Genomic DNA, 72,089 nt, shown 5'->3' on the forward strand with positions numbered 1-72,089 from the left:
GGTGATCCTGAACCAGTGTCTCCTTAGAGGATGTTTTAGCCAAACCTTTCTGGGAAAGCCGGAACGATTTCCCTTTAAGGGTGATTGGCTGCAGCCTCCCCCGATACACAGCCTCTAAGAGTTCTCTTGCTTCTGTCAGGATAGCTACTCTCTCAGCAGCGGCCCTTCTGTCAGCCGTGTGGGCTATCTTCCCTATAAGGGCAGAGGGGGATGGCTGCCTTGTCTTTCCACAGTTGTTCCAAGGGTGGAGGCAAAAGGCAGGAGGCCAAACTCCACGGGTGAGGAAGAGAAATAATTTGGTTTCTAAATTAGGACTTGGGCATCACTGCAGCTGAATGACAGTAGCTCCTGGGTTTCACCCTGAAACCCCAGAAGGGGAGTTGCTTGCTGGAATATAGTGGTATGGAACTTCTGTGATGTGGGGGGCAGGGGAAGCAAGCCAGGTGAATGCGGGGGCTCCTTGAGCTTTTGGTATAACCTTTTCCCTAGCACTTGCCCCTGCATACTGAAAACTGTAAGAACAAGACATCTGAAAATTAGGATTCCATATCAGCCTGTCAATACCCAGAAGCACACAGCCTTTCATTAAAATCTGTTTGACATTTTTGTTATGCGCAGAAACCCAAAAAAGATGCCAAGCCTCCTATTTGCCATCACACCCACCTGCTAAGCTAGGATGCAGCAAAGCCCAAAGCATTAAGTGTTCCCCATACAATAAAGGCACAGGGACAGTGTAGCATTGTGGGGCTGGGTTGGGTCTTGTGTTGGGGGGTAGGAGGAATGAGGATGGTGTTGAAGTAGAGGAAATTTCTTGGTGGTGGGCAACGTTAATGCCATTTCTTCAGCAAGTAGGAAATATGCTGCCTTCCTCCCCCATCCCCCATTTTCCATGAGGATTTTTGATGAGAGAAAAATACCCAAACCTGCCTGTGTTTAATTAGGTGCTTTGTGGAAATCAGGTTTCAAGCTGGAAGGAGGGGAGAGTGTGTGGGGGGGGGGTGAGGGGGGATGTCATTTGGCCAGGATGACTGGAGTAAATTTCTGAAGGGCAAGTGCCTGAAAGGTCACAGAGATCATCATATGTGTGAAATGGAAATTTCTCACACCCCAAGAATGCTGAAGGTTCCTAAAGCTGAGTGCCAAGTAGGACAGTGTAATTGGAATGGAAAGTACAGCAAGAGGAGGCCTGCAACTGGAGCTAGGAAATGCAATGTGGCATTTCCACTTTAAAGGTATACCTGGGAATGATTTGTCATAGACCATAAGATACCAAACAATGTAACTTGCATGGAAATGTATGGATGTGCCAGGTAGAATGTGAGAATAGAAGGATGGAAACTGAGAGGTAGAGGCAAGCAAAGGTAGGGTGCCAGGAGCCATGCTGACTGTAAAGGATGGACCTTGGGATTTGATTCTGACATTAACATCAGGCTGGGAATTGGGGTCAGAGTTGTCTTCTATTAGGCTTGCCTAGGTTCATTTGGGACTTTCTGGTGTTAAGGTACTGGACATTCAAAAGAGGATAAGTGCTCGGGAAGGAACAAACTGGGTTTTGGAGATAACTGTTGATTGAAAGCTTTCCTCAGAAAAATAGCATCCTATGAATTCACTCTCCTCTAAACTATACCATCTCTCTACTCCAATTCTTCCTATGGTCACTGACATGTCCCTACCTGGGAGATTATTTAGCTGGCAGGAATAATTGGAAGGAACACAGCTCCAGTCAATTTGACAATTAATTAATGATTAGTAATTGGGAAAAAAACCTTCCCTTGTGCCCAATTCTGTGCTGGCCACATTGTGAAAGAGACAAGAAATGGACCAAGGACCAGTCATCCCCGGAACATTCCAATCTAGTGGGGAAACGAGACATATCTGTGAAAAGATAACAATGATAATATAGATCGTGACTTTTATGGTTTATAAAACATTTTCTTCACAGTAAAGTTGAAAAACAGATAATATATCATTTCCTCCTTTTATAGATGGGGAAACTGAGTCTCAGAGGGGTTTAGTAACTTGTATAATGTTGCAATCTTATTGTCAGAATCTAGATCAAGCAACATGGCATAAAATTAAGTATGTTATGTGATAAAATACCATAGGAGCTCAAAAGGAGGGGGAAACTGAAGTTAAGTTTCAGTTAAGTTTGTAGTGGGATAGGATGGAAAACTTCCCAGAGGAAGTAGGATTTTATTAGTCAGAGACTGATAGACAGAGCCCCTGTATTGCCTGTTTTCAACTTCCCCACAGCCTGGTTTTTTCACCTGGGGGACCAAATAAAGTTGCATTGTCTGACTTAAAGATCCAAGAAGAGAACAAGATTTGAGTTAGTCAAACCTCACCAATTCAGAATAATTAGGGGAAAAAAAACTAAGGTTTAATGAAATGTGGTTGTAGAAGATTTTTTTAAAAGAAATGAAATTTCATATGTATATTCTAAACTTCAAACAAAAGGTTTTCAAGTAGAGATTCATTTGGGCCAACTCTGATGAATAAATAAAACTTGTTTTCAGTCAAATAGCAACCACTTGTAGAATCAGGACACCTACCTCACAATCCCAGCTCTGATATTAAACTGTGTAACCTCTAGTAAATCACTTAACTGCTCCCAGCTTCAGTTTCCACACCTGTAAAAGAGGGATAATAATACTTGTACCACCTACCCTTTAGGACTGTTTTGAGATGATGCTTTGTAAACCTTAAAGTATTTAGAAATAATTTCTCATATCTTTATGAGTTTAATTCCTATATTTGATTAATTGTGGAATAAGCATGCCCTCTGCAATATCAATTTCTTAGTAATCCCTTTCTTCATTGAGAATTCAAATGTAACCTTTAGCCCAGCCCAGGTTTGAATTATCATAGATTTAGAATTATTGGTATGTCAATTCATCTGTCCAGGGGTACTTAGCCTTTTTGTATGTCGGACACCTTGACAGGCTGGTAATGTTTTTAAATGCATAAGATAAAATATAGGATTATAAAAGAAAGGAAAGGTTAATGAAAATAAAAATGTAATTTTTTTTCCACATCCAAGTTCACACTCTTTTACCTCCTCCCTAAATCTATCTATCCATGGACTCTCTAGAGTCTGTGGTCTTTAGGTTAGGAGCTCCTGAATTTTGTCCCCTTCTCTCTACTCATGGGAGTAGAGCTTTTTATATAAAGGTTATATATTTTATATATAAATACTTAAAATATATTTAAATAATTAAATATAATTAAATAATTTAAAATATAAAATATGTAAAATATTTTCTATTTATATGTATATATAAATACAATATATAACCTTTATATAAAAAGCTCTACTCCCATGAGTATATATATATATATATATACACATACACACACACACATACACACACACACATATATATATAAAGTATAGCCTTTTAATCAGTCTCCCTGCCTTAAATCTGTCTCCTTGCCAATCCATTTTCCATCCAGCTGCCAAATTAATATTCCTAAAGCAAAGATCTGACCATATCACTCCCCTACTCAAGAAATATTGTCCAAGTTGTGGTATATGAATGTAATGGAATACTATTGTGTTATAAGAAATGATGAACAGGTGGACTTCAGAAAAACGTGGAAGAACTTAGATGAACTGATGCGGAATGAAGTGGGCAGAACCAGGAGAACATTGTACACAGTAACAGCCACAGTGTGTGATGACTGACTTTGACAGACTTAGCCCTTCTCAACAATGCAAGGACCTAAAATAATTCCAAAGAACTCATGATGAAAAATGCCATCCACATCCAGAAAAAGAACTATGGAGTCCGAATACGAAGTGAAGCAGATTATTTTCTTTTTTGTTGTTGTCGTTTTGTTTCTTTCTCATGGTTCCTCCCATTCATTCTAATTCTTCTATACAACACAACTAATGTGAAAATATGTTTAATAGGAACGTATATATAGAGCCTGTATCAGATTGCATTCTCTCTTGGGCAGGTGGCAGGGGAGGGAGGTGAAGAAAATGTAAAACTTATAGAAGTGAATGTTGAAAACTGAAAATAAATTAACTTTTATATATATATATATATATATATATATATATATATATATATATATATATATATATATATAAAGAAATATCATTGCCTCTCTATTCCTTCTAGGACAAAATGCTAACTTCTCTGTTGACATTCAACGTCCATAGAAGTCTGGCTTCAGCCTACTTTTCCAGGTTTATTATACATTATTTTATATTAATCTAATCGGCCTACTTGCTACCTTTCCACCTTCCATCTCCAGGCTTTTGCACAGATCACTCCCATTCCCATATCTAGAATGTATTTAGTTCTTCTTGTTAGAATCCCTAGCTTCCTTCAAGGCTCACCTCCTACCCAAGGCCTGCAGGGGTGGGGAACCTGCAGCCTTGAGGCTACATGTGGCTGTCTAGGTCCTCAAGTGTGGCCCTTTGACTGAATCCAAACTTCACAGAATAAATCCCTTTAATAAAAGGATTTGTCCTATAAAACTGGGACTCAGTCAAAAGACTGCACCCAAGGACCTAGAAGGCCACATGTCGCCTCAAGGCCGCAGGTTTCCCATCCCTAGAGCCTGTTCCTCCAGGACCAGGGATAGTGTTCCCTCTAGAGCTCCCCTTTAGTGCACTTTCCCTTCGGAAATTGCCTTGTATATATTTGGTATTACTTTTCTGTGTCCTTGTTGTCCTTCTCTCCTTCCTCCCTAAGAATATAAGTTCATGTGGACAGGGACTTTTGCTTTCATCTTCATATCCACAGTGCCTTGTGTGGATGAATGATTCCTAGTTTCATGATTTTAAATCTTCACTTGGTGGCAGCCCTTATAACCAGTGCTTCAGAAACACAGATACTTGTCTTTTCAGTTCTTCTGTTTACATAAGGGATGGAACCTCTTCTAGGTACTGATCCCTCTTTATAGCTGTGTGCTATATAGTAGATGCTGATATTTCCTTTTTACATTATGTTTACTAATGGAGCACGTGCTATACCTACAATGCAAGCACAGTATTCTAGGATTTCCTTCTTTAGGGGGCGCTATAGAGTATCTGTCCTACAAATGAGAGTATAAACTGCGCTAAAAATGAATCCAAGATGATAGATTTCAATCATTTAACAAGATCCTTCCTGCTACAATATCTTTCCACCTATGCATATAACCAAAGTTTTGCAGAAGACAATATCTGGACAAAATACCCTTTCACTCCCTCTCAAATATAGGGAACTTGAGGAAACATAAGAACCAGGTGAAATATATTGCAATTCTGAGACATAGTATGCAGGTAGTACTTTTAGGTACATTAAAGAACAAGAACTGCCAGTTAGTTATGGGTAGATATTCAGGTCCACATTGGTATCTTTAGATGATTTTGGTTGTTCAAAAAGAGTAAGATTCAGGCAAATTCCTGAGCATCAGGAAGGTATAAGTGTATTTGCTGAATGAAAATCTCGGAGTTCATCCCTGACAGGCATGTCCATTTTTTTCTCTGGAGATTGGAGAAGGTATCTGTGGAAATTGTTTGTGTGTCTGTTTTCTCTTCCCTTAGCATCTTGAAAGCTCTGGTAACCTTTGTTACAGCCCCTGTTTTTAGGGGACCAGTTACTCAACATGGACTGAGTCTGTGTTAAATACATTTGGAGGTGGGCCCAGACTACATTTCCAATAAGTTTGTGTTGGAGATAATTTCTTACCACCTCAAGGGCATATTTTAGTACCCCAGAGTTAAGAAAAGATAGTTCTTGTTACTATAATTTTAAATTGCTTTTCAAATGCAAGATCTCCCAATCCTTGACCTTCTGCCTTAGTGTGAATAAAACACAAGGCTAGTCTTGTGATTTCTCTAGAACATTGTTCTATCCTTCAGGAGAGTGGGGGAAAATATGAAGAAGCCTTTTTTGGGGGGGGGGGGTGTAGGAAGTTTAGGAAGGAAGTGTGATTACTTTCTTTGTCAATAATATCTTAAATCCATAATCCAAGGTTTAATAATTTATTAAGGTGTCCATAACACAGAAAGTATAAAGTCTTCTTGAATGTATTTATACTTTCAATTTCTTCCATATATTGGAGATAATAAGGTATAGAGGGTATGAAAGTAGACTTGTTCTTTGTCTTAAACTTCTTTTAAGATCTAAGGAAACCTTGGATTGTAGTAACATGATTTTGAGAATGCATTTGTCCTCCCCCTCGTGAATTTATTGACACTCATCATTTTTGTTTGCAGCATTCATGTTTGCCAGTGGGGTCCTAAAAGGTAGAATTTTTCCTCATCCTCTCTGTCTTTTCAATTTGCTTTTTGTAGGCCTTCTTCAGCCACTTTCTTTTTTTTATCATGAGGTGTGATGGATTGAACAGGCAGAGTAGAGGGTAAAAGCCTAGGTGACATTTGTGAGACCTGAGCTCCTGCAGGCCTATGTCTTAGCAAGGGCCATGTTGACAAAACTGGAGGATAATCAGGTTCTCATCATATACAGGGGTGTTTTATCCCCTGCTCTCACTGCCTATCCCCTTATAATGCTATGTCCTGTAGGAAAGAAAGAAGAAGGAAAGAATGTAGATGCTGCCTGCTGGGGCCCACACACAGACAGTAGGAGATAAGAAACTGGGCTTCTAAATTGTGTCCATTAGCTCTATTGGTTGTTTTGAAGGGGAAAGAGAGGCATAATAATGACAACTGACAGGTACCCTGGTATGGGGGAGAGGGAGATTGAGTGGGCTTGGAGGGAAAATGACTTGTAGAAATTAGACTACTGGACTTTTTGCCACTTTATTTGAAGTTAGTTCTTAGAAATGGAATTTGAAATCAGGGGCCAGGGAATCATTTAGACGCTATAAGTTCATGAAAGATCTGGAAAAGAGGAGCACAACCCTTGTTCACCAAATTATATGTGGCTCCCCAAGTCAGTCAATGCACTAGATTCTAATCTCCATGAGGACAGGCATCTCCTTTTATCTCAGCTTTGGTATCTCCTCCTGATGCCAAGGGTAGGGCTCTAAATCCATTAGGTGCTTGACAAATGTTTGTTGAATTGAATTAACATTTACTTAACACTTACCGTTTCTTAGTATATGTAGGCACTGTGGAAGGCACACACGGATATATGGTCCTTTTCTTCAATGACTTGAATGTTTGTTTGGGGAGATAAGGTACACACATAAGAGAGTTAATGTGCAGTATATGAGAAGTGCTGAATGAGAGGGCCATAGACAGTAAATACTATGAAAACTCAGCAGGAAGAGAGGAAACTGAGGTGGGGGTCAGGAAATACTTTATTAGGAAGCAAAATTCAAGTTAAACCTTGAAAAAGGGTAGGATCCAGTTAGATGGGGAGGAGATGGCATTTCAGGTGGGAAACATAGAAACAAATCTGTGAGGTTGGAATTAGAATGGGATTTTCAGGGGCAGAGAAGAGATTAGTCACTTGAAGGGGACAGGGATTGTAAAGCAGCATGAGATCTGAGTGGAAGGTTGATGGAGGCCAGGCTGAACTGGCCTGAAGTTCTCTGAAGTTCAATTCAACTAGCATTAAGTCCCTACTATGTGATAGGCCCTGGGAATACAAGGATAAAAAAGGAATTGGAAATAGATATAATACAAGGTAGTTTAATAAAATCTAAGGATCATGTGAACATAAAAATGTATGAGCTGGAAGGAATCTCAGAGGCCATGTAGTCCAACCTCTCAGTTTTATAGGTAAGGAAACTGAGGCCTAGAAATATTAGATGATTCCTCCAAGGTCAAAAATGCAGTAAGCATACAGAATGAGATTTCAGCTCAGGTCTCTGATTCCTGAGCTACTGTCTTTCTAATGTACTGGAAATCTCCTAAGTGCCCTAGAAAAATTTGAAGAGGGATTCATCTCCTTTGGCTTAGACAAAGTAGTCAGAACCAAGAGTGAGGTATGGAAATTCCAGGGAGGCAAATTTAATATAGTATAGAGAATAACTCTCCAACAATCAAAGCTATTCAGCAGTGACATGGGATGCCTTGTAAGAGAGTGAGCTCCCTGTGGAAACTGAGTGATCAACTCCTCAGGGACACTGTCGATGAGATTTCTTCTTTGGGTAGGAATTTGTTGAGATGGGTTTTGTCATCTGTTCTAAATCTAAGATTATCTCATTCCAGTAGGCAATGGGGAGCCATTAAGGGTTTTTGAGCAGGGAAGAGAGATGGTGATCTTTCGAAGTTTTAGCAGAATCTCATGGTAGCTAAATTCTGTAGTCACTGAAATCGGGAGAATTTGACCATTTAATAACTTAGTGACATACATACAAATATACATACATATACTTATTTTGGAAGCTTTCTCCTGAAATGAAGGGCCTAGGTATGCCTTGATGCCTTCCCTACTTCTTTGGATTCCATCCCAGGTAGAACCTGGAAACTTCACAATCTGGTACTTCTTTTTTTTTGGAGGGCAATTAGGGTTAAGTGACTTGTCCAAGGTCACACAGCTAGTAAGTGTTAAGTGTCTGAGGCCGGATTTGAACTCAGGTCCTCCTGACTTCAGGGCTGGTGCTCTATTCACTGTGCCACCTAGCCACCTCAATCTGGTACTTCTTCCAAGCATAGCTCATAGCTCCACATATAAGCAACTAAATTCACAGGGTTCAAAAATATAAAATAGCTTTATTTACAAAGTAAAAGACTCACATCTAAGCCCATAGAGAATCAGCAACCTTCCTGTACTCCCTTGGGCTTCCACTAGAGAACTGCATAATCTCTGTGACTTGCAGTATTGCCCTGGGTGGGACTCTAACCAGGAGAGAAAACCAAACTCATCCCTTTCTGCTGGTGCTCCCTCCTGAGGTCACTTCGTGTCACGCTGTTCTACACTCCTATTTATGCTCCCTCTGGGCTCCTCTGACATTCCTGATACAAGGTTGTCCTCACCTCCTGGCGGGCATTCTTGCTGCTATTACTCAGCTCCATTCTTCCCCACAGTTCACCTCTCTTCCAGCAGATGGTGCTTCTTATCTTCTCTGGAGGGGATCAGCTCTTGAGCATCTGGCCCATGGACACAGGCCTCTAGGCCAGATTGCTCCTGGCCTTTTTAATAAGTTCAAGCCCTTAGTTCAGTGCCTGGCACATAATAAGCGCTTAATAAATGTTTGCTGACTGACTGACCATCTGTGTGTGAATGTTTAATACCTGACCCCAGCAGCCCCATCCCTCACACAAAAAGTCTCTTCAGTCTTTTCTTGTCTGAGAAGCCCCCTTCTTGAACCAACTTGAGTCTCTGCTTTCTGTCTCATGGCAAGTCTATAACATTTCTTCTTTTCTTCTCCAGTGCCATGTATGGTTTGCCTTTGGATCCTGTTTCCCTCAAAATGGGAATGCAATGCCAGTCTCATAGGGCTGTTAGGATCAAATACGTATGAAACAACTGTATGAACTATATAGATATAGCATTAGAGAGAGGTAACATGGTGCATGTACACTGTTTCTTAGCGTTATTGTCGTTATCAAAAGACCACATTTCAAGTCCTAACTCCATCATTTACTAGCTTGGCATTTCATTTCCATGGGCCTTTCCTCAATTTATGCCCTAAATTCTTGTTGAATACATTTGATTTGGGAGCCATATCAATCTTTCCTAAGGTTCATAAATATTGTCCTCTGTTGATGAAGCTAGGGAGTTGCCATCACCAATGAATCTGATGGAAGGGTGAAGTTGACCTCATTTGTCCCCAGAAGCTTGATTGGGGTTCAGGGCAAGAACACGTCCTGAGTAGAGTTTCCAAAACATCATGGGAGTACTGTTGGAAGTGGGCCTTTGACATCTATTTGTGACTTGGGAGGAGGAATTAGAAAAGCATCAGGATCTCTGGGTCAGCTTCTAGAGGTATGGCTTCTACCTGCCCCATTCCCCACCCCACCCCACCCCAGGCTTTTAAACCCCTCTAAAACTTTTTCTCTCTTCCACTTTCCTTTAGACCCTTCTACTCCATAATTTGTGCTTTTTTTCCCATTCTGATTTTTAAGTACTATTCACCTCAAGCATTTACGGAGAACATAGCAGATACTGGGTCAGGTGGGGAAGTGGGAGAAAACAAAGGCTGTGATCTAGCCTGGTACAATAGGAAGAACCCTGAATTTAGAGGAGGACCAGATTCGATACCTAGCTATTACTTGTTTTCTGTGTGACCTTAAGCCCCTGGCTTCCCCTTCCAAACTTCTTGGGCACTTCCATTCTTGCATATTTGACCTTCCTCATTCCCTTATGGCTCTATCTAGGTGGGAATATACACACATGAATCCATTTATGGTAAGTGCCATCAGAGGGCTACAGACAGTAATGGCTCCTGGGGAGGACAGAGATAAGAATTCTTGACTTTCATGAGTCTATTGTGCCTGTCTTAGCAATTTTTTTAACTGAGAAAGTGAGAGCTGACCCTTTGTGAGGGAGAAGGATGAAGTGACTTTGTTATCACATGGGCCACACATGCATAGGTCTATGTGAGCTAAAGAGAAAGGAGAAGATGGGTGTGGGTATGGGTGCAAAACCATAAGGAAGGAAGGAGGGTTTCATAGCTGACCTTTTCCAGTCAAAAGTTCTGACTGGTTTATCTAGCACAAAAATCTACTGGGAAGCAGTAAAGGATGAGAAGGGCTTGGTATGAGATGGAAAAAATGAAATATGTGAAAATGTAACCTATATAGGAGACATCTGAATAGAAGAGAGGGAGAAACCCAAGACCTACCTGTTCCATGAAGCTTTCTATGACCCATCCAGGAACAATGATCTCCTTATTGTCAGACTCCTGCAGCATCTTATTTTGGTCTTTACCTGGTTGTATTTAGTCAAATAAGATCTAATAAATGCATTCATTCACACTGAAGGGTGATTCTGGCTCTCTCTCCTCCATCTCCACTTACATTTACAAATGAATCAGGAGAGGACAATGCTTACTTTTAAAGAAATTGAACCCCTAATGGTGGAGTTTCAGGCATTGTCAATAGGTCAGTGGGAAAAAGATGTTTGGGAAAGAACAGAACACTAATTCTGCCATTTTCTCTGTTCTCTCTGAAGGCTAGCACACCTGTTCCCTATCAGGTAAGAAGCTTTACAGACCTCTTTCTTCATTCAGGGCTCCAGAGTCATAGAAAAGAGTAGACTTGCCTGTGTTTATTTTTACAAAGTTTTAACTGGTTCATGAGAAACTAAGTTTTGTTAAAAGGGATTTAACTATGGGTCATGGAGAGTTTGAGGGGCTTAGAATGAAGGAAAGGGGAGGGGGTCTGTCCCCCTCCCTCCACTTTATTCCCTTTCTGAGAAGGAGGCCTCTTCCGCTCAAAGACCTTATAACCCCTGTGTTCTGAGACCCTTGATGCCAGCTCAGCTTCATGGAGCCAGTTAATAAAAAAAAAGCTGGCCATTTTTAGAAGCTTTTTTTTTTAAGTAGTGAGAAGAAAAAAAGGTTTCCAGGATCAACTGGGAAGATAGAGATTATTGAGGTCTCATCTGCATAACAGCAACAGTAATCATCACTAACAATTATTAAGGTTTGTGAAGGACTTTACAGATACCTCCCTTGTTCCTTCACAAAACCCTGGGAAGTTCTTTTTCCTCACTTCTGCCTCTTTGAGACCTGAGCTTCGTTCCTCGCTCAGCTCGGGTGCTTTTCTTACGTGATGAAATCTTTCTTGATCTCCCACATCACCTTATACTTATTTTATATGTGTTAGATTTGCTAATTTGTGTCCATGTTATTTTCTCTGAAAGAATGTAAACTCCTTAAGGACAAGAAGGATTTCATTTTTGTCTCCGTACCCCTCGTACCTGATAGTACCTGCATGATGCATAAGCGTTCAGTAAATGCTCGTGGATTTTATCACAATGATATGGTAAAGTAAGACTATTATCCAGAATTTATGTAACACTTTCCATCTGTTATCTCACTTGATCTTCACAAGAATCCTGTGAGGTAGGTCCCCATTTTACAAATGAGGAAATAGAAGTTTAGAAAAGTTAAATATAATGTTTATGTATAATATATAACACATGTTAAGCATGAATGTCATATGTTATATAGATCATGTGTATATATGAGCACACATATACAAAATGCACATACCCATGCATAGGTATATGCATATATAATCCATATATACACATATGCATAGATACACATGCACATAGACATAAAATGTACATATGCAGTATGTACACACATACAGACGGATACACATACACACATATCTATAGCTGTCTGTTGTCTGTCTGTTCAGAGTAAATGCAAAGTAATTCGGGTGGGATGGGTTGGAGAGCACAAGCTCTCTACAAGAGTAGGTCAGGAAAGGCACCCTGAAGGCTGTCTTTGTTGCCGGACATTCCATGCTCTCATCAAGCATTTTTTGACTCTATTTCCTATTGTAAGGAGCCTCCGTGGCCCTCCATGGAAGTTCTCATCGTGTTATGGAGGTCACACTGAGCTCTTACAGGCTGTGGGCCAGTGGGACATGAGCTCTGAGAAGCTTTATGCCTGAGTTCAGGGATGAGCCATCTATTCATCCAGGACCAGTCTAGAGAAGTTAGTAGAGGCTTCCCACCATGCCAACGTCAGAGTGGTGGGTTTTTCTGTCATAGCAACTTTTAAAGACCATCTACTGAGGGCTTGCGACTTATTGTAGCTTGTTGGAGGGAAGAACAGATCTTTGAAAGTATCAAAGTACATGTAATAAATATACAATGAGAAAATTGGAAAACTATGTTTTTGGGGACCCTATGCCTTTTCTTCATTTGTTCCCTAATTTTGGGCAAATCACTTCCCCTTTGGTACTTTGGTCTTCCCCTTTGTAAAATGAGTTAGAGGACTAGATGATCCTTAATGGTCATATCAGCATACATACGCCAAGATTGTAAGGATGATTCTGTCTTGTTCCTGTTAGAGACCCGGCCACTTCCTGAGGGGTGAGTATCCTGTGAACCAATTCAGCTCTGGGGTTTCTTTCTGTTCCTAACCTCTAAGTCTCAGAAGGGAACCTGTACCACTCTTTCTCTGATACTGACTGCTCTTAGGAAGTCCCCCCAGGGTCCCACTTGGGACTTAGCGGCTGTACTACTTAAAGGCCGATAGTTCAAAGATTTCCTTTTTACTACAGTGGGAGACATTTACTGAAACAAATCACATCCGAGACTCATATACAATTTTATTATTATGGGAAACAGCCAAAGTGGTATAGAGGGTGGTCCATCATCTCCTGCAACTAGATAAAATAGAAACAACTAAATACAGAGCCATTGTAACTCAGGGGGAAAATTATGCCTGTCAATTATGATTTATGAGAAATTGCCAAACGGGTGGATAGGTATTTACTTCTGTGAGGCAGGTTTATGCCTCCCTGTGTAGCCAAGCCAAAGACCTAGGGTTGTGGGGCTTTGTTCCTTTTTAAATAAGGCAATGTTCAGTGGCAGATTTTGTTAACCCTTTGTTGGTGGGGTCTTGGGTTTTTGAAGGAGGGGTGAAAAAGAGATAAGCCTTCCCATATTTGTTTGCCACACTCTCCTTCCCCTGCCCCCTTCAAAATCTGGATACCATTAGGTGATTTGGCCATAATGTGGTATAGTGGAAAGAGAACCAGATTTAGAGTAAAAAAAAAAACCTGGGTTCAACTTCCAGTTTTGCCACTTACTAATGTTATAACCTTGGGTAAGTAGTTTCCTTTTTTTTTTTTTCCTGAGTCTCAGTTTTCTACCTTTTTTTTTTAAAGGGGGAGAGGCAGAGTTGAAGGTAGAGGGGAGGATAAAGAAGCTTATATTATTTTCCTTACAGGGCAAATGTAAGAAAAGTGATTTGTAAACTGTGAAATACTCTAGAAATAATAATAATAATAATAATAACTAGGATTTATATAACAATTTAAGGTTCCAAAAATGCTTTACAAATATTATCTCATTAGATATTCATGACAACACTGGCAGGTAGGTGCTATTATGCTCACCAGTGGACAGGTGAGGAAACTGAGGCAGGCAGAAGTTTTTGAGTGACTTGCCCAGAATTATACAGCTAGGAACCATCATCTGAGGATGGGCTTGAGCTCCTATCTTTCTGATTCAGGATATGGTGGCATTCACTGTGCCATCTAGCTGCCTGTGGTGAAATGTGGGCTCTTTCTAGGAACTTGGAAGGTAGAAGTGAACTGATGGGGGAGCATGGCGACCTCTTCCTTTTCTGTGCTATAGCAATCCCTTGTAATCCCTTCTGCCCTCCACACCAGTAGACTCCTGTGTCCTTTGCCTTCCCAAGAGTTGGTCTCCGATTTATCTTCTGTTTGGACTGCTGGGCCATATGGCTGTTATTTTCGGTCCACAGTCTTTTGACCTTTGAACAGTTGCAGCCCAAATTTCAATAATGAAAGTTCCTCTTTTGAATACGTACAAATGAGATGTTATATTTCCATACATTTTATTCCCAGCCCCATCTGCGAATCTAATATTGACCTGGAGTTATCTGTGATAGGGAAGTTATTAATTCTGACAGATATAAGGGAGAAGCTAATATTCTCCTTTTACAAACACCTAATATTAATCTCTGGCACTGTAAACGAGTACTTCACGCCGGTGTGGGGGAAATGATACCAGCTCAAAATTTGATAATGAAAAATGGGGAAGTTTAATTTCAGAAAATGGATAAAAATGTTTATGGTCTGTGAAGTAAATGTAGGTGGCCCCAGTTAGGTTTTCATTTAGTGCTGAGCTGTGAGACTCTGGCCTCCCCACCCCAAATCAGATGTTGTTGACACAAAAGATAAAAGGATAGGTAAAGAATTAGTTCTGCCATCAGGTACCCTTTAGTGCATAGGTTTTGGGGATGCTGAGTGACTTGAAATCATGCTTTGTCTAAGGACATTTTTTAACTTGCGCCTGGCTTTGTTTTCATACTAAGGGGATGTTTCCCCAATTGGCACTCGGCTACTGCATGTTCACCTCGAGTCAGAGGACTCTGTCACCTGCCAAGGAGAATTCTTTGATAAATTGGAGTAATATGACTTCTTTGCCTACTGGCTCCAAGAGCTGTCTTTTTGGATTTTCTCTCCAGAGGAACATATTTGGCTGGAGACAGGTTCAAATTCCAGAAATTTATGATCCAGAGGAGTTTCTTCTTGCTTATTTCTTGGGTTATCCTGGGGCATTTGCCAAATCTAGGGACGTTTCAAAACCACTTGCAAGTACTAAGCTTTTGGCATGAAGGAATTAGAATCTCTTCTTTGTGATGAGGAAGTGACTCTTAGGGGACAGGGACGGTTCGAAGTCCATTGTTGCTGGCTGCCGACTCTTTGCCTTCTGTAATTTTATTCCTTTACATTTTAGAAGAGGCAGTATGAGGTAGCAGAAAGAGGGCTGGCCTCCACCCAGAAAGATCTGGGTTCATAAATTTAGGAGGGATTTTAGAAGTCATCTAATTCAACTCCTTCATTTCTAGATGAGGAAACCTGCAGTGTAGAGATGTGATATCACGTGTCAAAGTTGACAAGCAGTAAGTGGCAGAGAAGGGATTTGAATTCGGGACTTGGGAGGCCAGATTCAATACACCTTCCACTGTCATGCTTTCTTCCTCTGGCATATGCCAGCTTGGGAAACTTGGACAAGATATTCAACCTCTCAGGGCCCCAGGCAACTCCATAGGACTATAAATTGTACACTAATTGCTGATCTGTACCAGCGTTCAGAGAATTTCCTTACCAGTAAGTTTTTGTTGTGAAGTTATTTCATTCTGACTCTTCATGACCACAACAGCAATTTTCTTGACAATAATACTGGAGTGACTTGCCATTTCCTTCTCCAGCTCATTTTACAGATGAGAAAACTGAGTAAAACAGGGTTAAGTGACTTGGCAAGGGTCACAAAGCTAGTAAATGTCTGAGGCTAGATTTGAACTCAGGTCCTCTTGACTCCAGGCCTGGTGCTCTATAATAGTTTGCTACATCAAAGAAATTATAGGTTCAGGTCAAATAAATGAAAGAAGACTTGGGTCATTTAGCTTCTGAGTATTTTGGTTCCTTCTCAGTAATGTACCTGATTCATCTTTAGCATTAAATTTGTTTGTACATTCATCAGATAATTGTTGATGCCCTTCTATGTGTCTGGCTTTGGAAGGAGACAAATATATAAGACCTACTCCCTCCTTTGAAGATTCTTACATTCCAATATGGACATTTCCCCATATCCCATTTTAATCCCTTCAACAAAACCTCCAGGATTGGTTTCATAGATCAGTTTGAAGAATGTGAGAGCTGGAAGGAGCATTAGAGTTCATCCGGTCTATGCCATCTACAATTTCATTTCACAGAGGAGGAAACTGAGGCCTGAGAAAGGAAGGGATTCTGCTCAAGGCCACACAGATGGTCAGTGGCATATCCTGGGCTCCTGGAAGCTCTCCTGACTCCTTTCCTTGTGTTTTTTTTTGTAGTGTTTTTCTTGTACACAACCTCAGGTCTCTGTTTTCTATCTGTATTGAGGTTCAGCTTTTTTGTTATTAGATAAAAGACAGTGGCAAATTTCCCCTTTTACAAATGGAGAGAGAAAGATTTGAGATTCACTCTTCCCCCTCTTCTCTTCTACCCATGTCATTTTCCTTAACCTTCCTTCCCCTTTCCCTTTCTGCTTCCTTTCCTATTTCCCTTTCCCTTGCCCCTTCCCTTCTCTTCTCTAATACATCGGAACTAGACTCAGCTTTCATTCTATGAATACTTGGTACATGGATATGTGATTTTGATGCTTTCCTTTTCTCCCTCTGTCCCTGTCTTCTTTCCCTTGTCTTCTCTCTGCTTCTCAACCCTTCCCCCACACCCTGCCCCCAGTCATCAGGAGCCAGCCCCCTGATTGCACAGCTCCAAGGTGATGGATGCACTGGGCTGAGGAGGTTGGCAGGCACCGAGAAAGAGGGGCTCTGTGAGCTTTCAAGAGATGCAGGCCACCTGAGGCCTTATCTGTGTAGGTGTGGGGATTAAGGGCAGACACTATCTCCCATAATCTGAAAATTTTAAAAATTAATAATAATGCTCACAAACGAGGTAGTGTCCACGTATCTCTCCTTAGAGTCTCCATGGGTGCAGTTCTCCCATTCACAAGGGGTAAGCAGGGAAGTTCAAACACATCCTTTGGTCTTGTCACCTCATAGATTTCAAGCATCTCCCAGTCTCAGTAATCATCTTGTTTCCCTCTAATTTGTACACTCTGTTCCTTCCCATCCTTCTCATTGTTGATAAAAATAGTATAAGAGAGGAGAAGACAGATGTCTCTTTGGTGATTTTAATTTGCTCTTTGCTGGCCTGCCAAGCTGATTGGGATTGGCTCAGATTTCCAGGGTGAGATCTTTTCACTATGCACTGTGCTGGGTTCTTGCTTCTTACTCTGAAGCTACAGTGGGGCACACCAAGAGGGGATGAGGATCCTGTCCAGCTCATCAAAGACGAGCAATTCCCTAGACCTCCATGAGGGAAAATTCATGTGGTTCCTCAATGAAGAGGGTGTGTGTATGTGTGACAAGGACTAGACCAGTCACCTGACACCCCTTTCTTCCCAGCCCAGGACTCAAGGAACCATTCTCCCCTTTGGAGAGTACTGAGCCATAATCTGAATTCCTATTGCCATGACCTTTGTGATCTGTAGCTGTTTTTATTGTCAGAAGGATGACTAAGAAATCTCCTACATATAGTATCATCAGCATTATGATCAGGGCAACAACACCTACAAAATCTATTATTCATTAAGTGTAACCAATATATAATTTAAAACAGTGGGTTTTGTCAAATAATGTTAGGTCAGCATAATTTTCTGCCTATTACTAATATCTATAACATCTTTGCCTTAGTCAGCTCTATTTAAATATGCAATCATTTATAGCTTTTGACTATATTTGTGTGCACTTCCAATTTCCAATATTCAGCTACTACAAATTTTATGCTGACATCAATAGCAAACTATTAAAGACAGTATTTCATTATTGGTTTTTCATCCCCAAAAGTTATTTACAATTATATACTAAGCACTAATATTAAAGGAAACCATTTAAATGAGGTGCTATCTACTTTAACAATATGTCTGTCACAGAATGAGATTGTGTTTAAAGATTTTATCAAGAAATGGTTGTTTGCTGAGGTTATGTTTTGTCCATGAAATATGCATTTCATATCTCTTTCATTTCATTAACATAATTTAATTTGTGCTTTGCATTTTGTGCATAATACATATTTGATTTACAAAACAAATATTTCCATTAGAAAATGAATTTCATGCAGGCAAAAAAGCAGAACCAAATGATGTATTGAAGGAAAATAAGAAGAAATGAAATGCATTTTCTCAGTCTATTAAAAAATCTATGGCATTGACAGAAAGTGCACTTAGTGCTACATTTAAAAAATAGCACATATGTCAATGTATTAACAAATAGAATTGGAAATACAAATATTTCCCTATATCAAGCCAAGAATCTCTTTATTTTAATTGAGTTGATTTAAAAGCCCAACTACAATTTAATTTTTATTTCATGATGTGGTACTGTAGCTGGTGCCATTACAGCCATGGAAGCTTGGCAGTTGATATAAGAAGATGTTTGACCTTAAAAACTGCCTTTATTGTCAATAAAAAGAAATAGTTTGAATGGGAAGAAAATGGAAAAATAAGTCCTTTGTGATCTGGGGAAATGGGGAAAGGCAGAGAGCTAGGGCTCCAGGGTTCTTCTGATTCACTCACCAGATTCAGCAGGGTTATGGGGATCGAATGCTTCCTCTGATGCTCCTCAAAAATGTAGTTGAGTCTTTGTTAGGGCAGTGATTTGGGGTGCTAGGGATGCTTCAGAACATAGGGTACTCAGATGGTCAATTAAGAACATTGTTTATTGGGTGTCCATAAAGGCATAGGATTTAGAACTGGAAGGGGGACTAAATATCACTTGGTCCAAGTTTTTTCTTGGCATCCCCAACACAAAGTCATTAAGCCACTGCTTGAACACCCCCAAACATTTTCAATCGTAGGAAGTTGAAAAACCTTTCTCATTTTGGATAGTGCTGATTGTTAAAAAGGTCCATTGAGCCTAAATCTTTCTTTTTGCAGCTTCTACCCATTGTTCCTAATCCTGCCCTCAGGGGCCAAGAAGAGCAAGCCCAATTCCCCTCTGGGATAGCCCTTCAGGGCCCTGAAGATACCCCATATCCAGGTGAACAGCTTTGTCAGAATCATACAGAGGGCTAGAACACCTTCTGGAGCTGTAGGATTGGGGGGATGGTGAAGGAGGCCACCTCTTCAAAGAAGTCATGAATGAAGGCTCTTACTGATAAGCTTAAAGACCCTAGCATGAAAAAACAGTACTCATGATGCCAGTTGTGCCCTTTGCCTTTCTGAGAAGGAGCAGGAATTAAAATGTTCACAATGGAGAAGGTCCTGGTTGGAGGTTTCCTTTGAAGGGTTTAAGAGAAGAATCTGTGAGTGTTTCTAACACAGTAACTTTTTTTGAGTGACCTGGGATAACAAAGTGACCAATGTGTCATGCCAAGTGAATCTCCTCTGAGTCTTTAAATTTAGTTTGAGGAGCCAGCCTAGATCACCCTCCCATAAAGGTGGGGTATGTGTCTGTCTTGTGTGATTTCTGGGGTTTCCTTGATTCCTATAACTCCCTCCTACACCTGCTCATTGATGTCTGAAATCTCTTTTCTTAGCGGACAGCCACTTCTTTCCAAAGGAGGAAGGAGGCTTAGCCTAAGTCTGTCATGACTGATACTTCAAAGGGGAAGTGGCTGAGCTGCGAGCAGGTTATGACAAGTTGAGAGTAGAGGACTCTCAAAGGGTGATGTGCCACCAGTGAGGAACTGGATCTGGGATGCCCTCCAAGGGCTCAGAGGATTAATTGGCACAGCCTCACCACCCTTCATAGGAGTGGCCCCTAAAAGAGAGATTGGATATGGCAGAGTTATCATGTAACGTGTTTATTAGAAGTGGCTTGGCTCTGTTTAGGATTAGCAGCCAGCTGGCCCTCACTGGAGAAGAATTCTGAATGTGCCCTGCCCCACTTGGTCCTGTACACATATAAACCTTCTCTAGGAAAAACTGAATTCTGAAGTTCCTTGGATAAGGTCTGCATCCCATAGGACTTGTCTTCCAGGTAAGCTACAACATGGTGGCATGGATCAGGTTTAGAAGGAAAGGTGCTGAAAAAAAGATATAAACATGAACTATGAGCAGAGACCATGTCATATACCATATTCTCTCTCTCTCTCTGTGTCTCCTTTCTTCCATCTTCCTCAATTTCTCTCTCCTTTTCCCCTTATTCTCTCTCTCTCCCTCCCTCCCTCTCTCCTTCCCTCCCTCCCCCCTCTTTCCCTCTCTCTCTCTTCCTTTCTCTGTTGTGTCTGTCACTATCTTTCTCTTCTCTCCATCTCTCTTGTTTCTATCTCTCTCTCTTCCCCCTCTCTCTTGTATCTGTCTCTGTCCCTGCTTCTTTTTGTTTCTTTCTGACTTTCAGCACCTTGTACAAGATTTCCAACACAGCAAGCCAGGAGCCATCAGTCTTCAGAGGCAGCAGCAGATCAAGGCTTTACTTACTCCTTCACAAGGCCAGGGGGAGGAGGAAGAAAGGCCAGATGGGTATACACGCATTTGCAGGTCACCTCCCATCATCTGAAGAAGATGTTCTAGCACAGAGGTCTTTAAGCTTGTTGGGCTCCTGGGCCCCTTTGGCAGTCAGTCTGGTGAAGCCCATGGAGCCCTTCTCACAGTCATGTTTCTAAATACTTATAATAACATACATAGGATTACAAAGGAAACCAATTATATTGAAATATGATTGTGAAAATATTTAAGAAACAAACTCAGTGACCTCCAGCTAAGGACCCTTCCTCTAACACAAGACCTCAATAGAGGCAGGATCATAAATATCATACAGAAAATATTCTCCTACACATTGGGGTCCCAGAAGTGCCATGCCCAGATGGTTAGGAGAAGAAGGGGGTCAGTCTAGGTTCTCCCTCTTATCTATCCTTCTGTGCCAATGTGCACCTCTATAAGCCTGAATGCTATGAGCAGAACTGACCTTCTGCATAATTGGCCCAAAATATTAACCACCATTCTACCATTAGAACTTAATTCCTTTTCTCTTGGAGGATTTTCAAACTTTAAGAGTTTTTAAAATTTTAACATATATATGTATGTATGTATCTTCAGCTGACACATTTATCAGCTGACAACTCACTTATCACTTAACCCTTTGTTTAGGATTAGTTGATAGACAATCTAAGAACAGGAGTGGGCTGTGAGAAGCATCTGCACACATGAGGGTGGGAGCACTTGGGGAAGGAAGGAGGAGAAGCATGCTGACTAGTGCCAGCTCCCATTCCCTGATCTAAACTTCACCAATTCATTGATTTTAAAAAGATGCGTGCCAGGCCCAGACCACTCAGGCTCATCTGGAGGGGGAGGAGGAGAGGGCTCACTATCTTTGCCTTTATGTCTAGGCTGCCAGCTCCTTCAGCAGATATGCCATAACAGATGACTGAGATCCAGAGACCAGGTATATTTGGAGAGTAGCACCGCTTTCCCATGGACGAAGTGGACCAACATTCCTGTGGTGCCTTTAAGGGGGCCAGGAATGCACAAGGAACAGACCCATCAGGGTAAGTGAAGCCTCATTTCAAGCAAACTCTTCTCTGAAGGCAGAAAATGTTAAATTTCCTTCTTGTGTATTGTTGGCTTGCCTGCTTATAAGCAGGAGCAAGTTTGAGCCGCTCTCTAGCTAGGGCAGAATGCTTAAGCAAGAAATCCATAACTTTTAATATGATGAGATTGTCCTGCTAGGAAAGATGGATTTTTTCCAATACCACTGCTAACAAACAAGTAGACTTCCCTGTATCAGCACATTTCTATTTCCTTCTCTACCGCACATATGCCTGGCCTGAAGACAATAGCCTCCTCCAAATATCTGGCTGAGTCTACAGGTCCTACCCTGCTCATCAGCCCTAAGTAGCCCCTCTTATATTATACCCTGTGCCTTTGCCAGAGTGCTCAGGAAGCAGAGATGAAGACTGCCTCAGTCCTATTGGCTTAACCACCCTCTACTGGTAGAGATTCTGCCTGAGGCAAGAATATGGACCAGGAGGATATTGTCAGGAGCCTCCTTAAGCTCTGACTCCCTGGCCCAAATCCTGCTTGTCCAGGTAGCTTTTCCTCGGCAATTCTCTAGTTCCCAGAGTCACACGTTCTTATTTCTTCATTCTTTGTGTAACCCTGACTAGCAAGTACTACCCTCCCAGCAGTATCTGTGCCAGCGGTGGAAAACCTGCAGCCTTGAGGTTACATGTGGCCCTCTAGGTCCTCAAGGGCAGCCTTTTGACTGAGTCCAAGTTTTACAAAACAAATACTCAGTCAAAAGGCTGCCCTTGAGGACCTAGAGGGCCACATGTAACCTCAAGGCTGCAGGTTTTCCACCCCTGGATCTGTGCATTGAAAGGCAGAACTATACATGGTAACTCAATTAGCCACTGCAAAAATAAAAAATTTACTAAGAGCCTACTATTACCAGGCAGCTAAGTGATGTAGTGGATAGAGTGCTAGGCCTGGAGTAAGGAAGATCTGAGTTCAAATCTAGCCTCCAACCCTTATTAGCTTATTATTATTATTTCCTCATCTATAAAATGGGGATAATTATAACACCTATCTCCCAGGTTTGTTGTGAGGATCAAATGAGATAATATTTAGAAAGTGCTTAGTGGAAAAAAAGTGTTTTACAACAAATTTCTCAGATAAAGACTTCTTTTCTCAAATATATAGAAAATTGAGTTAAAATTATAAGAATATGAATCATTCCTCAGTAGACAAATAGTTAAAGGATATAAACAGCCAATTTTCAGAGGAAGAAATCAAGGCTATCTATAGTCATATGAAAAAATGCTCTAAATTACTATTGATTAGGCAAGTACAAAGTAAAACAGCTCTGAGGTACCACCTCACGCCTATCAAATGGGCTAACATGATAGAAAAGGAAAATGACAGATACAGGAGGTGATGTGGAAAAATAGGGACACTAATGCATGTTTGGTGGAATTGTGAACTGATCCAACTGTTATGAGAGACAATTTGGAACTATGATCAAAGGGCTATAAAACTGTGTATACACTTTGACCCAGAAATACCATTACTAGGTCTGTGTTCCAAAGATATAAAAAACAAAAAGGAAAAGGACCAATAGATACAAAAATGTTTATAGTAGCTCTTTTTGTGGAGGCAAAGAATTGGAAATTAAAGGAATGTCCATCAATTGATGAATGGCTGAACAATTTATGATATGTAATTCTAACTAGACAAATGAATTGGGCATGCAATTAAAGAAAAACAAGAAAAAAGAACAAATAAAAATCCCCAGTTAAACACTGAGTTGGAAATCCTAAAAATTAAAGATGAGATTAATAAAATTGAGAGTAGAAAAACCACTGAATTAATAAATAAAGCTAGAAGTTGGCTTTATGAAAAACCAAAATAGATAAACAGTTGGCTAATTTGATTTAAAAAAGAGAGAAGAAAACCAAATTACTAGTATTAATTCTTATGAAATACTATTGCACTAGAAGAAATGTTTAGTAAGATGTTTTCAGAAAAATCTGGGAAAACTTACATGAACTGATGCAAAGTGAAATGAGCAGAACCAAAACATTATATATAGTAACAGTAATATTGCATGATGATCAACTGTGAATGACTTAGCCATAACAGCAATATAATGATCCAAGGTAATACAGAAGGACTTATGATGAAAAGTGCTTTCCACATTCAGAGAAAGAACTGATGAAGTCTGAATGCAGATTGAAGCATACTTTTAAAACATTCTTTATTATTCTTGTTGTTTTTGCATGTTCTTTTGCAACATGGCTAATATGGAAATGTTTTACATGACTGCACATATATAATTTATGTAAAATTTCTGCCCTCTTGAGAAAGGACAATGGGAGGGAAGGAGAGAGAGAATTTGGAACTCAAAGTTTAAAAAAAAGAATGTAAAATTGTTGCTTACATGCAATTGAGAAAAAAGTCAAATAAAAAAGAAAGTGCTTAGCAAAATGCCTCACTTATAGTAGGTGTTATATAAATGTTAGCTATTATTATTATCATTGTTATGCATTATTCTAGATATTTAGGATACAAAGACAAAGTTGAGATAGTCCCTGCCCTCAAGAAGCTTTCTTTATTTGTATTATGGGGAAACAATATGTAAGAAAAAACATGTAAGTGACTACAAAATAGAAGCAGAGTAATTTCAGGGGGAGCCACCAACTGGTGGATCTGTAAAGGGGTCACATATGATGTGATACTTGAGCTGAGCCTTGAGTGAAACTCAGGATTCCAAGTAATGGAGGGGAGGAGATAGTGCCTTTCTGGCATGGTGGACAGCCTGTCCAAAGACATGGAAGAAGTAGATTGTCTGTCTTGGATAGGGAAGAGCAAGAAGATCAGTATGGAATGTAGAGTGTGTGAGAGGGATTAAAGGTGCTGGCAATCCCACTTTCACTCTGTTGGTTGTCCACCTAAACACCAAAGGGCTCTTAGGGAGAATGCCAATCTTGAAATAATTTCTCAAAGAGCTGCTATCTTGGTCCTATGGCTTTACCCCTTTGTGGTTGGCATTGGCTCCTAGGGGCATTTGGTATCAATCAAATTAGCTTCTTGGCTTGAGGTGCAACTCACCAGGAAAACTCTATTTTCCTCTCTGTTATTTCAGTGAACACTAATCATCTAAACATGGCCTAATGGAGGCAATCACATGAGCATCCTTCACTGTATACAGTTTTTGCTCATGACCAAAGGAGTAAAATGAATACAGTCAGAATATACTAAAATTACTGCCATGTAGGTTACATATCTGCAGGCTCTCCCAGACTCAGGTTGCTTACAATCAGTCTACAGGTACTCCCCAAACCTAGGAGTTCTTGGACACAGTCAGCCCAGTTAGTCAATAAACATTTATTACTGGCTACTATGTGCCAGGCTGAGAATACAAAGGAAGGCAAAAGATAGTGTCTGCTCTCTAGGAGCTCACAATCTGATGGGGAGGGGGCAACATGCAAACAACTATGCATAAGCAAGCTGTATACAGGATAAACAGAAAATAATCATCAGAGGAAAAGAACTAGATTTAAGAGAGATTGGGGAAGGGCTTCCTGTAGGAGATGAGACTTTAGCTGGGACTTGAAGGAAGCCAGGACATAGAAATGAGGAGGAAGAACATTCTGGGCATGGGGGACAGCCAGTGAAAATGCCCAGAGCTGGAAGATGAAATGAGAGCCAAGAGAATAGAAAGATGTGGGGGAGCAGATGATGAAGGACTTTGAACACAACAGAAGATTTTATATTTGATCCTGGAGGTGAGAGGGAATTTAGGAAGATAGGGAGGTGAAACTGGAGTTTATTTGAATGGGAGGTAATTGGGTCAGACCTGTACTTTGTTGGATGAATGGAGAATGGATTGGAGTGGGGAAAGATTTGAGTTAGGTAGACACCCCCATCCCAGAAGGCTACTGCAATAATCTAGGCATGAGAAGAAAAAAGGTGGTAGCAGTATTAAAGAAGGGAAGGAAAAATATTGAAGAGATGTTGTAGAGGTGATATTGACAGGCCTTGGCAAAATATTGGATATAGGAGGAATTGAGGATGATACCTAGGTTTTGAGCTTGGGGGAATAGTAAGAGAGAATTTTGGAAGGGGGAAAAGATAATGAGTTCAGTTTTGGACATATTGGGTTTTAGATGTCTACTGGACATACAATTTAAGATGTCCAGTATGTGGTTGGAAACGTGAGATTGGAGTCAGCAGAGAGATTAGAGCTGAATAAATAGATTTGAGAATCATGAGCATTGAGGTGATGATTAAATCCCTGGGAGCTAAGAAGACCACCAAATGAAGTAATATAAAGGAAGAAGACAAGTGGGCCTAGGCTGGAGCCCTGTGGGATATACATAGTTAGTAGGTATGCCCCAGATGAAAATCCATCAAAGGAGGCTGAGGAGTACTCAGACAGGTAGGAGGAGAGCTGGGAGATAGTAGTGTAACAAAAACCTAAAGAGAAGAATATCAAGGAGGAGAGGGTGATTGGCAGTGTCAAAAAAAGTCAAGAAGAGATCAATAAAAACGAGGATTGACAAAAGACCACTGGAATTGGATCAGTAACTTTGGAGAGAGCAATTTCAGTTGAATGATGAGAAAGGATACCAAACTGTAGAGAGATAAGAAGAGAGGGAAAGGGGCAGCTAGATGGTTCAGTGAATAGAGCACAGGCCCTGGAGTCAGGAGGACCTGAGTTCAAATTCTTTCTCAGATACTTGACACACTTACTAGCTGTGTGACCTTGGGCAAGTCACTGAACCCCAATTGCCCTGCCTTCCCCCCTCCAAAAGACAAAAAAAAAAAGAAGAGGAGAAAAGAGAAAGAAGAAGAGGAACCTATTGTAGATAGTGTCTATGTAGATGTAGATGGCCTTCTCAAAGAGTTTAGCCATGAAAGGTAGGAGAGATAGGAGATAATAGGGGGGATGGAAGCGTCAAGTGAGGATTTTTGAGGATAGAAGGAGACATGGGCATGGTTGTAGGCATCAGAGAAACAGCCTATGGACAGGGAGAAACTGAAAATAAGTGAGAATGGGGAGGTAGAGTCTCAGTACTATAAGCATATCTAAAGTGGCCCAAGGGCCAAGTTAGGGTCTCTCTATCCCAAAGTCTTTTTTGCCTCTCTTAATCTTTCTTTTCTATATCCTGAAAACCGAATACCAGTTACACTGAGAATTATTTCTGCCCACGGCCTCTTCAGCCCTTTTTCTATTATCTGAGACCTCTTTGATTCTGCCTAGATTCAGATCAGGAGGAATTCCAACCAGGGATTCTAAGTCCAAACCAGTATGACAGATAAAAACATTAGTAAAAGACATTTAATAGGGTGGCTAGGTTGTGCAGTGAGTAAAGTGCTGGCCCTGGAGTCAGGAGGACCCGAGTTCTGTTCCAGCCTCAGACACTTAACACACACAAAAAACTAGCTGTGTAACCTTGGGCTAGTTACTTAACCCCAGTCACCCTCCGAAAGGCCAAAAAAAAAAAAGTACATTTAATGAAAACAGAGGAGCAAAACAAATCAAGAACGTGGAATTAAACACGCTGACCTGACCCTCTTACCCCCCTGCCATGTGTCTCCTGTGGAGTGCTGGTCCCATTTTATTCTTGGCCATTTGTTTTCAATTGTTAGCCACCTTGCTGCCTGCTTTCCAAAGTGTACAGCCTTATAAGTTTACGTGGGGCAGAGTTCCCAAAGAGAATGGGGGGTGGTCCATACCTACAGACATTGCCCTTATGGAGGCAAGGACAGTAGGCTCTTACACTTACAGCTAGGAAGGACCTTCAACCTACTCTTTCTTAAGTAATTTAAGATTATAATTCTTATAATCTTACAAGATCATACAGGTAGTAAGTGGCAGATTCAGGATTTGAATTCAGGATCTTTGACTTTAGATTCAGAATGCTTTCTCATAGGACTTAGGTTAAGGGCTTCCCAATGGTGAAAAGGCCTTGCAAATAAAAACAAAAAAGCAAAAAAAAAATTTTTTTTCAAGTAAAAGGAGCCATTAGAGGTTGTCTTGTCTAACTACCTCATTTTGTAGAGAAGAAATGGAGACACAGAGAAGGAAATGATCTATAAAATAAAGGGGATGAATTCTTTAGAATGAATGCCTGCATGATCCTATGACAAACCCAAGCTTACACAGCGAATAACTGGTAGACAGGGCTTAGAATCTAGGTCTCTTTTTCCCGTGGCACTTTCTACCTTACCCTGCTGATTTAAAAAAAAAATCTGGTTTGTCTTTTAATAATAGCTAACATTTACATAGCATTTTAAGGTTTAAAAACACTTTACATGTTATCTCATTTGATCCTCTTTACAACCCTATGATGCCAGAGTATTATGATTATTATAGTCCTCATTTTATAGATAAGGATACTGAGGCACAGAGAGGTTGTTAAATGGCTTGCCACATAGCTAATAATCAGAATTTGAACTCAGATCTTGAATTGTGGCAGCCAGGTAGCACAGTGGCTAGTGTGCTGGGCCTGGAGTCAGGAAGACCCAAGTTCAAATCCAGCCTTGGTCTTAATAGCTGTGTGACCCAGGGCAAGTCACTTTACCCTTCTTGCCTCAGTTTCCTCATTTGTGAAATGAGCTGGAGAAAGAAATGGCAAACCACCCCAGTGTCTTTGCCTAGAAAACCCCAAAGTGTTGGGCGCAACTGAAACAACTGAACAAAGATCACTTCTTGACTCTGGCACTCTATCTATATCACCCAGATGACTCTCTCTGACACTTGGGAATCAGAGAATTATAGATATAGAGTTGGAAGTCCCCTCAGGGGTCATCTGTTCTAGCCCTTTCATTTTGCAGTTGAAGAAACTGATGCTCACAAAAGTTAAATGACCTGTTCAAAGTCATACAGGTAGTGAGCATCACTTGAACTATTAAATCTTAATGGGAACACACAGACTTTTTTTTCAGGGTCATGTTGATCTGAGGAAGCAGCAAGGTAGGTATCTTTAAGTACCTGAGGATTGCTTTAAATTGGTCCTTTATTAAGGTATGACTACTCACGCTTTGTTCCATCAACTCTGGTGGGAGTGGAAGGGGGAAGAAATGCTACTCACCGCTGCCCAGGACTGTGAAATAAATCAGCCGCCATTAAAAATGGTGATTTACTGCCAATCTATGTCTCTATATGTATTTTTTTTAAGCCCAGGCCTCTCCTGCTAATGAAGCCACGGCAGATTCATGGCTGCGTATGAAACCAACGGAGTCCTCACTCTGCAGAGATGTTTGAGTATAAATCTTTGTTTTTAATGTCTAATGATATGTAAAATATTTAAATTTGCAACTCAGAATTATTAAGCTGCCAAGGTTTTTTGCCTATTAAAGTGTATTCTTACCAGACGATTTATGGGGCACCCCGTGCTCACTAACGGCTCTCGCGTGGGGACATGGAGGTGTAGATTTGTGGCCTCCCACTGTAAAAAACTTCAGAATCGTCTGACCCTGTAAACTGAAAATTCATGTCTCTCACCCTGGGACAAATGCATTCTTTTTAAAAGCAGCACATGGGTAGCCTTGGCCCGATGTTAGTTTATTGTCACTGGTTGATAACGTTTAATGGAAAAGATACAAGAGTGCCAAAGAATTTTAATTATTTTTGTGATAAAGTTATATGTTCGGCCTTGAAAAAGTAGAGATAATGCGGGGATTCATTATTATTCCCAGTGTGTTTAAACAGACGACACAGAATGCAAACAAAAGCAGATGAAATTTGAAAAGTATTATCAATATTGCAGATAGCAGATGCCCTTTCCAATCAGAACAAGCATATCTTCTATAGCAACTTTACGGTTGAGTAGTTTATTCATTTCTATTAGAAGGTTGTACGTTTCTAAAATATGTAGATGCTATCTAGAAAAACCAACCAACCAGGAGGGTCATTCTGCTTGTTTCCCCAAATTTATTATTTCATGTTTTCAGGCTTGATCTGAGGGGGCATTAACATGGAAGTGGCGTCTTATTGTGTCCAATTCTATCTGCTATATGACCTTTGGTGGGCTTGGAGAGGAAATTGGGAAGGGGTGTCTATGTTGCAGTGGAGTTTTTATTCTGTTTTATCAGTGGTATATTTGTGAGGCTCAGGTTCAGGGTATGACCGCCTTTCTATAAACTTTTTGTATTCACTGGCTTTCATTCAGCACCAGATGAAGCATGACAGAAAGTGAAAGTCCAGGAACAAATCTGAAGGGCCCCGATGAAGATGGGTTTATTTTATTCAAAGGCCAGGGCTATTTAGATGGGGATTTTCTGTTACCCTGAGCTAACGAAGGGAGTGTACTCCATCTGGATTATTTGGATACAATATTTTCTGCCAGGGTAGAAAATGACTTGCTTGACTTTGTGCAGAATCTAAATTATTTGGGGGCTGTTTTTATTTTCCCCTGGGGGAGTTGTGATTTTCTGGGACTATGGATTATACCTAGGGGCTGTAAAGAGAATTCTCTGATTCTGAGTCTGGCACATGTTTGGGGAATTGGAGGAAACCTATACCCATCCGACTTTTGTGGTTTCAGCCACCTTGCTTGCCCTTCCTGACCAATTTTTCCTGTCTGAGGAATGAAAGGTCTCTCTACCAAGTAAAATGTCCTTTGTATTTCAAGAATCTGCATGTTGGTAGGGTTATTTTTCAGGTCAGACTGCTCGCACATGTTATTTCTTTTGCATGGGGAGGACTGCACCTTCCCCACTCTATTCATTCCTTTATTTATTCATTCACATATGAATTTATTTTAGAAGTGTTTATAGAAACTTATTAAGTGCATTGCACTATATTATGCACTGTATGATAGACATACACATGTACAATGTACAATCCTACCCCAAAGGAACTTCCAGTACTTTGATGAGAGGGGGAGATGAGATAAATGTACAACTAATTATCATTAAGGGCAGCATTTGCCACATGAGTGATTATGAGGAAAGTGCTATAGAAGGGCAATTTGGGAGAGGACGGTGGAATGGAATCAAAGAAAGCACACTGGAGGGAGTGGCCTTTGAGTAGGGTCTTGAAGGATGAGTAGGATTTAGGCAGGTGAAGGTGGAGAGTATGGTGAAGGCAATCCATACCTCATATATGACATTAACAAATACACAGAGGCAGGAGAGCATGTGTAATTTTTAAAATTCAGTTTCTTAATTTTGAACTTAAAAATAAAAAAAGAGAGCATTTCTCTATACCTATCAGAAACAAAAAGATTATATATGAAACCATGAATCTTTGCTCATACTATTGAATTATTTTAAGCATATAATAAATTCCACACCACATTAATTTCTAAACTGTCCTGTTTGTCTGTGCTTCTTTCTGAACTCCCCTCTCTTCTGTGCATTTTTTTAAAAATGATTCAGTCTCTCTCTTTTCTGGCATCACGATTGCTAACCTTGCCTTCTTCCAATTAAAACTTGAGACGACAGAAAAAAGAAAAACCCTTATAACAAATAAGCATAGTCGAGTTTAAAACAAATCCACACAGTGGCCATGCTCCAGAATGCATGCCTTTTTTTTTTTGTTTGTTTGTTCCTTAAGTCCATCATCTTTCTGCCAGGAAGTGGGTAAGATACTTTATTATGGTCCCTCTAGGGACATGGTTGGTGCCTGCATTGATCAAAGTTCTTAAGTCTTTGAAAAATTTTTTCCTCATTACAATGTTGTTGTCCTTGTATTCTATCCACTTCACTTCATGCTATTCAGAATTTCTAAGCAATCATTTATTTTCTTAATTTGTTGTACTACAATAATTTCCCATTACATTCATGTAACATAATTTATTCGGCCATTCCTCAATTTATGGGCACCCTCTCAGACTCTGATTCTTGCTTTTCTTATTCTTTTTCCTCCTTTTCCTCCCCCTTCAGAAACAGGGAGATCGTTTTGCTTGTGACTATTTCCTTCTCATGTATTATCCTTTCTTTCAACCCGCCTCCCTCCCCACCCCTACTTCATCCTTGCTTATTTTCTGTTCTTCCTGGATATTTCTCCACCAAACTGTTTGTATTCACCATTCCTTTGTCCATTTCGAGTCTGATGCCTGCTCCTCTCACCCCTCTCTCTGTGTCTGTATTCTCTTCTTCTAACCACTCCAGTTATGAGAAACAAGTCCCAAACCCTCCATCCTCTTTTCTACACTAGGCAGTCCTCTCTTTTCCATCCTTTCTCTTACTCCTCTTCAAACCCTCAGAATTGAAGCAATCCATCCCTAGATCTTTTTTTTTTTAACTCAGCCTTTGAAGACATTAAGGTTCAGAAGGACCACTTGTTTCTTCTCCTCATATCAGAATGTTAGCCCCCTATGTCATCATACAGTTGCTTCCAATTGCTAAATAAATTTACCTTTCCATATTTCTCATGACTCTTGGCTTACATTTAAAAGATCCTACTTAACTCTAATATTTTTATCAGAAACATTTGAAAGTCCTCTATTCTATTAAAGGTCCATTTCTAGTCCCCTCCCCCTGCCAAACCTCAAAAGATTATGTTCAGCATTGGTTGTTCTTGGTTCTTGGTTGTAACTGTATCTCATTTTCCTTGTGGAATATTGTATTCCAAGATGTCTTGTTTATAGTTGAAGCTGACAGGTCTTAAGTGGTCCTAACTGTGGTTCCTTGGTACTTGAATTACTTTTTTTCTAGAGGTTTGAAGGAGTTTTTCTTTGACATGGGAGTTCTGGATTTTGACCATGACATTCCTGGGACTTTTCCATTTAAAATCTCTTTCAGAAGATGATCAGTGGATTCTTTATGTCCTTACTTTGTCCTCTGGTTCTAAAAGATCTGAGCAGTTTTCATTTATGATTTCTTGAAATACAGTGACTCAGGTTTTTTTTTTCAAATCATGGTTTTCAAGGATTTCATGATTCTTATATTATCTCTCCTTGACCTATTTTCCAGGTCAGATGTTTTAGACATCAGTCTTCTTGTGTTTTCTTCTTTTTTAAAATTGTTGCTTTTCTCCCTATTATTTATTACTATCTCATGAAGTCAGTGAATTCTGTTTGTTTTTTTTCCCCTAATTTTCAGGAAGTACTTTACTTGGGTAAGCTTTACCACATCCTCTTCTAAGCTAGTTATTATCCTTCCAAATATTTCCTCTAGAGTTTTTCTTCTATTTTGTATATTTTGCTATATTTCTTCTAAAGAAATAAAAAATTCTTTGAATTTTTGCTTGCAGCTATTTCAGAATTACTCTCTTCTTATGGGGGGGATTTCTGAAAAATTAATTGAAAAAATACTGGTCAGTGTCTTCTTTGGTTTGCATGACTCTCCCACCTTACTTTATGAATTGGGGATTTGTGCCATGTCCAAGCTCTATTGTCTGCTATACTTTTGAGTGGGGTAGCTGACCTTGCTTAGCCTCACTCTGGGTTTCCTGGGTTGCTTTGCTGACCTCTGTTTCTCATGGTTAATCCTATTATATCTTTGGGGATCTGTGTTCTGGATTTTTAGGACCCTTTATGGAATTTCAGCATGTAGGTCTGGGGAACTTAGAGTCCTTGAGATTATTTTGTCCCCATTTGCACAAACCTGGTTGTTGCCTTGAGGCTTCCATGGTCATCTTCCTGGCGCTTTCTGACCTCTTTATGACTTTCCCATTGGAGCCTTCCATGCCTGCTGTCTCTTGACCCAGAGCCTTACAGGCTATACCAGTCTCTGGTCCTTTTCTGGTTGTTCTGTGAGGCTGTGGGCTTGTTGGTATACTCTGTCACTGGCTTTGTTGATAGCCTCCTTTCTTATTGTCTATGGACTTCTGGATGCAGTTTTGTGGTGCTAAAATCACTTTTTCTATTGCTTATTGGATTTCTTGATCATTATTTGGTCTGATATGAATTTCAGGTTTTTGCTGGAACATATGTTAGGGAGCTAAACAGCCCACTACCAGCCTGGCACCCATTTTGATCAGATGCATTTTTTGGGATTGACAAATAGTCTAATTTAGCTAGGGCCTATAGTAAGTAAAGAGGAGTCCTGAGAGATAAAGCTATAAAAGTTAGTTGGAACTAGGTCACAGAGCACCTTATTTATCAAGCTGAGAAATTTGGACTTCATCCTAAAGGCAATAAGAAGACATTGAAGGCTTTTGAATGGGGCAATGACATGAATAGACTCCATATTTTAGGAAAGTTAACTTGGTAGAAAGGTTTAGAAGGGGAAGAGGTTTGGAAGATCAAGAAAAAAGTGAGAAAGCTATTTCAGGAGTCCAGGTGAAAAAATAATGAGGGGCTAAAGTAGATTAATAGTAGTGGGATGGAGAAGGTATTTTCTGGACCAGTAGCTCAATGTTCCTTGCATGTTTTGGACAAAATGTGGTGATAGCATATTTCTAATCAATCAATATTTTTTTTTGGAGGGGGGAAGGTAAGGCAATTGGGGTTAAGTGACTTGCCCAAGGTCACACAGTTAATAAGTGTGTCAAGTGTCTGAGGCCAGATTTGAACACAGGTCCTCCTGACTCCAGGGCCCATTCTCTATTCACTGTGCCACCTAGCTGCACCTTAATCAATCAATACTGTCCCTCCTTTGCTTATCCAATCAATGAAGGTTTATTAGGCACCTGTGTTCTGTTAGGTACTAGAGGACGCCAACAACAAAAAATCCCTAATCTCAAAAGTACTTCCATGTTACAAGGGGAATACAATGTGCCCACAGACAAGTAAGCATAAGATAACTTGAAAAGAGAGAGAATATTAACAGTGGGGGTTTGGTGGGTGAGATAGAATCACTCATTGCTCCAGCTTCCTCTTATTTATCTCTTGATCCCTTGTAATCTGGCTCCTAATCTTATCCATCACCTGATATTGGTCTCTCCAAAGTTATCAATGTACACTTACAAAACACTTATTTTTAAAAAATCTTTTTTTTATATCGCCCTCATATCCAAATAAATCTCTCCTTTTCCCCTATCTGGTGAGATATGCCTAATATCAAATATTTTTTAAGAAAAGGAAAAAAAAGAGCTTAGCAAAGCCAACCAATATCCTGTTTCTTGTAGAATATACAATAGTCCACACTTGTAGTCACCCAACTCCTTAGATTCAATCAGTAGACATTTATTAAGTACCTACTATGTGAGGCTATGCTAAATACAAAAAGAGGCAAAAGACAATTCTTGCCCTCAAGGGGTTTACAATCTAATGGGGGAGACAACATCAAAACACATGTATACACAGGGATAAGTAGGAAATAATTTACAGAGAGAAACCTAGAATTAAGAGGGGTTGGGCAAGGCAGTTATGTAGAAGGTGGGATTTTAGTTGTAGCTTAAAAGAAACCAGGGAGGTGAGTAGTCAAAGGGGAGGAGGGAAAGCTTTCCAGGCATCGGGAACAGCCAGAGAAAAGGCTGACAGATGAAAGGTCTTGTCTCAGAGCCCTTGAGGGAAGGGACTTCTTTCTTTGTATCTCCAGTGTTTGGGAAGAGGGTCATTTTTTCCTGTTCTCCTGAGACCAGACTTGTTCAATTTGATAATGTTATGTTCAGTTTTCTTATTTTTTTCCTATTTACCTCATTGTAGACATTGAGTACACTGTTTTCTTAGTTCTGTTTATTTCACTCTGTATGAATTCATGTAAGTTTTTTTATGCTTCTCCAAATTCATCATATTCATCATTCCTTATGATTCAGTAATATTCCATTATATTTATTGACCAAAGTTCTTCCTGTGCTACCACCAAAAGCCCTGGTATGAATATTCTGGTGTATATGGAACTTTTCTTTCTGTTTTAGACCTCTTGGGGGGAATATGCTTAACAGTGAGACCTCAGGGTCAAAAAGTTAAGACATTTTAGTCATTTTTGAAAAGCATAATTCTCAATTGCTTCCTGAACTGATTGGCTAATTCACAGCTCCACCTAGAATATATGAGTGTGCCTGTCTTTCTGCAGCCCTTCCAACATTGAATATTTCTATCTTTCTTCATGTGTTGTTTAGTGGGGTAGTTGTTCTTTGACTATTTGTTTTCTGCTTCCTCTGCTAATTGATATAATCATAAAAAGCAAAGGGCAGATAAGAGAGGTAATGAAGTAATTCTATATTAATGAGGTATTAAACTAACTGTAAAATTTGGCCACTACTCAGTCATCCCTTCATGAAGTTTGATCAAGTCACTCAACTGAATTAAAGGAGAAAATGGGCCATACCAATGGAGGCTTTTAAATAACTAAAATTTATCCTTCCTGGAGAGTCAATGCAATTCAAGAGAGTCCAGACCCAGAGCAATTTTGTGGAGTGTGATCCCTGTGCCTATACCAGAGGGCAGCTGTATTTTCTCTTCAATCCTCTCCTAGCTCAAACTTGAGCTCTTGAGGTGGGTCTCCAGAGAGTGGCTGCAACCTCAGGTATTCTGTGGGTTAATAATGACTATTAACATAACCTAAAACATAGCTAACCAACCTCCACCAGCATGCTTAACATTTCTCTGCAAACCTGGGAGGGGTTTCACTTTCTCACAAATATATACAATGTCCATGGGAAGAGGGAGCACAAACTTAGGACTTTATAAAAAGTAGGAGTACAATGGTCATACATGTAAGGAACACACGTGACCAATATGTGAACACAAATGTTCTTTCTCTCCCTGTGGCCTTCTCATGAAACTCCCTGCTGGGCACAGTTTCTCTTTAGATCAGTTCTCAGGGTCCATTTCCCTTGATATAACGACTAGATTGCCAGGGCTAGTTCTCCCTTGAGTCCACAGCCAGCTCTCTTTTGTGCTGGTCTTGCTCCTTGAAGTTGCTTCTGGTCTCAAATGACTGCCTCTCCACATCTATATCTGTTGGGAGAATGTGTGTCTGCTCCTTCAACCATGCTTTGCTTCTCTCAAACTGCTGTGTGAGGTGTCTTCTGTGGGGTGAGTGGCTCTGCTGCCAGATGCCATGGTCAATGGCAGTGATGAGGGAAGAAAAATCCTATTCTCCTCTGCTGTTGCCCTCTGCTCTAGGTGCAAGGGTCTCATATAAGCACTTCATTGAACTCTCAAACTAAACTGGATAGACTCTCTAAAAGGTCATCCAGGGGCATGGCCATTCATTGTTCTGCAAATAGCTCGACTCTCTTCACAATTCTGTAAAAAATCTGTATTTCACAAAGAGATACCTCATTTACATTTTAATACTTCATTACCTCTGTTATCTGTCCTTTCCCTTCCGTGGTTACATCAACTGAGGGAAGGGAGTGAAATCAATTGGCCAAAGACCAACTAACCTCCCACAGCTAGATTTGAGATGAAGTCACTGAGACAGAAAAGAGGGCCCAGGAGAAAGACTTGCAGAGGTGTTTGGAGGTGCATTTCTCTTATATCAATAATCTCTTAATTGCCAAGTCCAACCTTCTCAGTTCTCATCCTTCTTGACTTCTTGGCAGTATTTGACTCCACGAATCACCCTTGCCTCCTGGATATTCTCCTGAACCTTGGAATTGTCCTTGACTCTTCCCACTCCCTTAATTCCCCTATCCAAGCCTCATCATATCTGCCTCTCTAACATCCCTTCCATTTTACACTGTAGATCAGACCTTCATTGCCCATGGCTTAGACTGTATCAATAGCTTCCTAAATGGCTTCCCTGCTTTCAGTTGCTCCCCTCTTCAAACAATTCTCTGCATCAATGTCAAATTAATATCCACAAATACAGATTTGACTGTGTAATTTTCCTGCTCAAAAATCTTCCATGGCTCTTTATTGCTTCTAGGACAAAATATACTCTTCTAAGTGATGTAAAAATGGTGGGGATGAGGGAGGGGTTGGAGGTATTTGGTTATTAGCAGGAGAGTTGGCTACTCTCTCTTCCTTGGCTCCCACTTTTACTTAGGTAAAAGCACTCTCACAACTCTTTTCTTTTTTTGCTTTTTGGAGGGGGGAAGGCAAGGCAGTTGGGGTTAAGTGACTTGCCCAAGGTTACACGGCTAGTAAGTGTTAAGTGTCTGAGGTCAGATTTGAACTCAGGTCCTCCTGACTCCAGGGCTGGTGCTCTATTCACTGCTCCACCTAGCTGCCCCGTCACAACTCTCTTTTAGCTGTCTGATGGGCATGGCTTTTTCCTTGGTCAGTGATCTCTCTTTCTGACCTTCAGATGGGTAGAAAACAGGGGCTCTTTAAGTTGATGCTGTGTGAAAGTCAATAGAAGGGACATTTCCCTGAGAGTTACTATCTTGAAAGTGCTTTCTCATGCTCACACTTACCAAACAGACCTCACTGGTTCTCCTTCCCCTCCCAACTCCCCCCCCCCATAATGGCAGGCTTTGCCTGTGTCTTTGGTCAAGATTTCCTTGATCTTTCCCCTGCTTTTGGGACATTATAATAATTCTTAACATTAAGATCTCTTTGGTTTCTACTGAACCCCAGATAGTCACCCTGGTGGTTTAGAGAAGAGAATCTCTGTCTCTCTCTCTCTGTCTCTGTCTGTCTGTCTGTGTCTGTCTGTCTGTCTGTCTCTCTCTCTCTCTCTTTCCCTCTCCCTCTTATCTCTCCCTTTCCCTCTCCTCTCTGTCTCTGCAACCTTATTCCCCCTAGCCTCCTACTAATTTCTACTCATACAAATACATAGAGTGAACAATATCTTAGAGAAACCAATTTTCCTTTTGGAAAACATATACAAATATAGAATAGAGAAATATAGGAAGTGAATGAATTTGTAACAGAAACAAGAATTTTGGGAAAACACATCTCTCCCTGAAAAGAATGGGATGAGCAGAAGGGAAATAGACAACTAGAATGCAGGTTAAAAATTCAGTTCCTTTTAGCATAATAGGCTTGATTCCCTCCATCATTTCTGCCTGGCATCCTTCAGCCTTGGTCAGAAATCTGTTATTTTGGTGGCCCTTCTCTGTCCCCATGCCAATGCAGTTTCAATTTCTTCCCTTCCCCTCTTCCTCCTTCCCCTTTCCTCCTTTCCCCTCCCTTGTGTTGGTGTGCACCTCAGTCTCTCTTGACCTTCCTCCAGCTATGCTTTCATTTCTTGTGCTGACATCTTCATGTCCTATGTTGTTTCCCTCTCTTTCCCTCTCTTGTAGATAGGGGACTGACTGAGTTTTCAGTCTTAAGCTCTCTAGGGCTCACATAGCACACAGGTGAACCTCTACAATGGTTTTGAAAACCCTTCATAACCTGGTTCAGCCAACACTTTGAGTCTTACTACACTTTTTCCCCCCTGCACATGCTCCTTGATACTATCACCTCAGAACACTTTGTGTTCCTCATTTGTAATGCCTCTGGGCCCTTGCACATTTCTTTCTTCCCTGGCTGGAATTCTGTCCATTCTCACTTCTGCCTTTGAGGATGCCTGCTTTGCTTCAGAGCTCACCTCCCAGATGAAGCCTTTTTGGGTTTTCCACCCCTGGGCTAGCCCTTGTTTCCCCCATCCCCCAATCTTCATTTACTTTGCATATATTTTGCATTTACTTATCTGTGTATATGATTGTTTCTTCCAATATAATATATGTTCCTTAAGGACAGAGACTTTTAATCCCTAGTACCTAGCATAGGTGCTAAAATGCTTTTAATAAATTGGTTAACTGATTACTTATCAGGGAAGAATTTTCAGAGGAGGTGGTTTCTGAGCTGAGACCTGAAGGGAATATAAGGATTATTCAGAGAGGTAAATATGAGGAGTGAGCATATACCAAGCATTCTAGACAGGCTGACAATGTGTACTTTTGTATTGACTATAACACTGTCTGAACCATTCAAATAACATCGATCTTAACCTGTCTGATACTTTTTTGTTTTGTTTTTTTTTTTTTGCTTTTTGGAGGGCAGTTGGGGTTAAGTGACTTGCCCAAGGTCACATGGCTAGTTTTCATGTTAAGTGTCTGAGATCAGATTTGAACTTAAGTCCTCCTGACTCCAGGGCCGGTGCTCTATTCACTGCGCCACCTAGCCGCCCCACCTGTCTGATACTGTTAATCATTTTCTATTTCTCTGTGTGGCTTCCCCCTCCTAGACAGTAAGCTCATTGAGGACAGGGGCTGTGTCTTATTTTCCCTGGTGTACCTCGCAGAAATGAACATGGGACCAGGCACACGTCTGTTACTCAGTAGATACCTTGCTGACTGATAGATCTTAGTCCACGGGATGCTGTCCTCCTTCTCTAGGTCCTACTACATATTGTCTGTCTTTCAGATCTTTTGTATAAATGGGCCTCCTCTAAATCAAATTAGTGAGACCCGGTCTATAGAAACACCCTTTGTTCCTATTCTTTCAAGCATGTCTGCTGTCAATTGGTCTGAATACAGTGAACGTGGCTTGTCGCACTCTGTCATTTCTACCAGGAAGCCTGAAACAGATTCATCTCTGACTTTGGGTATCTTGATGCCTCGAGCAATTGTCAGGGTCTCCCTGGCCCTTGAGCCAGAGTCTTACATGGAATCTTTTATCCAGACCTGAAGGAGAAGCTGCCTCTGCTCTAATCTTATTCCTTAGCTGACTTAAGCCTTCTTATGAGCTGTTCCCCAGGCCTAGAATGCTCTTCAACCTTGCCTTCATCTCTTAGCTTCCCTGGCTTCCTTCAACACAGATAAAATCCCCTCTTGTGCAGGAGACCTTTTCTGGCCCCTCTGTCTTCTTGTATGCCCTGCCAAGCCCCTTGATGCCTTCCTCTGATATGACCTCTCCTTTACACTATATATCTAATAGGTATGTGGTTGTTTGCATGTTGCTTCCCCATTAGAATAGGAGCTTTTTGAGATCAAGTATTGTGTTTTCTCCTTTCATTGCATTCCCAGTACTTAGCACAGTTCCTAGAATATTGTAAGTGCTTAATAAAATGATGATTGACTAACTGACAGGGGCCTCCTGCATGGACATCTTTCTCAGAGCCTCTGGGATGGACTAGGGATCACAAGAGGGAGGCTAAGAGGTGGCAGGGTTTCATGGATCCCACTCAGCCTCCTTCTACCTAGGGACCTGACTCAAAATTCCTTCTGTTCTCACGGCTCCTGATTTTTTGTCATGAACTGGTAATAGGTTTTTTCTTGCCCTTGGCTTCCTCAGGGCTGGATCTCATAAACTGTTGAGAGACAGACGGTACTCCAGGGCCAGCCTGAGACAGAGATGATGTGTCACCTGGCTGGGATGGCTTGATGTGTCACAGTGACTCAGAAGGGATGTCCCTTAGCTGGCTGTGTTTGGCATCTGGGACACCATCCCAGACCTGAGTTAGAGGTGATGGGAGAGTGTCTGGTACTATCAAAGCCAAATTGGTACTTTTGTTGAAAAGTCCCCAAATGGGTTCAGAGTGTAGGCCAAAGCAAAGAGAGGATTTCTGAATCATCGGATTTACTTTTAGCAAAGTACCTGCTTGTCTGAAGTGAATGAATTATGGTGTGGTGAAAAGAACACTGGGCATCTAAGTGGCACAGCAGACCTGGAGTCAGGAGCACCATCTTCCTGAGTTCGTCTGGTCTCAGACAGTTACTAGCTGTGTCACCCTGGGCAAGTCACTTAACCCTGTTTGCCTCAGTTTCCTCATTTGTAAAATGATCTGGAGAAGGAAATGGCAAACCACTCCAGTATTTTTGCCAGAATACTCCAAATGGGGTCATGAAGTCAGACGTAATGATTGAACAGCAACATTCTCTTTGGAGTTAGATAGCAGGCCTGATTACAAATAATATCCATGTTGTTTAGTAGCTGTGTGACCTTGGGCAAATCACTCACCTTCTTTGGGCCTCTGATTCCTAATATGTAAAAATGAGGGGGTGGTGCTAGATGATCTCAAAGGTTCCTTCTAGCCCCAAATTCTGTACTTCTACCAGACACTTGGAGAAGGACCATACACAGATACATACTTGAAGGGGCAGCATCGCAGAGGAGTGAAAAGAACACTGGGGCCCAAGTCAGTGCCTTGTAGTCTGAAGTTGAAGTCTGCTACTTAGTGTCTGCATGCTCTTGGACAAGTCATCCCCCCTCTCTTGGTATCAATTTCCTCATTTAAAAATGAAGTTGAAAAGATGAGAAGAACAAGCAATTATTAAGTGCCTACTCTGAGCCATGGACTGTGTTAAGTATTTTGCAAATATTAACTCATTTGTTCCTCACAGCAACTCTAAGGGGTAGATATTATTATTGTCCTCATTTGACAGTTGAGGAAACTGAGGTAGACAGAGAATAAGTGACTTACCCAGAGTCCTGTAGTAAATATCCAAGGCTGGACTTGAACTCAGGAGATATCTGAGGTTGAATTTGAACTCGGGTCTTCCTGACTCTAGACCCAGCACTATCTACTGCCCTACTTGGCTGCCTAGGTGAGAGAATAATATACAGACTATCTACAACAATGTAAATGAAAAAGATCACTAATGGGAAACTTTAGTCTCACTAACTGAAAAGTCAGGAACAATCGAGAATAAATAGCATAGCATAACCCCTTCCTCTCAGCAGTTAAGTGCAGGGGATCCCTGGGACAGAACATTGTATACTCTGTCAGACACAATCACACGATTGTGTATCTTTAATGTTTTTCTTTGTTACAAGGGAACGCACAGTTTTGAGGGAGGGGGGTAGTGGAAGGAGGAGGAGTTTTTCCAGATTGACTGGGGTGAAAAAACTAAAAGGCATCAGCAACAAAAACAAAACCCAAAACAAGGTTACAGGTTAAAAAAACCCAGAGTAGACAAATTTTCAGATCCCTTGCAACTCTAAGCTCTTATAACCCTATGTACTCTCCTCTCACTAAAGTAGGATGTACCCTTATCTTGTAGACACCTGAACTTGTTTGAGCCCCTGCAGTCTGGGACTTTTTTTTTAGCTCCTCCTGGGATGAACACAGAATAGGTTCTCTGTAAGGGTTAGTTGAGTGGGGTTTACCTGGCTTGGTAAAATATACGGTATTAGTAATTACTATTGGTATGAAGGAATATATTTTTTCTACATGCTTTGCTCATCTTTGAAAATACAGTTTCTTAAAAGATCCTTCCCTATGGGAAAAATAGCCTTGAATCTTGTAATATTATCCTCAGCAATAACATTAAATGACAAAGCCATATAAGCAGGTTCCATGGTATTTATAATTACAATAATTGTCCCCTGCATTTGTGAAACTTCTCTCCCTGCGAAGCTTAATGCACTCTACATGCATTATCCAATTAATTCTGGAAAAGTCCCAGGGAGATAGGTAGGGAGCAGATACTATCACCCACCATTTTACTGAAATAGAACCTGCTGCCCATAGATGTTAAGTGACTTGCCTAAGGTCACACAGAGACGGAAATTGAACCCAGTTCAGGGCTTGGTTGATTAGTGTGACTTGTGGAAGCATTTAATTTCCCAGTCCTTGGTGCCCTGGTTCAAAATAATAGCTAAATTACTACAATCCTCATAAAATTAGCTTAAATTTCCTTTTTGTCATGAAGGCCATTTACAGATATCCAGGCTATATTAGCATTTTCCAGCCCCCAATCCTTAAAGACCTCTGCCCACTGACCATATTGCTAACCATCCCTCACGGCCTAGTTTGCCAAGGGACAATTCTCAGAAGAGCATTTAGTCGGTGAATAAAAATGCTGGGTGAATAGCGGACAATGGCAAAGGGAAGTAACCAAGCTAGATAAATTTTATGAGTTGAAGAACAAATTAACTATGAAGAACAACCTCTTTTTTTTTTTTGAGAAACAATCAACATAGTCATAATTGTTTAAGTAGCTCCTTTGATGGTGTGGTTTTATGAGGTAGCATCGGCTGAATAATAAATGCCTTATCCTCTTCATCCATAGGGTACCCTGGAGATGAACATCAGGCTTCTAGAAAGCTCACTCCTGAGAAGCTAAGTGAAAATTGTTTCCGAGGAACTTCATACTGTTCAGGGAATCTTGGGGAATGCAGGTTCCCTAGTCAGACCCTTCTTAACTTCAAACTCACATGGCTGTCTATACCACCAACACATTATTCACAGCACTGATGGCGACTATACATATGTTGGCATAGTTCTCAATCACAAAATATAACAGATTCTCCATATATAAGACAGAAGCAAAACATTTATTCTGACACCAGAAAACCAAATCCCAATACCAAAAAGTCAAATCTATCATAGTAGCAAAGAAGTTAATACCCCATAACACCGCAGAGAGCCACGCCATACTTTAACCTTTCCACAAACAAACACAAGCCTAGCTGTCACAGCAGGGGGAAAACATGCACAAACCTAGCTGTCTCCCTGGGTACATCCTCTCTGTCCCATTGTCTAGTTGCTCTGACTCCCAGATTCCTGTGGGCTCTGCTCCACCCTTCAGCAAACTCTTCCCACCACAGGCTCCATGTGATTACATTCAGCCTATTAAGGGGTAGGGAATATTTTCAAAGCAGGGAAGATTTTCAAATTCCCATTACCATTGCACTGTCCCATTGGCACCTCAAATTCAGCAAATCCAAAGCTGAATTCATAATCCTTTCTCCAAAACTCACTCTTTTCCCCAACTTGTCTGTTTCTACTGTGGGAACCACTACACCTCCAGTCACCTAGGCTTGATGCCTTGGAGTCATCTCTGTCACTTTCCTTGTCTTCTTTCCTTTGTCTCTTTCCACTCTGATCATGCCTCAGCCCCTGGCAATCATGTGACAAGTCCTGGTAGTTCAGTATCCCTAGTGTGTCTCCTATTTACCCCTTTTTCTATTCACACAACTATCACCCTAGTTCGGATCTTGATCTCCCTCTTTCCAGTCTCTGACCATTCAATTCTATCTTCCACATAGCTGTCAAAAGTCAGCTTCCAAAAGCACATGGAAGACCACGTCACCCCTTTGGTCCAGAATATTCATTGATTCCCTATTTCCTATAGGATAAAATGCAAATATCTCAGCTTGGCATTTACCACTCTCTACCCTCTAGTTCCAGCCCACCTTTCCAGACATTTCATTCTTGTCCCCTTCACAGGCTCCTTGTTTCAGCCAAACTGGCATGCTAGCTATTGCCCAAGCTTGGCCTACTGTCTCCTGCCTCTGTGATGTGTCTAGGCTCTCTCTCATGCCTGGAAAACACTCTCTCAGCTATTAGTTATTGTAATCCTTCTCCTTCTGCAAGGTTCACCTCAAATGGAGCCTTCCTTAATTCATTGCCCCACTCTCTCCATCTCCAGCTCTGAAAAAAAGCATTTCCTCCTCAAATTTTCCTAGAAGGCTTTATCTAACTGTCTTCATTGCCTTACATGATCACATTGTACGTTAGGCTATGCTTATTTGTGTGTGTTTTATTCTCCTCCCACTCTTCCTCCTGCCCAATTAAGCTCCTTAAACACAGAGACTAGTTTTTCATCTTTTTACTCCCAATACCTAGACCAAGTGTTTGCAGCAGACCTCAGGCCTCATCAGTACAGGGCTCCTGATGACTCTCCAAATAGATTTAGTCATAGAGCTAGAGCTGGAAGGCATCTTAGACAAAATCTGGCCCAATCTCCTTATTATAGGGAAAGAGGAAAAGACCCACGGGGTTGAAGGAACTTGGTTGAAATTAATGCCAGACTTGGGACATGAACTCAGGTCTTCTGACTCCTAATCTTGTGAGTTTCCCACTACTCCTTAATGAGACTCTACTGAGGCCATCCCCTCTCCTTGCCCTCCACTCCCTGCCCCTTACTGCAGAGGTAGCTGGTGGTGCAGTGGATAGAGCATTAGGTCTGTAGTTAGGAAGATTAGCATTTAAGACTAGTCTCAGACACTAGCTGTGTGATCCTGAGCAAGTCATTTAACTTCTGTTTGCCTCAGTTTCCCTAACTGTAAAATGGGGTTAATAATAATAATACCTACCTCCCAGGGTTGTTGTGAAGATCAAATGAGATAGTGCTTGTAAAATTGCTTAGCACAAATTTGCCTAACACATACTTATTCCATTCCCTTCCCTTTCCCTTCCCACTTACAGGTATTTGAGGGCTATAATTAAAAGCTTATTGTTGTAGAAATACCTACCTGGGAGTCAAAAAGGCTATGTGACCTTCCTGATTTGACCTTCTAGGAGGCTGATTTTAAGAAAGGACCAGTCATCTTGCCAGCTCGTAACATCTCCTGTCTTTCCAAGGCATATTCCTTGTCATTTGGACCAGGGTACCTTGCAGAGATCACCTTCCTTCCTTCCTCTTCCTTCCTTCCTTCCTTCCTTCCTTCCTTCCTTCCTTCCCTCCTTCCTTCCTTGTTCTGACTAAAAGAAGTACAGTCTGAGGGTGGTATTGGGGAAAGTGAGCATCTTTGCTGGAGAAAAACTACTCAGCACTGGTGCCTTGTTATGGGCTGTCCCTCAGGCCTGGAACACTCCTCACCTCTATTCCTTGTCTTTTTTTATCTCAATAAAGACTTGGCTGAATCCCTTCTTTTGTAAGAGGTCTTTCCCCTACTCACCCATTCTCCTCAGCTTCTAGTGCCTTCCCTCTGAGATTACTTCCCATTTGCTCTGTGTATTTCTTCTATTTACCCAATCATTTGCATCTTATCTCCCCCAGTAGAATACTTTTATAAATTAAAAAAAAAACTTCAATTTTTAAAAATTTAATTATTTTTTGAAAGCTAGGGCTGAGGTTTTGTCTTTCTTTGTCTCTCTAGTGCCTGCTACACAGCAAACTCTTAATAAGTGCATGTTAGCTAATTTCTGGGACACACTAGGGCACTGAACACATACTTGGATGGGGGACACATATGCTAGGATGCCCATGAATACATTAAGATGCAATGTGTAGCTTATGCTCTCTTTTAGCTTTCCTTGAACACAGCTACCAAACTGTAGGGTCCACACTTGGCCAAAATCACGACGTCACCAAAGTTTGTCTTCAGAGTCCCCTGCGCCATTTCACAAAAATGAAGGTGGGAAGGGAGAACATTTCAGGTATAGGTAATAGTAGCCTGAGCAAAGATATGGAGTTGTAACAGCAAGGTATATTTTCAGTGGACCAAGACTCGTTCAGTTGGGTTGAAGCTTAGCATGAGTGGAAGGGAGTAATATGAAGTTAGTCTTCAAAGGTAGAGTGGTATGAAGTCATAAACTGGACTTTAAATGCCAGATAGAAGGTTATACCTGTGTAAAGCTCTAATTACTAATTAAAACTTTAGTCAGGAGGCAATAGGGAGCCACTGAACATTTTTGAGCGGAGGAGTGACATGACGAGATCTATGAGTAAGAATAATGATTATGACAATAGTAATAAAGTTTGAATTAGCGAAAAAGGGTGGAACTGGGGAGACCTGTATGGAGCCTATTATAATAGTTCAATTGGGTGGTAAATAGGGCTTGTATTAGGGAGATAGCAATGAGAATAGAGAGCAAGGGATAGGGTGTGAGATATGTCCAGAAGTTAGGATCAATTGGACTTGGCAACTGGTTTGCTATGAGAGGTAAGGGAGGGGGAAAATCAGAGCTGGTAATCAAAATTACAAAGATGGGAGACTGGATTAATGGTGATACTAGAGAAAATAATGATAAATTCAGAAGAAACTGGTTTTTGGGGAAAGGCAATAAGTCTGATTTTTGACTGGAAATGTAATTGAGTTGTTGTTAGAACATACAGATAGAGATTTCCTATTGGCAGTTGGCACAGCCATTACTAGCAGAGGGAAACTAAGGCCTTGCTTCAGGACCACCAACATCTTGGGGTGCACTTCCTCTTGTAGTGGTCCTCCTGCATGTTTTGTAAGTCTTTAGCCCCATTCCACATCCTACCAACATATGTGACAAAGCTGTCTTTGCTCCTTTGCCTGGCCCCAGGCTGGCATTTCCATTATTACTCTATCACTCTCCCAGAGCCCAGTGACTGGCCTACCATACTGCAGGCATATTATTAAACATATTAGATTGAAGGAGATGATTACTTCTATATCCTCCCTTCTCCTACCTTCTATCTCCTTTCCAACCTCTCCCTCCTCCCAGGGATTGAGGTTCTGGTGGTTGTGACCATGGGACCTTGGGTTGAATTCTGAGGAACAGATTGTTTCTTCTTCTTAGGACTCTGTGGACTACAAGCAGTTCATGCAAAGGCCATTGGTGGAGCAATGGAGATGAAGGCCAGTGTGTGTCAGCCGTCATGGAATTCTGAGGCCCTCCTGAGCCACAGGTAAGCCCCTCCCCAGATTGGTACCACCTTACTCCCTGTCCCCTTGGCCATGGTATTTCCAGAATCAGCATTGGGATGTTTCAGGTTCTAGGGTCTTCCCAGTGCACCTTGGCATATCTCAGAATCTCTTTAGTGATTTCCTCTTTGATCTCCAACCTTGTTCCAGAAGTCAAAATTGCTCATTACCTCTCTGACAATTGTAGATATGAGTCTAGAACTTAGGAAATATAGATCTGGGAATTATTTGCATAGAGGAGGATAGCTAAAGTCTTGAAAGAGATTGTCAGGGGAGAGCAGGTAGAGAGAGAAGAAGAGGGCCAAGGACAGAACTATGTAGAACCCCCACATTGAGGGCCTTGTGAATAGGGTGAGGACCCAGTGAAAGAGACAGAGATGAAGTCATTAGACAATAGGAGGAGAACTGTGGCATTTCCAAAGCTTAGGGAAGCCAAGAAGGTCATAGATTTAGAGCCTGTAATATAGTAATGATGGGGGGAACAGAGTGGAAAAGGTGGAGATGAGAGATATTGAAGAGTTATACTTGACAGGATTTTGTAAGTGGTTTTATATGAAAGGTGGGGGGGGGGAAGGGAGACCAAGGTCAACCTAAGGTTCCAAATATGGACCCAGTACCTGTCCGGATGCACCACAGACACAGGTGCTTACTAATTTAAACATAGAAGCACCTTGGGCTAAGCAGGCCTGTTATTACACACTCATGCAGTTTCAGTTTTAGAAGGAATCTATATTTTAAAAGTAAAGCCCAGCAAAGGCAGGGGTTAACATAACGGAGTGAAACTCTAATAGTGGAATTTCAGACACTGTGATAGGCTAAAGTTGGAGGGTGTAGAGGGATGGTGGTGGTGATGATGGTGCTGCTGCCTCTCGGGAACCCTTAATTCCCTCCTCTGTTCTAGATGATGGTCTCTCTCTACATACAAGGTTAACTTTGTGTTGGAGCCCTATATTTGCACCCTTCTGCCTTCCCAGACATGTTCCTGTCCACATATATGTAGGTCCACATTCCTCTTGGTCATGTCCTTCATTGTTCCCTGACCTTGCAGGCTGTGGCTGGTCGTTACCAGTCTCGTGGATTGTGGGTCATAAAACACCCTATTTTCCTCCTAGGTATCCCCTCTTGTAGTGCAGTGGGGTGGGGCTGGGAAGCCCCAGCTCTGTTTATACTAGTAAAGATGAAGAGCTAAGCCATGTGCCCAGTGTATAGGGCACTGGACTCCGGGAGCTGCCCATTTAAAGCAGCAAGCACCTGCCGGGCCCTTAGCACAGAAAAGTGGGTCTCCAGGTTTCGCGCTCCTGCCCTATGATTATACAATAGATTTAAAGTCTCTGATATCTACAAATCTACATCAAAATATATTCTTGAGCTGTAGGGAACGTCTCAGAATTGTTAACCTTCTCCCCAGGTATTAGAGGTAACACACTGTGAGATTAGATGTATATTTTCTTCAAGCTATACCACCCATTGAGGAGTTCATATTTACATCTTTTGTTGATATTTTTATAGATTAAAAGCGCCTCTTTACTAGGTGATAATTCTGCTAAGTACTGTAATTTGCTGCCATTAATATTTGTCTGAGTCCTAGTTTGCAAAATATATTTGAAACCACTTTAGAAAGTCGCATAATTGCTTCTTTGTCGAGCTGGTAAAATGAGTAGTTTCTTTATCCAGGCTTTATCCTGTTAACCTCAGAGGTGAGTGACTGCTCACAGGAGTACTTGGGGAATGTCTTAGCACTGTTGAGCCATTTAATTTCAGGCCTGATTTCATAGCGGTGACACAGAATTGGCTCTGAGCACGCTTACAGGCATTTCAGAGGTTTGTTGTTCAGCTCAAATGAAGGACTGCTTCCTTCTAATAGAAAGGAAATGGATACACCTGTAGATGATGCTTATGTAATTGATCCTTGCATCCCTCCTGTGAGATTCTCCAGACCTGGGACTGGATTATGCAGGAGGGTGGGGAGCATCTGAGGAATCATCTGGGCTTTCTTTGGCGCCTAATGTATGGTTCTGCTAACTTTGTGGAGGCTCCCAGGCATCTTAACTTGAGGTCAAGGGGCCCATGCTCAGGGCCAAACATACCCTGACCGTCTCTTCTCTCTCTCTCTCTCTCTCTCTCTCTCTCTCTCTCTCTCTCTCTCTCATTCTTTCTCTCCTTTCCTTCTTTCTCTTTCTCTCTCTTCTCTCCTCCCTCTCTCTCATTCTCTCATCATCATCCTCATCAGCCAGGTCATCCTGTCTCTTTCTTTTCCTCACCTTTTTCTGTCTCTTCAGTCTGTTTTCATCTTTGCTTACCCACTATCATCTGGTAGAGCTCTCCCTTTCCTCTTAGCCCACCCTGTGGGTGGGAGTCATTTTCAGTTCACTGATAAAGTGTGGAAGTTAAATGTGGAATTGTTTTTATTTAGCCCGTTGCTTTATTCTCTGTCATCCAGGCTATTGGTCCCTTTCTTTGGACCTTCCAGGCTATGGTCTCATCTAGCTAAGTAACAGTTTCTGAGTGTGGCAGAGGAAGGATCTGAGATGAAGGAAAAGGCATTATCTGACCTGATTTCTCTTGTTTCCAGTTCAAAAAGCTTCAGCACAGAGCACAAATGATTCATGAGTAGCCATTGTTCGGGGTTCATGATCAAGAGCTTGGGATAAAAGCTCTATTTTAATGTATGTGTGTGTCCTCTCTGCAGCAACAGAAATCTTGTATGGAAAATAGGAAAGAAGATTTTAATCAAGTAAATTGCAAACTCCCTGAGTTTCTCTTTTTAATATTTATCAGGACCATGCCACATAAATGATTTTTCAGATATTGATGATGTTCCACTTAACAGAAGTGCTGGTAAATGTTTAACAACCGGCTCTCCAAAAAAACAACAACCATGCAAGGAAACATTTTAAAGTTGAATATGCATTATTAACACTTTCTCCATCACTTCAAGTTGAGACAATGATCAAAACAATAAATCGATCCTTGATTTGTGGCATTTGACAATTTCCGATGTATAAATTCTCAGACTGAAAATTTAATAATTGTCTCTTGTGAGTCAATTTGATCTGACTTCAGCCTTTAGGAGAGAAAATAAGAGAGTGAACAGGACTTATTAGTACCTTACATCTCTACTTATGATACATTATCTGGGGGGAGGGTCAAGGAAGATGTTCCCCAGGTTTCATCTGTACTTTCTTGTGTTAGTGGTGTAGTTTCCTACATGTTACAGATAGCTTTTATTCCTTCTATTTGTATCCCAGTGGCCGTGCACACACGCACTTCATGGGATAGAGCAAATGTGTCCACATCCCTCTTGGGTTTATAATGCTTGATAAGCCCATATTTGGTCCATTCCATTACCTACATCTGGCAGTGACCACCTTAATACTTGTCAAAATGTATCAGTGGATTAGCATTTGCTCAGACTTGATAATGGGCTCCATATACAAAGCCATAGAAGTTATTAGTAATAACCCTCTTCAAAACAAAGAACTCCAATTTAGATATGGAATAAGAAGACTCACTGTCAGTGAGTCTTTGACTGGCCTGTCCAATGGATTTCTCATGTCCCTGGCTCTCCTGATGTAAAACTGCTCCTACCCTCTCTAGGCTGGTGTCAGTGTGTAACAGAGGACTTTCTCAGAGCTACAAAAGTCAATGTTGGTCCATACATGAGGCAGCAGGCCAAGTCTTTGTAGAACTGTCCACATTCTCATCCCACTGATCTTCAAATAGGGCCAGAGAGTTAGGTCAGAGGGCCCCTTTTAAAATACGTCTGTTTCCAAGTCTTTACCATGTACACATGTGCCAGATCACTGAAAGGCTTACTTATGAAGTCATTTTTCACACCCTTGTGATAAGTAGCCACCAAATCCTAGACAAGCCATTCAATCTCAAGCATTCTTTGGGGGAAGCCATGTTGGTGAGCACTTCCATTTTTTCAGGGTCAGTCACTCATGCTTACAGAGGATATTCAGAATTGGCCCTTGGCAGTGGATAGCTTTAGCTGAGCTTCTAGGCAGTCAGATGTCTTCAGAAGCCTTCCCTTGAACTCTTCCAATGTCTTACCACATGGGATGATGCCATCTGTATGCAGCTCTTCTGTGCCAGTGATATCATCCACCGCCTTTTCCTTGAGCCATCGGAAAGTGTCAAGGGCCTTGTAATTCCTTGGGACACGCCCAAAGCAATAGAATCCTGCTAGAAAGATGAGAGTGGTTTTTCTTTTTCTCATTCCACTGTGGGGGCTTGATAATATATACTCCTTGGGTCAAACAATGAAAATCACTACCTGCCTAACAGATATTTCAGAGAATGTTGAAACAGTGGCATAGTATACTGAGCCCACTTAACGTTATCTCTCTCTTTTTTTGCTTTTTGGAGGGGGGAAGGCAGGGCAATTGGGGTTAAGTGACTTGTCCAAGGTCACAGGGCTAGTAAGTGTTGAGTGTCTAAGGCTGTTCAGGTCCTCAGGTCCTCCTGATGCCAGGGCTGGTGCTCTATTCACTGCGCCACCTAACTGCCACCCACTTAGCTCTCTTGCTCAAAATATGATGACTTATGCAGTCTAGAGCTTTTGTCTTCTTCTGCACCACCACTGTGGTTACAACATATATATGGGACTCCACAATGATGCCATTAATCAATAATCAGTAAGCTAGGAATGTACTATTTCTCCCCCCGCCCCAGAATAGTGAGGTCCTTGAAGTCAGGGACTGTCCATTCTACTTGTATTTGTATTTTAGGCTTTTAGTACAGTGCCTGGCGCCTAACACTCGCTGACTTTAAGGAGCTTACATTCTAGTGGATAAGGCAACACACGCACCTATAAGCATATACAGAATATGGGCACAATGAATGCCAGTGGTTTGGGGAGGGAACACCCTAGCAGGATCAGGATCAGGATCAGGAAAGGCTTCATGGAGAAGGTGGCACTTGAGCAGAGTCTCGAAAGAAACCATGGAATGCAAGAGGTGGAGGGGAAGAGGGAGAGCATACTAGGACTGGATGACAGCCAGAGTAAAGGGATGGAGCATCATGTGAGTTTTAAAGCAAACAGACAATATGGTTGGATTGCAGAGTGTGAGGAGAGGAATAGTCTCAAAATCCTAGAAAAGTAGGAATGCATCAGGTTGCGAAGAGCTGTAGATGCCAGAGTTTATTGCGTGGTATGGGGGAGGAGTGACATGATCAGAGCTGTGTTGGTTTTTGTTTTGTTTTGTTTTTGGAGGGCAACTGGGGTTAAGTGACCTGCCCAAGGTCACATGGCTAGTAAGTGTTAAGTGTCTGAGGCCGGATTTGAACTCAGTTCCTCTTGACTCCAGGGTTGGGGTTTTATTCACTGCACCACCTAGCCAGCCCTAGAGCTTTATTTTAAGAGAATCACTTAGGCATCTGTTTGGGGGATGGAATAGAGTGGGGGGAGGCTTGAAGCAAGGAGGCCAATGCAGTAGTCCAAGTGAGAGATGAAGAGAACTTGGACTAGGGTTGTGACTGTGAGTAGAGAGAAGAGGCCCTATGGGAGAGAAGTTATAGAGATAGAAATGACAACATTTGGCAATTATGAAGTCATGTAGGGTGATGAGCTGAAGGGGTGGTTGTTTGGTCATGGCATTGACAAAGTTCTTAAGTCTTTCAAAGTTGCCTGTCTACAGTGTTGTACTGGTATAAGTTACTTTCCCATTCTACTGAATAAGCACTATGCATCAGTTTGTACAGGTCTTCCCAAGTTTCTCAGGAACTGTCCATTTTGCTATTTCTTATGGCACAACAATAGTCCCTTTAATTTCCAGTTATTTGCTACCCAAAAAGATTTGCTATAAATATTTTTGTACATATGGACATGTATTTTCCACTTTCTCTAATCTCTTTGGGATATAGGTCTAGTGGTGATATTTCTTGGCATGCATCATTTAGTAACTTTTGGGGCATAGTTTCAATTTGCTTTCTAGAATGGCTGGACCAATTCACAGCCCCACTGAGTGGATATTAATGTACTCTTTCAACATTTGTCATTTTCCCTTTTTTTTGGCCAGCTTTACCAATCTGATGGGTATGAGGTGGAAATTTAGAGTTGCTTTAATTCGCATTTCTGTATTAGTAAATTTGGATCATTTTTCCATATAGCAATTGATAATTTAGATTTCTTCCTTTAGAAATGACTTGTACTTTGACCAATTATCAATTGGAGAATGAGTCTTAGTCTTATAAACTTGAACCAGTTCCTTATGTGTCTCAGAAATGAGACCTTTGCCAGATAAACTTGAAAAGATTTTCTTTGGCCAATTAACTATTTTTGTTCTAATGTTAGCTACATTGGTTTTGTTTGTGCAAAACATTTATAATTTTATGTAACCAAAATTGTTGTATCTTTTGTGGTTCCATCTATCTTTTGTTTGGTCATGAACTTTACCCTTACCCATAAACTTGAAGGTTATTTTTTCTTTGTTCCTCTAATTAGTTTATAGTGTGACATTAAAAAAAATCACAGTCAGGTATCTATTTGGAGTTTATCTTAGTATATGGTGTGAGGTGTTGGTCTAAACATAATTTCTGCCAGACTGCTTTCTAGTTTTTCCCAAAATTTTTGTTGGGTAGTGAGTTCTTATCCCAGCAGTTGGTGTCTTTGGGTTTATGGAACACTGTTACTAGATTCATTTGCTTCTGTATGTTGTGTACCTAATCTGTTCCACTGATTGACCTCTTTATTTCTTTATATATGTATATATATACATATATTTGAATATTTGATTTTAAAACTTTCAATTCCAGATTCATTCCCTTCCCCCCCTGCCACTGGGGAGACAAGCAGTTCAGTATAGGTTGTACATGTGCGGCTAATGCAAAACAATAACATAGTAGATGTATTGTAAAGGACTGACTATATTTCCCTCCCTCCTATCCCACCTCCCACTTGTTCTATTCTCTACTTTGATCCTGTCTCTTTTCAAAAGTGGGTGCTTCCAACTTCCTTCCCCCCAGCCTGCCCTCCCTTCCATCATCCCCCCTCACATCTCCCTTCCCCCCCTATTCTCCTGGAGGGTGAGATCCCCTATTTAGTGTGTATTTCCCTCCTTCCTCAAGCCAGATTCAATAGGAATAAGGTTGACCCATTCCCTTTTGCCTTCCTATTCTTCCCCTCCATTGTAACCATTTTCCCTTGCCTCTTCTGTATGAGATAGTTGCCCCACTCTGTCTCTCCCCATCTCCTCTCATTATATTCCTTTCACCTCTTAATTTCTCCTTTTAAGTATCATCCCTTCCTGTTAAATTGGTCCCGTCCCCTCTATCTATGTATACCTGTAAACGTATATACACACATTCACATATGTATTCATATGCCCGCATACCCTCATATAAAAACATATATATATATAAATACATATATATATATACACACATATCTCTAATCCCTTCAACTACTGAGAAAAGTTTCATAAATCACAATTATTGTTTTTCCATGTAGGAATGTTAATAGTTCAACTTTGGCCAGGTGGCTCAGCAAGCAAGAGCACCGGCCCCAGTGCCGGGACGACCCAGATCAAATCTGGGCCCAGACACCCAGCACCACACCCAGAAACAACAACCAGCCGTGCAACCCCGAGCAAGCCACTCAACCCCGATTGCCTTAAAAAAAATAGTTCAAGTTTGATAAGTTCCTTATGATTTCTTTTCCCTGTTTACCTTCTCATGCTTCTATTGCTTCTTGTATCTGAATGTCAAATTTTCTATTCAACTCTGGTTTTTTCAGCAAGAATGCTTGAAAGTCCTGTATTCCACTGAATGACCATATTTTCCCCTGAAACATGATACTCATTTTTGCTGGGTAGGTGACTCTTGGTTTTAATCCCAGCTCCCTTGACCTCCAGAATATCACATTCCAGGCCCTTCGATCCCTCAGTGTAGAAGCTGCCAGATCCTGGGTTATCCTGATTGTGTTTCCACAATATTCAAATTGCTTCTTCCTGGCTGCTTGTAATATTCTCTCCTTAATCTGGGAATTCTGGAACCTGGCTATAATATTCCTAGGAGGACCTCTTTATTTCTTAACCAGTACTAAATTGTTTTGAAGATTTGTAGTATAGTTTGACATATGGTACCATTAGGCCCCCTTGCTTCCCACTTTTTTTGTTATTCCCCTTGAGATTCTTGATAAATATGTCAAATGAACCTCAGTTGATTTGGTGATGACAGAGATGGGGCTGTGTCAATTTAAAAGGAGAGAGAGCTTTCACTTTCACTTCTGAACTGCGAATTCTAACTCTCTTACTAACAGGGGCTAATAGCGAAAGGTTGGTCCCAGTCCATTCCCTGGGTGCCTTTCCCCACCTTGGCAGAAATAGCAACTGCTTGAACATAAGTATATGTATTGATGTGGATGATCCTGAGACTGGATGGCCTTTTCTGCTTTGTGTCTCTTTCCCTTAGAATAGGTGAAAGAACAGTTATCCTGAAATGGACTTTCCTAGTCTTAGTGGAAGTCTGGTGAGTTCAAGAGAATGGCTATTCCTGGGTCTCTTAGTCAGAACTGCATGGTAACAGGTGTTTTTCTGCATCAGAGAAGATGACCATTGACAGAGGAGGAGAAGCCCATGCCTCGCTCTGGTTGGGCAGAAACCTTTGGAATTACCTGAGTCATTCATCATAGCAATTCCTGCCTTCAAAAAATGGAACAGTCCAGAGTAGAGGAACTGTGGTTTGCACACAATAGCAGTGAATAGCACAATGATGTTGGCCTTTGGCATCGGGATGGAGTGGAGTGAGAAGGCTCTTGTCCCAGTGTAGGGGGATACTGGTAGTGCTTAGGCTCAGCACAGGGGGCATAGTATTTAAACTGGCACAGGCACATGGCCATAGAATGTCAGCCTGAGGTGCGTGTTTGTATACATTTGGGGTGGGGGTTAGTGTGGGGATAGTGTCCTACTAAGTAATAGTGCTTAGGCCCCTGCATAGGTGGGCATTGCTTGACCTTGGACCAGAGAGATATAACAGGACATCTGTGCCCCAGCATGGAGGGGCAACTCTCAGGTATCAGAATAAGGGGTCAGCAGCAGCACTCCCCTAACATGTGAGAGGGCATCACTTAGCCCTGGCATAGGGAGGTACGTGGGTGGGAGTGGTATTTAAGTACCCTGGTAAGGCCACTTCAAGATTATGCATTTTCAAGTCCTTTTTCTTAACTTTCACATTCAAATGCTACTGGCAATAAACCTCTCAGACTTTGAGCTGTGCTGCAATCAAACAGTGTAAGGCAGTAGAGTTAAGTGGTTGATTTCATTGCACAGGTTCTTAATATATCAAAAGATCTGCTATAGTCATGAATCCTGGAGATTCAGATATAGAAGGGACCTCTGAGGATATTTGGTCCAACCTTCCTCCCAATATAAGAATCCTTCTACTTCATTCTTGAGAGGGAGGGGTCATCCAGCCTCAGCTGGAATACTGTACCTGCAGTGATGGTCCCTGCCCCTCTCTGGGCCTTGTTTTCCATATTTATAAGACAAAGTGGTTGGACCAAATGATTTCAGAGGTCCTTCCACAGGGACAGGGATAATAGCTAGAGCTGTGATTTTATTGGGATAGAGGAAGTCCCCAAATTGAGGAAACTTCCTCCATAACGCAAGCAAACACTTCTCTTCAATGTATTGTCCTAAGAGAGTTGCCTTTGACACTGAGAAGTTACGTGACTTGCCCAGAGTCACACAGCCAGAAACAGGACCTTCTGGAAGGGCTCTGGGGCCAGCCTGCTATCCAATGTACCATGCAGTTTTCTGGCTTCTAATATTATACAAATCTATTCTGTTCACATTCCTTCGAATTACATGGTTAGCTCCTTCAGGACAAGGATCGTGTTTCATTTTCCATCTCTGTACCCACAGCATATAGTACACAAAGGAACTGCATGCAATGTTGGTGAGTACTAGCCTACAGGGTAGGGTCTCATGGGTAGGGTGGAGATGAGACATTTTTGGCATGACATCCTATTGTTCTCTTTATAGAGGAAATAGGTGGTTAAATAAATATACAGGATCCAAACCAATCACCCTGAAGGCCATTTACCAGCAACTGACAGAGCCATGCCTAGGATGGGGCAACTGAGACTTTTTCCAGGGTGCTGAAATTTAGAGGGCATAGAAAGTACTTATATGCCATCAGCAAGTAGAAATAACTGTGCTTAGAATCTGGTTAGCAAGATTAATTAATTCAAATAATGAAAATGGATAGCATGCTTCCTCTTCTCTCGGAAACCATATCTAGGTAAATTCTTCCCTGGCCCAGTCTGGCCCACTCCCTCCCCTGGCAGCAACCTCATTATGTTCTAGGGTCTCTGTTCTCCTTCCTTTTTCCTCCCTCCAACCTTTCTGTCCTGGGACATGTTTTAGGACTTCTCTCTCCCATGAGGCCTTCTGTTTGAGTACCGCCTCCCACCAAAAATGAATTTGTCTTTAAAAGTTGATTTGGACATGTCTTTTGCACTGGTGACCTGGGGTCCAGAATGGCTAGTTATGGCTTTGGCCCCTAGTTTAAAATGATGACTTGAGTGAGGAGCAGCCCCATCTCAGTCCAGAGCAAACTTCCATCTGTTCATTACCCTGATGTGTCACGGAGGCAATATGCCTGACACAGTCACACCAAATGTACTTTCACGCTTCTGCATTTCAAGCATTTTGAGAGTGAAACAATTGTTTTGGTGATTTAAGGTTTTAAATTGGTTAAGAGGCAGAGGAAGGAAGCTCTTTGGCTAACTTGGAGGAAGACAGAAAAAAGTGCTAAAGGATTTAAGCTGATTGCTGTGACAATTTATTTCTTTCATTATCTCTAGTTTATTGGCAAAGTCACAAAGAGGCCTCTGGTTAGTTACAGGTTGTTTTTTTTCACCCATCAGCTAGAGAGCTAGGTAGGGCAATGGATAGAGCTGCTGGTCCTGGAGTCAGGAAGACCTGAAAGAAAATTGGCCTCATACTTTAGACGTGTGACCTTGTGAAAGTCACTTAAATCTCTATTTGCCTTAGTGTCCTTACTTGTAAAATGGGGATAACAATAGCACCTCTCTCTCCCAAGATTGTTATGAGGATTGAATGAGGTAATATTTGTAAAGCGCTTAGTATAGAATCTGGCACACAGTAGGTTCTATAGAAATGCTTGTTTCCTTCCCTTTTCTTCTGATTGAGGATCATTCTGAGGGAATTGCCTTGGGAAGAACACTATGTGAATGTATACAAGTATTATCTCGTGATATGGAGCTTAGTGCATTGTAGGTATTAAGAAAATGGTTGTTGAATGAATGAAAATGGAAAAAAAAGCATTTGTTATGTGCTGGTTATATCTCTATATTGGGAATACAAATAGAAAAGTACAATAGTCCCTGTTCTCAAGGAGCTAATATTCTAATGGGGGGAAGGGAGGAAGGAGACAACATTATAGGGCAGTGGTAAAAGAGAAGGGAATGTTTGTTGGGGGTGTCATAGGGATGGGGAGTTGATCTACAGGGAAGCTGATTAACATATCCTTTCCAGAAGCAGTGGTAGTATTAATTTGATTACTGTGCCCAGAGAAGGAGTTGGAAATCTGGAGGAAGAAGGGTGTATCTATATGGCAGAGGGATAGATGGCACGATGATCCTAAGGAATTGGCTAGGTGAGACGGGAAGCACGGCCTCATTTACCTAGCAATCAAGAAAGCTCAGCCCTAGAGTAATAGTTCTAAAGCTGAGTGGGATTAACTGCTTCGGGGATTTGGTTTGGGGATGGGCATAATTTCTGTATGGTCTGGTAATGTTCCAAGTGGGAAGAAAGAGTCAGGGAATATGGGAAGATGGCTAGATGTGATGTGATGTGATGTGATGGTCTGGAACCAGCTAGATAGTGTGAATTTGTACTCTCCAATACAGGACAGTTCAGTCCTAGGGCAGGAGTTCTAGGACTGAGACTAACTGCCCATTTGAGCAGCTAAAGATATCTCTGAATGAAGGGTTAATCTATAGACTTTGCACATAGTAGGTACTAAATAAATGATTGATACATGAACTAATTTTGTTATTATACATGTTCAGGATAACATTACTTAAATCCATATGATATAATGTACTTTAAAAATGAATTTTATTGATATCTTTTCTTTTACATTACCTACATTTCTTAAAGTATGCTATACCCAACCCTCCCAGAGAACCATCCTTTATAACAAAGAATAAAAAAGAAGGTAAAAAACAATTCAGCAACACTATACAGTAGTTCCACACCCCTAGCCACTCATCTCTACAAAGAAACTGGGGAGATACATTTTCACATAGTTTCTTTCTTTTAATTTTTTAAAATTATGAACTATGTTCAAAAAGAACATTTCCATATGTAGAGCAGAGTAGTTGTATGTGAAGCTGCAAATCTCTATTTCATGTAGCTTGATTTAAAAAATAGAATAAATCTACTTTGCTTTCAAAGCTGCCTTACTTATTTGTGTTTCCTCCTGAATGCCTTTCTGTTTTCTTTTTTTACATTTTAAAAATATTTCACTGCCTCCTCCCCCTTTCTCAGTATGACTATTGCTAATCCTTCAAAATAGGAGAAATCCATCCTCAGATCCTTTGTCTCTCTTATTTAACTCTCTCAGTACACTTTATAGACATTAAAGTTTTAAAGGGACATTTGTTTCTTCCCCCCCTATTATTAGTATCTTAGCACTGAGTTGTCATACATCCCCTCCAACTGCTCAAATAAACTTACCTTTCTGGGTTTCTCTTGATACTCATGTTTGCATTTCAAAGTTCCCATTTGGCCATAGTCTTTTCAACAGAAATACTTGAAAGTACTCTAATCCATTAAAGATCCATTTTTTTCCTCTGTAGGATTATACTCAGCTTTGCAGGGTAAGTTATTCGTGGTTGTAATTCTATCTCTTTTGCCTCTTGAAATATTATATTCCAAGATCTCTTCTTGTTTATAGGAGGTCAATTGTTGCTGATACCACATACGTTATATTATCTTCTATTTTTCAATCTTTTGATTTTATTCTATTATTTCTTTCTGTCTCCTAGAGTCATTGAATTCTTTTGAGATTCAGAGTGATGGATTTTCAAGGATTTATATGGCTTCTTAAGAGAGTGCTTAAGACTTCTGAATCCTTATCCACCTGGTCTGTCCTGGTTTGAACACTGCTGTGCTACACTGGTTCCTAGCACAACCTGGGGCTTCCAAGCTCCCAGCCCTGGAACTGTTTTGGAGCAGTCCTCTGCTCTTGCTGCCTCCAAAAAGGGAGCCCTATAGGCCCTACATGTCTCTAGTCTTGCTAAAGGTTTGTTGACCTGTTTGCACAAGCTGTTAATGCCATTGCTGCTGGTCCTATTTGGGGCATGGGACTTAAGAATTAGGAAACCTAGGTTCGTATTTTACCTCATATGCTAATTGCATGATCATAGGCAAGACACATTTTTTTTTGGGGGGGGCATCAATTTCATCATATGTTAAATGAGGGTAATAATACTACCTACTTCAAGGAGGATGTGTGTGTAGAAAAAGTGTTTTGTACACTTTAAAGCATTGTAAAATGTGACTTGTTAATTAATGGTAACAGTTCAAGAAGGTGAGGTTTTTTAGGCAAAGGCAGGGGGGAAGCTCTGTACTTCTGATTTTATATCTGTTGCCAATTCCCAGTGAAGAAACTCACTTAATTAATTCAAATCAGTAAGAATTTTACAACTTATATTCTTAGAGAATAACCTGGAACAACTGAGAGTTTAAGTGACTTGCCCAGAGAAACACAGCCTGAATGTGATGGAGTTGGGACTTAGACCCACTGCTTCCTGATTCTGATCACATCTATCTGTCTATTAGACCATATTTCCTGTTTTCTATTATCATTATTAACAAATAACAGTCTGAGTAGGAAAGTGCTTAAAACAATAAACACCTATACTTTTAAAACTGAGATAGATTTGAAAAGATTAACATAACAGATTTGAAAAATATCCTAACAAAAATCTGTACAATATTAATTAAAAATGGAGCTCATCACCTTAAGGCAGCTATAGAAAGATGAACATTTCCTTGTTTAAAAAGAGGAAGTGGATTGATGGACATTCTTAGAATATATGATGAAAAGTTTTAAAAAATCCTATAGAAATACTTTTGTAATGAGTGAACATCAGTTCATGGAACAATAATAAAAGGTTAATAATGGGCCATTAGATTTGTAGAATGTAAAAAACAAAAACCCTAACAACAACCAACCTAGTTTTCTTCTAGATGGAACCTACAAAGTTCATAAGACCCTTGAATAGAATAAAAAAGCCCTCCACTGGCAATATCTGCATGAATTCGGTCAAAAATAAGTTAACAAAGAAACCTTGAACAAATAGCTGAATGTGCAGACATGTTTGGGGAAATGGAAGCATTTGTAATGACAGTCCAGGACCAGCTCATTAATACCAGCAGTTAGAGTAGGGTTATTTTTAAAGAGTTTTCATTTATTTATCAATGTATGTTATTCAAGGAAATGTTAGAAGCTGTGTAATGTGTTGTTGCAGGCTATAAAAATTTAGCACCTACTGAATTCCTCACAAGATATGAGTTGGTGGCTAAAATTGTGTATCAGAAGCTCAATATTATTCATGAAGGGACTGACAACAAATCATCATATTATAAATACAGACCTCAAAATATTTTTGAGAACTCAACCAATACACTAAGCTGAAAATAGACCAAAATTATAGGTCAAGGTGTTGCCAAAAATTGCCTGAACATAATATTGATCCACAAAACATAAGGACAACATTTTTTTTTAAAGAAATTTGGGTTAAGTAACTTGCCCAAGGTTACATGGCCAGTTTTTTGTGTGTGGGTGTTAAGTATCTAAGGCTGGAACTGATCCCAGGTCCTCCTGACTCCGGGGCTAGTGCTCTTACTTACTGTGCCACCTAGCCGCCCCAGGACAACATTTTAAATAAATGTCACCCTTCCAAATACCAAATTACATGTAATGAAAAGCACTCAAAATATAGAGATCTAGCAGGGAAGGTCAAAATCTTGTGGGAACAGCATGAGGTACATATAATCTCTGCTGTACTGTATGTTAATGAAGTTATACCAAGGATGCTTTTAGTGAGCTTAAGGAAGATTAGCTTACATCCCAATAATTCAAATTTTAAAATAGCCATTTTATCAACTCATGGAATAGTCCATGAACATTAAATAGAAAAAAAGATAGTAGGATAGTGACTTATCCTAGGACCATTTCTATGTGAAGACCATTAAAGAAGATGAGAAGACTGAAATGATAATGCTAACAAAAGTAAATAATATAGCCCAAGGCTGTGTCAGCATTTTTGACTGCAATGTCATATTATTGACGCGCAACAAGTTTGCAGTCCACTAAATATTCCCTTCCCCCATAAAATCTTTTTCTCATAAACTCTTGTTCATATGTCTCATGTTTATATAGTTATTTCTTTTATCTCAAGTATAGGATTTTATATCCCTATTGAATTTCATCTTCCTAAATTTGGTTCATTTTCCTAACCTGTTGATCTTTTTAGATTCTATTAGAGTCAATGTGCTAACTACCCTTATTAGTTTCGTGTAATCTGCAAAATTGACAAGTATGTCATCAAAGCCTTTGATAAGCATGCTGAACAGCAAGGACCAAGGACAGATCCCTAAAGTATTCCTCTAGAGACCTCTCTTCAAGCTGACATCAACTCATCAACCCAATTCTGAGGCTGACTGTCATTAGTAGAGACTTTAAATTGCAAAACAGTTGATGATTTGCATTAGTAAAGGGAATTGCTTCATTACAGAGTACTGTAAGCCAATGAAATCACAGGTATGGACCAACAAATGGTGATAAATGTAATAATATCCCAAAGTACTATATAAATAATTATAATGAATTTCAGAGTTTGAGTTAGAAAGCCCCTCAGCATCCATCTCTTCCAAAGTATATAAAAAATTCCCTTCTCCTGCTTTGAGATTTAATAATTTTATATTTCTGTAGCATTTTGATTCACAAAGTGCTTTTTCACACAAAAAAAATCTGTGAGGTAGATAGTATAAGTGTGATTCCCTTTTACAGATTAGGAATATGAGGCTTAAAAAGGTTAAATGAACTTCTCAGAAACACACAATTAGAAATGTTGAAGTCAGGATTCAGATCCACATTTCTCATGGTTCCAAGTCCAGTATATAAGGTACATCAGGATATTTTTAAAAGATAAACAAATTTCAAATTTCATAATGAAAGGAAGAGATCTTCATGACCCCTTTTGGGGTTTTCTTGTCAAAGATATTGGGATGGTTTGCACTTTCCTTCTCCAGCTCATTTTATAGTTGAAGAAACTTAGGCAAACTGGGTTATGTGACTTGCCCAGGATAACACAGCTACTAAGTGTCTGAGGCTGGATTTAAATTCAGGTCTTCCTCACTCCAGGCCCAGTGCTCTATCCACTGTGTTGCATACTACACACACACACACACACACACACACACACACACAAACATATATAACATGTATATATATGCATGCTTACAAGTATGTATGTAGAAACTGCTTTCATATGGGCTTTGGACAGTTTGGAAGAGAAAAATGATTTGTGGTATAGATGTGGGGATTCAGGTATCAGCTAATAATGTAGAATGTTGCCTCAGTTGTGTGTGTGTGTGTGAATTTATGTTATAAAGAGGCAAAGAATGGTCTTTTGTTTATTAAAAACTAGAAGAGTGTAAGTCTAAAGAAACTCAGTTCCATGGACGTCAAAGAAATAGAAGATTATGTTGAAGCATTCAGAGCTGCATAGTATGGTGGATACCTCTGCTAACTTGCATATTCCTTTTATGACTCAAAAAAGATAAAACTTAGGGCACAGGACACCATAAACATCTGGAGACAGAGAGATGATTTTAAGAAAAGGATTATCGTTTTGAGGAGAAATTTAGGGAAGTTGTGATTTTTAAGTAAAAGTCACTGAGAAGCTCTCGTTTAAGCCATAGGAACTGAGCAAGAAGAAAAGCATGGTATCCTGAAGGGGAATTGAGAGAATTGAAGATCCAGAAGAGGAGGCTGAAAAGCCATTCAGTTAGAGAGACAATTGACTTCATTGACCCAGAGCCCTAAAGAGCTCTTGCCCTCTGCTGCCCCCTCTGGCTGTGTAGGGAAAAGCAGAGGTGCTTTGCACCAGTTTGGTGTGGGTGAGTGGGCTGTCATGGCACCACGCAGAACTGGACTGACTACCAGCACCCTGATGAGTGAATGAATCTGTGTAGCCCAGACATCGCCAGTTTGACGAACTTTGTAGTTCTCCAGTGTAAAGACAACTGCTATTCACAGTGAAAGCTAACACTTGCTAAATACACTTTTAAAGATGAAAGAGTTTATAAAGATTTGAGTAGAGAATATTTCTCCAGCCAAAGAGTGGTGAGGAGCAGTGGTTTGTGTGATGCAGATGTCCCTAAATGGACCAATAGCATTGAAGTCCACAGTCCAGATTTCTGAGTTACCCTTTTCCTTCCTTGTATGTTTCCTTGCCAGGTTCCTGAGTTCCTGCCTACTCTTTACAGATTTACATGTGATTGTGATATAGTTTGTTTTTAAATATATTTGCATTAATATATTAGTATTTATAATGCAATTTTTCTTTTGCTTCATTGTTGAGTAAAAAGATATGTTTAAGATTCAATAATATTATTGTGAGTGGCTAATTGTATAAAATATGTACTGTGTAGATGTGTTGCCTTGTGACTGGCTGGTTGTATAGAGAAAAAGTTGACTGGGGACTCAAGTGCTCTGTTGAGTAGAGTATACTTTTCCTCAACAGGGTTGCCCCCAGGGCCCTAAGAATGTTTGAATGTAAATGTGTTATGTTGTTCTGTCTCTGGCAACTTAGATCTGCTAACATGAGAGGAGTCTGGAGTGAGAAAAGGGCAGCAGGGTCTCACATGCCTAGGTGAGAGGCATTAGGTCTGTGCACAAAGGTTCTAACTAGCCCTGCTGACTGTACCCTATCATAGTGACCCATCAGCTTTTTTGGGGGGGGGGTCATTACAAGTGAAATAATAGTTCATGTTTCTGTAGTGCTCAAGTGCTCAGCCCTCCGGTTGGCAGGTCAGATTGTTCAAAGTTTCTTTATTAGATAAACAGCTGATTGGCAAAGTCTCTTTAAGATTGTCTCACTGACTGGTGGGTCAGAGAATTGGATTTTTATATCACAGCCAGAAACAGTAAGGGAAAGAAATATTTGTGAGGAGAGTAAGCGGCAAGGGGTCTGTTGATGTCTGAACTTTGCTCAGTACCAAAATTGGGGCATCTTGCAATTGCTGGAGCAAGGTGAAAGAGACAAACCATGCTGTTGCCAAGGCAAGGACAGGTACTTAAGGGTCTGTGGCATTTTGTTAAAAGTTGAAGGTTGCTTCTGCTGCTCATAAAGTACTTTCCCTCATAGGGATCCTGTGAGGGAGGTAGTAGAAAGATCACTAACCTTCTCATGGAGAAGAGAAGAGAGAAATTGGAAGAGATTATGGATTTGGAGCCAGAAAGGACCTTCGAGGTCATCAGATTCAATCTTCTCATTTTATGGATGACGTTTCTGAGGCCCAGAAAAGTTTAGGGACTTGCCCAGGGCCACAAAGGTAGAATTCAAGCTAGAGCTCTGTCCAGTACACTACTACATTGCTCAGGGTTCTGTGCTAAGGTGTCAGAACCAGTCCTCAAACCCAGGTCCCCTGAGACTGGCCTCTCTTCTGATATCCCACAGTGTTCTGAAGGATGGCTCATTCTTAATGCTCACAGAAGGAAGCAAACAAGCATTCATTAAGTAATTGTGCCAAACACTTTACAAATGTTATCTCACTCGATCTTCCCAACAGCCCTGGGAGGTAGATGCTATTATTTATTAATTCCTATTTTACAATTGAGAAAACTGAGGCAAGCAGAGGTTAAGTGACTCACCCAGGCTCACACAGCTGGTAAGTACCTGAAATAATTTGAATTCAGTTCTTCCTGACTCCAGGTCCAGTGCTATATACACTGGGTCACCTAAAAAAATGTGCCCGAGGTAATACTAAAGAGAGTCAATTGGAGAGGCAGAATTTTGTCATGAATACTTTCTGATTCCCAGCTTAGTTTTCCACTCATGAGACTGTCACTTCTCTTCTGGTCTCTCCAGTATCACCTGAATCATGCATCTCAAGAGCAGTTACTTCAAGCTTTCCTTTTTCTTGGATCTGTTGGTTTCTATTTCTATTTTTGAGATCCAGTCCTTAACTAAGAATACAATTCTTTCATGGTGAATCCAGGGTCCAGGCAGTGGACCCTGGCATGGAAAGAATAGAAAAGAGGTATCATGGGAAAAGCAGTGGATTTGGGGTGAAGGGTCCTGTGTTTCAGTCCTGGCCCTGCCATCGACTATCTGTGTGACCTTGGGCAAGTCATATAGCCCCTCGGGACTTCTGTTTCCTCACTTTTAAAGGGAGGAGGCTATACCAGGTAACCTCCTAGGTCCATTCCAGCTATAAATTCTATGATCCTCTAAGTGGGGTTGTAAGCAGGTCAAATACTGAATGGTAATGCATTAAAAAAGAAATAAAGCAAGAAATACAATCCAAAGGAGGAATTGGGAAGTACCACTGATATAGATTTCCACATTGGTGATTGGCAGGGGTGTAGCGCAACATGCCCTTGCCTCAGGAGGCACATGACCTAGGTAATCTAGTCCTGGCTCACTCACAGGTGAGGATCATAATCCTGAAAGGCAATATCAAAAGTAGAGATAGATTCTGGTGTGGGAGTCAGAAAACCTAACTCTGAGTCATTTGCTAGATCCGTGAAAAAAAGAGATGTCACTTTATCACCCTGTCCTTCAATTTCCTCATCTGTAAAATGGAAAAAGTAATATGACCATAAGGTCCTATTCTGATACTTCATGGTATCATTTGAACAATCCTGAATTCTCAAAGTTTATGCCAGCGAAACAGGAACTCTGCTGGCTTCTACTGCTCTAAATCCAACATTTTATCATGTTAGAAAGGTTTGAGTGGTATAGTACTTGCCTTGAGAGCTTTATTTCTCCCCCTTACAATATAGATCAGGTTGGTTTTTCCTTGAAAGGTGACAAAACTACCCTTGGGACGTGATTGGCTTGGGGCCTAAGGTTCAAATTGTTTTGCGGATAACTTAAAATCACTTCCTGGAAGCTTAGCTTCCTGGAAGCCTTTGGATACATTGATGTGGCTTTGTGGTGATTTAAGAGAATAAAGAAGCCCCATCCATTGGAGTCATGGCTCTGTAGACTTGGTGGACATCTTGAGTCACCCCATCTTGCTTTGCTGACCAGATGTGTTTCTACATGGAGTTAAAGGAAGCTGTGTCTGTTTAGGCTAAGTGCTATTGCATTCTTATAGAGTATCCTTTCTATGTCTTCTAAGCAGGCCTCCTTTTGTTAACTGTTGAATGACCTAGGAGTGTCTCACTTTGCTTCACACTGAGTCTGAACTAACAAAGTATAGGCCTGAGATAGGCTCTCCCATTCCAAATCTCATAACAGGCTATGTTGCTTTTGGACAACCAGCCTTAGCTTAGAACAGAGAGGTTAAATACAGCAGGCTGGTTCCTAAGTGATGAATCCTTTGTTCCTGACAACCCATGAAACAATATGATGCTGCTGGGCCTCATCTGGTTCTAAAGTGATGGTGGCAGAGTGGTAGAAATGAGAGCAGAGGGTGTTAAGAAATCACACAGATTTTATATTGTCTACCAACAAACATTAACTTAGCCATTGACCACAGCTTTATATGTGAGGTCCTTGTTCAGACACTAACCAGTAGCCATGCTACTGGAGGAAATGAATGCTATGAATCTTGATTTTCTTGCTATAAATGAAAACAGAAAACAAAGGAAGTGGCATCTAAATGGAAAGATGGTCCATAGGTTCTCCTTGAAGAGAGGCAAATAAAGGAGTGGCAAGAGTTGGTTTTATATTGTGTTCAAGGACAATAAAATATGTCATTATGTGATACTTAGTCACCTCATATTATAGTGCTTGTGATAGCATTTGCAAAAAAGACCACCATGAATGTAATTGACTGCAATGAATCAACTTCCATTGCAGAGGATGAGGATGGAGGAATTCTAGGGCAAACTATGTGACTCTTCAAGTCTGGACTCCAGAGCAAAGGTGGGGATATTAGAAAATGACACCCCCCAGAGTGTTGGAAGCCATAGTTTAGAAATAAGGAACAAGAGTGGTCAAAGCTTTTTAAGCTACACAAGAATGTCTCACATATATATTATGAATACTTTATTCAAGAGGAGTATCCAGAGACAATATGCATAGCAAAACACTAAATCATGTCAGAGAAATTAATGGATTATATTGTGACAGACACCAAATAGATACTGAGGTAGGAGTCATTTCCATATCGTCTCTCTGTTTTTGGTCAGACCACAAATCAAATTTATTAGAACCCAAATCAAAATTAGTAGGAAATGAGAAGAAAGAATAAAAAAATGAGAAATGAAGTCCAGTTGAGGTAACTCTTTCTGGCCTCTTCAAACATTTCTGAAAATGAAAAATGGATAAAAGAACATATACTGACACAAATAACCACCATTTCTTAGGAGAGATTAGGTTATACAAGTTAATGGCCATAGCTAGGAAAACAAAAGATAGCAAAAATGGTTTCAGCCAGTAAATCTCTGACTTCCTTGTCAAGCAGAGACTTTCACCACTATTTCATCCTTTACTCATCTCAAACGAAGATGTGGCCCTTCTCCTTGGTGAGGGAAATTCTTCTACATGCACAAGGGATCCCATTCCATCCTGTCTCCTCTAGCAATTTGGCCCCTCTAATATTCCCTTCTTCCACTAATCTTCAGTTTCTTTCTACTGCCTACAAACATACCCATGTCTCCTATATCTTTAAAAAAATCACTTGGGGTGGCTAGGTGGCACAGTGGATAGAGCACTGGCCCCAGAGTCAGGAGGACCTGGGTTCGGATCCAACCTCAGACACTTCTCACACACACACACACACACACACACACAGAAAATAACCATGTGACCTTGGGTAAGTCACTTAACCCCAACTGCCCTCCAAAAAAAAATCACTTGATCTTTCTATCCCTGATAATTGTAGTCCTACATCCTTCTTTTTCAGAACTAAGTCAAGGGCAGATGTACTTAAAAAATTAAACTCATTTGTAAAAGTTTTCAGAAGAAGACAGTGGAGGATTGTGAGCAACATCACCTCTAAAACAGTAAGTAGTGATGCATAAAAATAAATAAATTTACAGAAAATTTGGTGACAGAACCAAGTAAGCAAAATCACCCTGAGGGCATTTATTTGGAAGGATAGATAACTGATGGAAAATATCTATAAAGATTTCTATAATAAAGTTTTTTTCAGTTAACGACACTGGAGTCTTATCACATTTGGGCCCTAGCATGTCCCCAGTGTGTTGCATGAAGAAATAGAAATGGTCCTAGATTAGTCTAAGGATACACAGAAAAGGTCTTTGTTGGAGGCAACCTAATTTAGGTGGCATTCCGAAAGTCATTTTAAGGTATCTGCAAAACAGGTGATACCAAAGACTTGGAAAAAACCCCTCCATCTTGGACTACATTGTTACGAGAAAGGGATGGTTGAAAGACTATAAACTGTGGACCTATGTGCCTCCATCCCTATCTATATAAAACTATGCATCCATATGCCTTCTTGACTATATCTACCAAATGTTTTGTGAGAATAATCTCACATATATCAAGAATATACTTGATAAAGGTATCAAAAGGAAATAGGAAGGCTTTTGAAAATGATGTTCAATAGCTGACCATATCTTTATAGCCACACATTGCAGCCACTAGAGATCGAATGTTGTAGATAATACAAGATGCTACTTGTGTGTATTTTTATTGACTATAAAAAAGCATTTGATTTGGTAGGGCAAAGGGCCACCCTAAAGGTTCTCCTCCAACAAAATGGCTCCCATGCAGATGTCAAAATCGTATAAGATTCCTTGTGATAGGTAGCAATAGAGATAATTTTGTTAAACCCTCTGATTGTTAATATTAAGAGACTATATACGGAAGGTTGGTAAAAGTGCTTGTCAGAGTACTCTTACTTAAGTCCCTTTCCCCAGTCTTGCCCTGACAAGACTAAGTCTTGGATTATTTCCACTTTGACTCCATTCATGTTTTGCTAAAAAGGTGGTAGAGGAAATTACAAACCATTCTGACTGGGTCCACTACACATTTATATCACATAATCTCAACTGGACCCTCCCTGTAGCAAGGCAATCCTTTTACCCTTTCCTAATTGACTCACTGTCCTACTCACCACAGTGACTTTCCTAAGTATTTTTAATCCCCCCAGAAGCCCCTCATGGTTCTCCACCTCTTTAGTCTCTCAGTTAAGAATGTTGCCTCTTATTTTACTGAAAAAAAAATTGAGATTATTTGCCAAGATGTACCTCTTCTCTCCTCTTTCTCATCTCACATCTCTCAGATGGCTCCCACCACTCTTTCTTCTTTCACTCATCTTACATGAAGATGTGGCCCTTCTCCTTGGCAAGGGAAACCCTTCTATATGCACAAGTGATCCCCTTCCATCCTGTCTCCTCCAGCAATTTGACCCCCTAACATTCTCTTCTTGCACTAATCTTCAATTTCTTCCTGTCTACTGGCTGCTTCCCTACTGCCTACAAAAACCCTTGTCTTTAAAAAAATCACTTGATGTTTCCATCCCCTATAGTTTTAGTCCTACAGCCTTCTTTTCAGAACTAAACTCATTTAAATATACATTTCTTAAATTATTTGTATATTCCCACATATAAATATGTTTATTTATTTTAGCATTCTTTTTAAATTTTGAGTTTCAAATTCTCTTCCTTCTTCCCATCTGTCCATGACCCATTAAGAAGGTAAGCAATATGATACCAATTATACATGTGAAATCATGCAAAACATTTCCACATTAGCTATATTTTTTAAAAAAGCAAGAAAAATAAAGTGAGAAAATTATACTTCAATGCATACTCAGTTCATCAGTTCTCTGGAGGTACATACTTTCATCATGAGTCCTTTGGAACTGTCTTGCATCATTGTATTGATCAGAGTAGCCAAGTCTTTCACAGTTAATCATCATGACAACATTATTGTTACTGATCTCACAATCCTTATTTCACTCTACTTCAGTTCATTTAGGCCTTGCTATGTTTTTCTGAAACCATCCACCTCATCATTTCCCACAGCATAATAATACTCCATTATAATCATATGCCACAACTTATGCAACCATTCCCTAATGGTCTAGTATCCCCTTGATTCCCAATTATTTGACACCACAGAAAGCTTCTATAAATATTTTTGTAGATTTAACTCCTTTTCCTTTGATTTTTTTGGGGGGATACAGACCTAGTAGTAGTATTGCTGGGTCAAGTTTTATAGCCCTTGGTTCTCTCATGTGCTGGGCACAGTTTTATAGCCCTTTGGACC

General features: G+C 40.6%; 1 long non-coding RNA gene across 1 annotated transcript; it reads left to right on the forward strand.

Annotated features, from left to right (window-relative positions):
- The first annotated feature begins 18,629 nt into the window (after positions 1 to 18,629).
- Positions 18,630 to 47,599, forward strand: LOC138157285 (uncharacterized). Its single transcript, XR_011167350.1, has 5 exons — positions 18,630 to 19,155; positions 19,950 to 20,097; positions 21,446 to 21,604; positions 28,742 to 28,827; positions 43,294 to 47,599. It is a non-coding gene; the product is annotated as an uncharacterized lncRNA (long non-coding RNA).
- The last annotated feature ends 24,490 nt before the right edge of the window (positions 47,600 to 72,089 follow it).

Source organism: Petaurus breviceps, unplaced genomic scaffold, assembly GCF_028583685.1.
Source record: "Petaurus breviceps papuanus isolate PSGF00001 unplaced genomic scaffold, PetGlider_PUasm1.0 171, whole genome shotgun sequence".
NCBI classification, from domain to species: Eukaryota; Metazoa; Chordata; class Mammalia; order Diprotodontia; family Petauridae; genus Petaurus; species Petaurus breviceps.